Source organism: Chenopodium quinoa, unplaced genomic scaffold, assembly GCF_001683475.1.
Source record: "Chenopodium quinoa cultivar QQ74 unplaced genomic scaffold, ASM168347v1, whole genome shotgun sequence".
NCBI classification, from domain to species: Eukaryota; Viridiplantae; Streptophyta; class Magnoliopsida; order Caryophyllales; family Amaranthaceae; genus Chenopodium; species Chenopodium quinoa.
In genome coordinates, this window is record NW_018745540.1 from 964451 (window position 1) to 1036539 (window position 72089).

Below are 72089 nucleotides of genomic sequence, written 5' to 3' on the forward strand. Positions count from 1 at the left end.
GCAACCTTAAATAGGTGCACCATGCATCACGCACCACGCACTACAAACTACACTCTTAGGTGCAATGCATGACTTAAATAGTTAGAGTCTTCGTCATCATTTATGTCATGTCTAGCATTTAGCAATGCATTTTGTGCATCCAAGCCACAGTTAGTGTAATTGATCCCAATTGAATATAATTGTTTTTCTAATGAAAATTGAAGTCACTTTGCAGGACCATTGATTTTCAATACTTCAGCTTGCAATTGGCACTCGAAAGTACCAACATATCAGTTAAATCCGTTTTCTTGGACAAAGGTACAAGAATAATTTTCTATAGTTAATAATCTTTATATTTTTTCATGTCAAAATAGCTCATTTTTCTCAGAATAAGATCTAGTAGCTCTAATGAAGGCAATGGCAATGAAAGTTCATCTAGAATTGGCAGACAACATAATATTTGTGGATTCACCTGTTGGTGCGGGATTCTCTTATGCAACAAATCCAAAAGGTTACTACTCTGATGATTTTTTGTCATCAAGACATGTACATCAATTTTTGAGAAAGGTAAGGAAAAACTGAAAGTATCCACTTGTTTAACTGAAAGTTTGAATGACACAGACTCTCAATCGAAGAGCTATTGCCTGTTTGCCAAATGCATTTTCCTTGCCCTATAAAATACAAAGTAGAAAGTATTGTAGGCAGCCAGTTATGTTTAATACAGCATCACTAAGCTGGTGAATCTGGATTTATACAAGTACATGTGACAAAGTATTGTTGTGCGTCATTCACTCCAACAGTCTCATACTAAATGCTTACTTCAGGAATTTTCAAACTAATAATTCACTTACTAATTTTTCAAGATTAGATCTTTTTTAGATTTTTATCATTAGAGGCACTTAGGAAACTTTCTAGTGGGAAAAATTGGGAAATAATTGGTATAGGAAATAGTATCAAAAATAGCATAAATAGACAGAATGTGAATACAGAACGGCATAGAGCCATAGAGCTATCCTTAATTTCTTGTTATGATGCTCTTTCGCAAATCATAAAAAAAAAAAACATCAAAAGGCCAATTTGTAGTCTGCCAGTAAAAGGACAGAAGCATAAGAAAGGGCCAAGCTTTTGAGACTGCTCCATTCAGATAAACCGATGCACATAAGTGGTTTCCCTTGTTTTTTTCAATTACATGCTCACTGAACAGGTCAATAGTTGATTCCTTTTCACCAAAAATATTGATTGGAGCCTTTTATAGTTGCATGTCAGTTCTTATAAGAGAATCACACTTGGGAGTTGGGATAGCATTTCAGCTCGTTCAATATTCAGCTGTAATCAAATTTTCAGCTTGCAAAGTTGTTTGTTTTCTGTAGTTTTGGCAGACAAGAATTTCTCAACAAATATTCTCTCTTTCTATTCTTGTTTCTGCTTCACTCCTACAACACGGTTACCAAATTAGGTAAGATCCGATCAAAACTTTCTTTCCTTTTAAGTTTTGAATATAATATGGTCCATGCTAGAGCTATAGGTATGTTAAATAATATCAATCTCCTTAAGTTTATTTAGTATAACTTCAATATAGGGATAGGTATCCTTATTTGATTGGAGAGGAAGTCTTGTTTCTTTAGACAACTCTAAGGCATGCATTATATATATATATTGATTGTTTGATAAATAACTTTATGTTATTATTTTGCAAACTTGTCAGTTTTTTTAACTATTCGAAGACAGGAGTATTTGGCTACAAATACTGTTAAAATTAACCAGTATGTATTACTTGTTCTTGTTTAATCTCTTTTATTTGTCTTTTTTTGCATATAGTGGCTAGTGGATCATGATGGATTCATTAGTAATTCGCTTTATGTTTCCGGTGAATCCTATTGCGGCATGACTGTCCCAATTATTGTTCAAGAGATTTTAAATGGTAACTATCAAATTTGGTAAAGATTCTTTGTTTTTTTACCCTAATACTGTTATATTGTAGAGTAAAAAATTCCACTTTTATTTTAGGAACTCAAATACCCTAGCTAGTTTCTTCATATAGCCGAAATAAAATAATAGATAAAATTTGTCATTTAGTGCAGCCATTATTATGATAAGATTATGCCATCAAACATTAAGAGGAATTGGTGTAGCAGTAACTTTATGGAGCTAATGAAATCAGTCTAACAGTGGGGTTCAAGAACAAAAGCTGAAATAGCATAGAAAGACCAAAGAAGTGAATAAGAATATAAATTCTAGAGGGAAAGAGAGAAAGGTTGATGTTATATCATTTGATGATATGAAAAGGGCAGAATATAACTATTTATAAAACTTCCATTAGGAATCTCAGCATTTTGTGTTTTTGAGTTCATTTTTTGTACAGGAAGAAGAAATAGTTCTGAATTTTGAGTAAAGAGACGGATAGTTTTAGTTTCAGTGATGAACATTATATTGAAGGCTTGTTAACTTTGATATAAGACAAACTCTTTTCTACCAAAATAGGCCTGAATGTCCTCACAAAAACCTCACAAATTATTCTTGAAGACTTGACAAACTCATAATTTTGCACAAACTTTCACGAAGGTATGAATCTGGCAGACTAAGCTTTTGTTGCAGCATAAATGACTTCAAGTTGTTCATGAAACCAGCTGAATAAACCTTAATAATTTCAGATTTGTAAAATTTGTTAAGCTCATCAACAATATATGCAGAGTATTGCCCAGTGTCATCCTTAAATTTTGAATACAATTCAATCATTAAGTGAGCTTATCAACCCAACTTTTAGCCTTGTCAAACATGTGTTGTGAAGCTAATTCTAATCTTTCGTCTTCTGGAATGCCAGTAGGTGTATAGCAATTTCAAATTCTCCAAGAGTGTCACAAATTCCAATATACTTGCTTCGTACTTTATCCAGCTTGTAGAATTTGAACCAAATACCTTAAGAAATTCAGGCTTAGGTACATACCAAAAAGTCCGGTTGGATTGGTCTCTAAATCAGTGTAACTTATTTACTAGAATTCATCTTGAACCTTCTTTTTCCTTTATCCTTCCAAACATCTCCTCAATAAATGGTATATTTTGCAAGAAGAGTTCTTCTATTATGTCAACAACATTAGTTTCATGCTCAATAGTTGCTTTACAAGTTAAACCCAAATTAATGTATGAGATGAAGTTTAGGACCGACATTCTAGATGTTTCTTTATCATTTGATAATATGATAAATCTTCATTGGGTTAAATCAAGCCTTATGTCGAAATATAGTCTAACTACATATAGGCACTTGTAGGAATAAAACAAATTGGTTTTGGGATATAACTTCTTTGTGAGTGGATCTAAATATCTTAATTGAACACTTTTTCAGTGAATCTGTGTATGTTTTGACTTTCAAAAAAGTAGTAGAGCGTGTTATAAAAAGCCAACTTGGTGTGGTTGTGCTACATAACATCAAATTTAAACATTACACTCAACTTGAATTAAGAAATCTAACAACTTTCCTTGTCATCAGGATATTGTTTCTTTGAGGCCAAGGTATGATTAGAATTTAGTGCCTCTATTAAGAACAAGATTTGAATGTATTTTGATGATAGCTATAAGACAAGTCATTATCATCATGCCTTAAAAGTTTTATATTGTTTAGTTGTATTAATATGAGCTGGTTGTTTCTATGCAGAATCTTGATCCAGTGTATACTAACCATATCTTACAACCTCGTTGCATTTCCAATCAAACGTGTCAGGTATTTTCAAAGCATGACTGTTATATATATTTTCTTTTTCTTTAATAGTCTAAAATATTTCCCATCCAAAAATATTTTGGACCCCTAACATAATTAGGTGAAAATCATATGTAACGCTATAGCAATCAATCTTCTTATGTTGATATAGCCAAGGAAATATTATGCAACTTTCCTTTAGAATCAGATTAGTGGGATACTATTACAATGATCCTTAGCTTCTCTGTATAACTCTTTCCCCAATTTTTTCTCTATATAATTCTTTCAAAGCTTTTCTCTCTAAACTTTTACACTTTTTTGTGATTTTTTTGGATACTATTACAATGATCCATATCTTGTACATATATGCTTTTGTTTTTCCTAAATTAGTGGGTGAATTTAAGTAAATAACCGAGCACCCCATATTATTAGCTTTCCTCCAATTCATCGTAAATCTTACAAAGGATGATACTAATCATATAATTTTCTTTTACTAAAAATAAAGAATGGTCTTCATTCCTCCAACAATCTCCTAATTGAATATTGATTAATCTATCGTCACACCTTACTCCATGCAGCACAACTTTCTCGAAACTAAAGTTGCACGCACACAACTTCAGTTTGTCAATAGTCGCCGTCTTTGTTAACATATCCGCCGTATTTTTAGTTCCTCGAAATTTTCTCCACCTTTAATACTTCATCTTCTAATAGAGATCTTATGAAATGATATCGAAGTTCGATATGCTTTGGTTCTAGAATGAAATGTTGATTTCCTTGCCAAATGTATTGCGCTTTGACTATCACTGTATAAAACATTATTTTCGTGCCTGAATCCCAACTCTTTATTAGCTTCAGTTACCGCCACATAGTGGATAGAGCAACAATCTTCCATAATTGCGACATTTAATTGATTGTTGTATTTCCAACCATGAATATCCAACCATGAATATATGACACGTGGTGCTTTTATGCCGATTACAAGTCCAAAGTCACCTTTTTTTAAAATACAAACACATCTCTATCATAGATACCTCAAAATCAACTTCACTGCTTCAGGGAACTTTTCCTAAACTTGCGAACAACTCCCACTGCATGTTTAATATCTGGTCTTGTACACACCATTGCGTACATTAAACTTCCGATGCCCGAGGCATAATTTTAGCCATATAATCTTTGTCTTCCTCCTCCGAGGAGATTAACCCTTGGATAATTGAAGTGACTTGCGGCATCACTAATATTAAATCTCTGTCAAACACGTGTGATGTATTTGATTGAGATTATTTCGAAGTACTTTTATGTTTATCTCTTGTAATTTGCATTTCAAGAATCTTCTTTGTTGAACCCAAGTCCTTCATGTCAAACTCCTTTGACAATTGTTGCTTTAACCTTATGTCATCCATATTCGAATCTACTGCTAACATATGACCGACATAAAGTATTAAAGTGTCATCAAGAAATATACTCTTGATGTAGCCATTGCACTTTTGGAAATCTTCCTTGGTCATAGCTATCAAACTTTTTGTACCACTGTCTCGGGGCTTATTTTAGGCCATACAAAACACATCATATTTTCTTTCCCATTTTCTATGAAACCCTGTAGTTGATGCATGTATATCTCTTCATCCAAATCTCCATGAAGAAATGACATTTAATTGCTTAAGATGAAGATCTCATTGTAGTTAAGTCCTTTCTGTTGGAATCCTTTAACTACTAATTGAGCTTTTGTGATAAATTCATGCTTGTTGGACTATCACACACACCATTAACACAAAATACAGAGGCAAATCTTTGATTGAAAATATAAAAGTGCAGGGATGTGTACAAGCTAGAAACTTTAGGATGCTGATCTCTATTAGCGACTTCAGGTCACAACTCTCAAATAGTGACTTTGAGGTCACAACTCTTAAAAGGATTCATTCCAAACTTTTTCCTTCCCTTTTCTTTCCCCTCCCTCTCTATTTATACTAAGGACTTGTAGAGCATAGAAATACCTTCCTCGACCTAGTATAGTAATTACTAGAATACCCATACTACCCCTTCTTAGGTTAGTCTATTACAAGCTTGTCCTCAAGGTGGTTTAAAATCAGCACTTAGTATCTAGCCTCGACAAAGACAGTCACTCTCATCCTCGATGCCCGACTTCCACTACCTATCAAGCTTCTCAGTGGTGAGTTCTCTTAATGTCTCTTATGAAGAAACAAGTGTGAGATGATCTTGGGAGTTATTAGTTGACCCCGAGTGAGATTGCGTTGTGTTGTAGCCTTGTGAGTTACGTGTCGAATAGTAGTAAGTGGACTTTGGTTGCTGACAGTAACTAATGCTAAGTTCTCGGCCTTGGCATTGCAACAAATGCCTTTTCCGATGCCTCATTGGTAAGGCCTCTTGCTTCCCCTGCCGACAAGGCTATGATGAAGTGTTCTTGGAGGTTGCTGGGAACTATTAAGGAGTATAATTTCAGGTCGTGAGAGATGGAATTTTGTAAGTAAGTGTGAATTGGAGGGATTTGGTTTTGTGAATAAATGGCATGTTAGCTTATGAAAGTCAATGTGGTGAATTTTTTGAGTTGAATGCATGAATTTTGATAAGCTTTGTGTTGAATTTGTTGTTGTGAATTGAAGTAGTCAAGTCCACTTTAATAGTTGTTGTGGTTTGCGACTCTTGGGTCGTTTGTTGTGTAGGTGGTGGACTTAGAGCCCTTACGTGCTTTGTGTGGTGATCATTGTTGTTGTGGTGTTTTTGTATGGCTTGTGAACCTAAAGACCGACCATGTCTAGGAGAAACCGACTAAGAAACACATCATCCGTTAGGTTTAGAAACAAAACCACCACCCCCTGCCCTTGATCCACCATGGGAATTGTTTTCAATGATATAAATTTCTCAAACAATTTCCTTAGGAATAGTAGGAGAAGGATTAGGCCAACAAAATTCTATAACCATGAGGTTGCCGATTCTCTAGGGGTAGAGGAAGATGTAAGAATGCTATTTAACCTCATTAACCTAGGTTCATGGTTAGAATTGCATGCCCTAACGTACAAAAGGCTTACACTCGAGTTCCTCTCCACTCTCTTCGTACACCCACTAGAACCTCCCGTTACATTACCTTCTAACTCTTGAATGCCCACCATCAAATGAATATAAAAAGGTGAATGAGGCATTTGGGTGGCTAACGAATGGCATAATCAGACCTAAGAGTAGGCAGCCTGTAATTATAATGCGGGAAGTTTTTGGAGAAATTTTGGCTTTTTCAATACAATCCTAGGTCCGACAAGGCATTTCAACAACAATAACAGCAACAATTTCAACAACAACAATTCCTAACACAACATGAGTTCAACAAGGGTACCAAGAGGGGTACCAAGGCCAAGAAATGGGTGAAGACAACCCATACCTATCATTCGAGCGGCAAATCGCCAATTTAAATGCGGGTTTTAATCGACTCGGCACCGAAATCAAATGAAGAAATGAGGATCTCCTTCACACAAATGAGGTCAAGTTTCGAGAATATGAGAACAGAATTCGGCAATTTTTGGAATGTTTACACACATCTCCCGGGAGCTTAAGCTCCCAAGGTGGCCCGAACCAATGAGTTAGTTTCCTCCTCCCCATTCTCTTAGTGACTCTGTCATCACTCTTTTGTTTCTCTTTTTTTCTGAACTTCAACAACCTCATTCTCAAAATCATCCTCACTTCTCACCACAACTCCCTTATCTCTCTTTTGTGGCTCTTCTTCACTCATGACCGGACCCTCATACCCTCTTCCCGATCTCAAAGTAATAGCCTTAGCATGCTCCTTTGGGTTCACTATCGTTGAGCTTGAAAAGTGACCACTAGGATTGGAGGATGAACTTTCAACTTGTTCTGCAATTTGCTCTGAATTATCTTATTGTGCGGCTTGAAGTTGTTGGGTGTTTGCACTCATATCCGCATTGTTCCTCACTTGATGTGTCATGAAGGTCTCAAGAACGGATACAAAGCTAGTCTTTTGAGGAGGTGGAGGAGGAGGAGTCAGTTGCTTATATTGTGGTTTTTGTTGGTTTTGATCTCTTTGGTTAGGATGGCGATATGGAGCTCGTTGGTTTTGAGGAGGGGGTTAATTGTAGTGGTTTTGAGGTTTGTTTTGGTTTTGGTTGTAGTTATTTTGTGGGGGGCCTTGGTTGTATTGCTTCCATCCCATGTTTTGTTAAGGTTTCCGGTTTTAATTGTAGGGTTGGGAGTATTGCTCATTTCATTGTCCAAGTGTTGTTGCTTGCTCTCGGGTTGTTGAATTACAATAGAAGGACAAGTGATCGTTTCCTCCACAAGTCTCACAAGACATGACTTGTGAAGAGGAGCTTACAGTTGTGAGGGTTGCTTGGTTTAGCTTGTGAGCTAGCTTATCGAACTTTGATGCAATAAGATCTATTGCACTAAGATCATGAATACCACCCTTCTTTGCTTGAGGTTGCCTTCGATCACCTCCATATGCATAATGCTTGTCCACTTCTTCAATTATTTTATAAGCATCGTCCACTGATAGCTTTTTAAGGCTACCACCGGCCTCAGAACCAAGGTTAGCCCTTGAAATAGGAGTAAGACCGTCATAGAAGCTTTGTACAATGATCCATGATGTAAAACCGTGGTGGGGGCATTTCCTTGTGTAATCCTTGAAACGCTCCCAAGCTTATTAAAATTGGTGATTTTTCTTCTCAATTTGGCGGTCTTTTCCGGAGGACAATACTTTCCAAGGAAAGCTCTAGTCACTTCGTCCCAAGCTGCTTTATTACGGAGGGAGAATTGGAACATGTGCATCCGAATAAACTCTTCCAAATGTTGTTTTTCTTCGTAGTACACAACTCAAGAAAGTTGTCCAAATGAGCAAAAGGACACTCATGAGAACTACCCCCAAATTAATCGCTTTGAATCATACAGATTAGGCGAAAGCTCGAAGTTGTTTGCATTTGTGGTGGGGAGGAGTATGCCACTCCGAAGCTGGAAGGCGTTAGGGTGGTCATAGTCTCATAACAAAGGTGGGGAAGGATTCTCTCCCATGTTGTCTTCTTCGTTGGTTCCAAAAGCCTCTTCCGGATCGGAATCCGAATAAACAATGTTGAACTCCGGCATGTCTTCCAAAAGTCTCCTCACGTTTCTTAAAGTCCTGTTGGTCAACGTGAATAAGCAGTGATTGCTCACTCTTCCGCATCATGCATAGTCAAACAAAGCTAACAAAAACGTTAGCAATGACCATCACAAGTTAAACGCACATAAACAAAAATAAATAAGAAAACTATGATACATATAAACACATTTAGTCTCATTCAACGACGATACATTTAATGTGACTTTGCCTCCCCGGCAACGGCGCCAAAATTTGATAGGTCGTCGTCGAGCCTACCAAAGATAATCCTATCTTGGTCTCACTAACTAATAGCAAGGGTAAGAAAGGGTCAAACCCAAGAGAGACATTGAATCACCCACCGAAATACTACTGTTTAAATAAGCTAAATCAAGTTAAATTTGATTTGGTTTTAAGAAACTTCTACTAGTTCAATTCAATTAAAGGCTAAGAGGAGGTTAACAATATTAAGAGGAATGTAGGACTCGAGTTATACCATTCAACTTCATCACAAATCACAATTAGCATGCAACAATCAAGGTAAATTAGGGGATAAAATAGGGGAAGTCATCTACGATACCCAGTGAGGGATGAATACAACCTACTCTCGTGGTTACAAAGCATAAAACAAGTGTTAAAGTATAATCACGATGACATAAACATTCCTTGACGGGAAATTCCTATTCTCATGGCAATTCAAGTTAATTAAGCAAGAAGGAGTTAATTCAAGTTCATCTTTCGATCCTTCGTTGAGAAAGGTAGGATAAAAAATCCTAACATTGGCCAAATGTAAGAACTAACAAGGAAACCACTTAAGCTCAACTAATTAACACCCCTCAATTACCAAATTATCACATGCAACAAGTTATTACCCAAACCCTAAAAAATTAAACTACTCACTATCCATGGAAGAAAGTTCAATCAACAATTCTAAGCAATTCATGAACAAATTTGAGATTAATATTAAGCTCGTTAACAATCCAAGCATACAAGAATTTAACAAGTAATTAACAACTAAGTAGAGAGAAGATAGAAAAGTAAGGAAAGAAAATATTACTAGAAGCTTCAAACTTGAATAACAATGGTGGAGTTCCTCTTCTACAATGATTGATATTGTAATTTCCAAGCTAAAAACTAAATTCTAAGTGTGAATTTGAGAGTTTTTGAAGTACTAAGATTACAAACTAAGAAAAAAACTCTAAAAACTTGGATGTCGTACAATGGGAAGTAAAGGGGTATTTATATTACCACCAAACCGTGCACGGCTGTGCACGGACATGCAGAAATATGGCACGGATGTGCCAAGCATAGACGTGCCTAATTTTGCACGGACGTGCAGACCTTGGCAATGACTTCAGCTCCTTCAGACTTCCCCTACACGAACGTGCCAAGGTTTGCACAGCCGTGTAAGGTCTTCGAAGCCTCATTTTGCCTTCATTCTTCGTTCTTGTTTTCTCATAGACTACCAAAGCTTCATTTCTTTTTTTTCATTGCTGCTAAATTCCTTGCTCACTCGCTGAGGTGCTTCAAAGCTCCTTCTTTGGACCTAAAATATCATTAAAAATAATAACAACCCCGTGAAGCACATAATACACACAAATGCATAAAAATGGAGTGATTAGTGAACTAAGACATTGATTTCTCACAATTTCAAGGCTCAAAATCACTCTATAATCATACCAAAATACAAGCTATCAGCTACACAACCGAAAACCTTTAAGTGAGACAATTTTATCTCTTCTCCGCTCCAAACCTCTGGTATTTTGTGTTCTAATGGAGTTGATTGCCCTTGATTAATCGAGGGAGCTGCTATGTTGATTGCCCTTCAATAAACATGACTGCGTACGAATGCTTCTTGCTCTTTCTGTCAACGTTCCGTTCATATTTATACGCTCAGTTACACCATTATGTTTAGGAGTACGGAGTACCCGACACAGTTCTCTCCATCTTGATTCCATGCTTATAGCAAAACTTCTTAAATGTGGTGTCTTCTGGCAGTTTTGTACTTTTTAATTTTTAAACCTGTTTCATTTTCCACCATAGTTTTCCATCGCTTGAAAGCTTCAAACACTTCAGATTTTTGTTTTAAGAAGTAAACACATACCTCCTGTGAGTGATTATCAATATAAGTGAAAAAGTAGTGTTTTCCACTGATGGATGAAGTTGTTGTTGGTCCCCAAACATTAAGTGAAATACTGCAACTTTTATTTCTTTGGGGTTCCACCACTAATTTTGCTTTCTAAGTATGCATTCTTCACTCATGTCCATATCAACTAATTCTAAACCTAGGATTTCCCTTTAGAATGCATTAGTTTCATCCCTTTTTCACTCTTGTGGCCAAGTCTTTGGTGTCACAATTAGTTTCATCCCTTTTTCTTTTGATTGAATTTCTTCCTCTTGACTGTATATGTAAAACTGAAGAGGATGATTCACCCGACTCTCTTCACTAAGAACCAGATCATGAACGTCCTTAAATTTCAACTTATTCCTTCCTTACGAGCTACTCAAAGCTGTGACGGTTGCATTCGATAATGAAGCCCAAAAGTATCAGCTCTCGAACTTCATCTTCAAAATCAATTTCAAATGAACTCAGTTGGGTTGTGATATAATTGAGTTCATTAAGATGTATAAAGCAACATCTGCCTTCCGTCATCTGCAAATTGAATAACGGCCTCATACATACTAGAGAGTGCTTTCATCAGTGGTCTTTTCCTTTGCTATATTTAAAGCAACATTGCGTGATAATGTTAACCGAATAACTCTGACGACTTGTCTATCAAGAACATTCCAATCTTCATGTTTCATACTCCCTAGCTTTGTTTCTTAGAGAGGTTCATAAACTTTTCCTGGTATAAATAATCTTCGATTTGCATCTTCCAAAACCCGAAATCTACTCCGCTGAATTTCTCGTGTTTTAACTTTTCCTGTGTCTGCAGCCATTGCTCCCACTCAAATCTGATTTGTTTGGATCGTTTCAATGTTGACCAGAATACCAACTCGTTAGGAAATATTATGCAACTTTCCCTTAGAATCAGATTAGTGGGAATAAAAATAATAGTAGAAATAACACAAATAAATTAACAACTGTATATCTAACTATGCTGCCAAACTTTTACTAAAAATGATAAAAACAACAAGTGTTTACAACACTTATAAAATACACATTCCACACACCTCAATTACACCTAAGAATTTTTCTCTAAATAATTCTATCAAAGCTTCTCTCTTTAGGCTTTTACTCTTTTTTGTTTTTTTGGGATACCAATACAATGATTAATAGCATGTATATATATGCTATCCTTAAATTAGTGGGTGAATTAAAGTAAGTAAGCGAACACCTCAAATTATTAATTTCCTCCAATCTTGCGAAGGATGATGCTTATTATATTATTTCTTGAACTCAAATAAAGAATGGTTTCATTCCTTCGACAAATCCAACCATACGGTTGAGCTATTATTAACAAAATGACTACTATTTTTTATTAAATGAAGTCCTAAAGTACACTATTTTCATTAAATTCATACGACATCTACAATTGACAATTAACAACAAGGAAAATAAATTTCACACAATCAAACAAGAATTAACTATGAAAGGACTAAGAATCCAAATATATAGACATAACAATTCGACACATTTTTGATTCGTTGTCTCTTACCCCTCCGTGTTTAAATAAATGAAACGTTTTGACTTTCACGGAGTTTTAGGAAGGTAAGTTGAATTTATTAAAATAATAGATAGTGGGGTATAAGTTGAGGAGAGAAAAGAGGGTAACGGGTTTTATGGGGACCATTAGTTAGTAGAATGTTATTAAAAATGAAGAGAATATTATTAAAAAAGGGGGGGGGGGGGGGGAAGGAACTAAAAAAGGAAACATTTTATTTATTTAATCACAACCGGAAAAGAAAAACGTTTCATTTATTTAAACACGAAGGGAGTACAACTTTATGAGTGGATTCGTCGTCGCTTCGTAATTTTGGGAAGAAAATTATTGTAATAATTTTGTAACATCGCAATCAACATCAATCATACCCTCGTATAATTTGGGATTTTTTCAAGCGTAAAGAACACCTTGTCTTTCAAATAACGTTAACATTGTCTTTTAAAGGCAATTAAAAAAATCTTGTCTTTCGAAGGAGAAAAACCCTTTTTTTTTTTTTTAAGGAACCAAATTTTTCTCAATCAAAGAAACCATTATTATAAGGCAAAAAAAAAAAAAAAAAAAAAAAAACTAAGATTGGGATTTTCCACCACATCTTATAGAAGCCCCTTCAAAAATTGACAATGGAGGCTAGGGTTTATGAGTGAGGGGGGAGGTTAGGTTTTTTTTTGAAATTGTTAAAATATTGGTTTTATAGTGATGACAAATATTATTAAAAGGTAGAATTAATACAAACTTAAGAAATTTTCAAAATTCATTAATGCATGCCTAATAAATTCTAAAGGGGTTATGCATCAAATGAGAAGATCCTTGAAATGAGAATTAATATAAACTAAGATCAATGTATTTTCTCCTTCTTTCTCTTCTTTTTTTCCTCCTTCAAAACCCTAGAAAGATTTGTTGTGGCTACCATCAACCTAGAACCTATTTTTTTCTAGTTTTTATAAATCAGGCTCATAATAAACCTCCATCCTCTTCATTAAAAAGTTTTTCTACGAAATTTTTATGTTGAACCTATTCGTATATTAGGTTTTATTTCTCTCATTGTGAGATTTTGGGGCTATTTCTTTTGGTTCCATAAGAAAAATTTGTTTTTTCATGAGGATTTGTGCAATGATGCAATAGGTGTCAATTTTATATCTACGATCAATTGCATCAAATTTTGTTCGATTTTAAAAGTACAATAAATCAAAAGACCCCCCTCTTGGAAGACTATTAGAAAAGTGAAGTTAAAGAGGATATTCATCAATGCCGGGTCTTATCTATAACGATCGTAGTTTTTCCTAATTTAAATATTATTTTATTTAATTTGTTGTATTTGCTAGTTTTGAACTATATTGTAGATGATCTTTCTTTTCTCACTTTACTCATCTTTTTTCAAACTCTTTCAATTGATTATCTTGTTATGTCCCTTTCTTTATATCCTACGGCTCCTTATAAAGATATTGTTAACTGACCCCAAATCATATTGGGGCTGACCCTTATTATCTTTAAATACCAATAAGTATAATTACAAACAGTTGATATTCGAAAATTACATTGAGACAATTCTAACAAATACCACATGACTATTTGATATTTTGCATAATACTTAAATGGAGGTTAAAGTTGTGTATGTGAACGGCGTAAAAGTTAAAATGGGCATTTATTTTGAAACGGATGGAGTAAGGCTCAAGTCCTCACTGATCAAGCTCCAAATTCATACACAGTAAAGTTGACTTTTACTGGGGGTTATGACAATCTAAGATCGGATCATGGTTATGTAATTCGCATAACAAGTTTTCAATCAAAATCAAATAAAAAACCTTATCATTGTTCTTATTTTTTTCATTTTTCAAAGCAATAAAGACTTAAACTAACCACAAAGCAATGAAAAATAGTTGATATCTAAACAGCTCATTTGCCAATCGCCATTCATGAGTTTCTTGTATGAAACAAAGGAACTTTAATACTATTTCTTGCCTCGTTATTGTAGTCAAGCATGTACCAGCTCTTAAGCTATTGGGCTGATGACATACAAGTTCGAGCAGCGCTTCACATTCAAAAGGTATACAAAGTACAAGCTCAAATAGGTTGATTTCAAGTTATAGATAGTCTTAGTAGCCAATTTCTTCTGCTTTCTTGTAATCTGATTTAGCACCTTGTAAATTTTAGTATCTACATGTTTAGGGTACTAAAGGTCCCTGGGTCAGATGTAATTATACTACAGCATATACAAAAAATGTTGGCAGCACCGTTGATTACCATCAAAATTTTACTCATGAACACATTCGTGCCCTAATCTTCAGGTAATAAACTACTCTAATTCTTACACTTTTTTATTTACACAGGACTTTACAGCCTTTTGCTATATGCTAAGTGAGCTATTTTATGTCAAATTTATTTGGGATAATCTCCCCAAATCCCAATTTATCAAATATCATTATAAATAGTTATTATAGTTGTGATAATAAAAAAAAATAAAAATAAAAAATAAAATAAAATAAAAAGAACAAAAAGAATAAAAAAGCTGGCGAAGGGGTTTTTTTTGGGTTTAAGGTGGACTAGAAGTCCAACTTTGCCGAGGGTTGTAAATGAGAAGAACTAAGTTGTATTTTGTCTACGTGGGGAAAAATAAAACTATTGTTGAGGTTAATATGTGTTGTCTAATATTAAATTGTAGTGGTGGTCATTGTATTCCCAAAGATATTGATGATGAAGTTTTTTCGTCATAAGAGATAATTAAGGATCATGGATTTTCCCTTTATTATTAGGGGTTTAGAGGTGAGTTTTCCACGTAAAGTTCTTATAAGTCTCATGTTATTTGGACATTAATTTCTTCTTAATATTGTGTTTCTTTGTTGTTTCATTCCCAGCAATTATCAATTTATCGTGTAAAAAAAAAAAACCTATCAATTTGTTCGTTGGAATTGAGGGAAATATTTTAGTGCTTATGTGGAACGGATTCATAATTTCTTGCATATTATCTTAACCAAATTTGTGCCCCACATCTCTAATGACATATTTACCAAGGAAAATGGACTCCTCTTGTCTCACACTTTAAAAAGCAAAATCCTACTATATAGCTTAATAATTTGTTGGCAAACATGGATTTCTGTACTTTGGACAATATTAAAACCATCATTATCACCTTTTAAGACAACATTGGCTCAAAAGAATGAGACCAAAGTGAGATTGAGGGAATCAAAGTAACAAATTTTCACTATGAATTCTTACTAGATACATCCTCAGTTTTCTTTTTTAATTGCACCGTATTTCTTTTTTGGGAAGTCGTATATTAATTGCACCATTTTCTTACAAGGTAGGTTTATTTCACTTTTTGGTTGTGTTTACACAAAAATCCTACCTACCCTTGGTCACATATGATAACAACCATTATTACCCCACCTTTTCTATCTCTCATTTGTTTTTTTCACATGGGCAATTTCAATATACTCCATCTTTTACACTTTTTCTTAAATCCCGTGCCCAATTAAAAAAAACCGAGGAAATAAAGTCCTTATTCTAGCAAAGTCATAGTCCGAATTAACTAGGAAAACAATTACTCTCTCCATTTCAAAATAAATGCCCCAATTTGAATTTTTGCATTATTCATGTAATCTTTGACTAATCTTAGTGATTAATATAAGAAAAAAATACAGTAATGTGAGTACTTGTCATAATCATTTCAATGTATAGTTTCCAAATATCAACTTTTTATAATTTGTAATGAAAGATATTATTGGTCAAAGTTCATGTGCCCCGTCAAAATGGGGCATTTATTTTTAAACATGAGGAGTATTGTTTTGTGTGCTTGGGTGCACAATACTCACTATGTACCAGAAGAACATAAAAACGGGTATTCAATGACCGTATGGGCTTAAACAACAACAACAACAACAACAAAGCCTTAGTCCCAAAATGATTTTGGATCGGCTAACATGAATCGTCATAAGGAATCGAACGATATAAAGAAAAGGACATAACAAAATAATCATTTGAAAGAGGTGAGTAAAGTGGGCAAACAAAAGAGCATTCGAGAAACAATTGTGTCACCAATATCTTGAGTTCGATCTCCATAGAATAAATTATCAAATAAGACTTACATTTTTCCTTTATCTCCTTGTCTCCAACAAGAACTCTTTGGTCAATATCCCTCACACACTTGACCTTTTCAATATCCTGCGTCTTCCAATCTCTAATATGAGCAAGCCTATAGATGCTTTTTTCTTCTTCCTTCGTATCCAAGCTTGCATAAAGGTCTCGATTCACTTACGTTCTCGCATCCCTTACAGCTTTCTTCACTTCTTTTCTAGCTTCTTTATACTTCTCATAATTTTTGTCACTCCTGCATTTCCCCAACATCTTACTTATAGCATTCTCGCTTGTTCTTTATCACATGTCGCACTTCTTCATTCCACCAAGATGTGTCCTTTCTCGGTGGCATGCTTCTTTTGGATTCTCCTAGGATTTCTTTCGCCAATTCCTTAGTGATATGCTCTAATTTACTCCACATTGTATCTACATCCAAATCAATGCCACCGGACCGGACCAAATTCCTACATCTTTCATTTTTCTTACAAATCTTTGTTGGTTTTCCCCTTGAAGTTTCTACCACTTGATCTTAGGCTCCACTTGTGGTCTCCGCGTCCTTACATATTTGCAACCTCGAAAATCAAGCACCACAAGTCTATGTTGAGTTATTGTACTCTCGCTCGGGATCACCTTACAATCAACGTAACTCTTCCTCCAAGCATTCCTTACCAAAATGAAATTACTTTGACTGCATTGCCTTGCCCCCGTTCCTGTAAGTCACTAGGTGAGGGGTTCTTTTTTCAAACCAAGTGTTCATGATACTATAGTCATATGCCAATGCAAAATCCAAAATATCATTTCCCACTGCATTCCTATCTCCATACCCAAAACCTCCATGAATACTTTCAAAGTCATCCCTTCTTATATGTCCATTGAGATCGCCCCCAATGACCAGCTTTTCACCCTTGGGGACCTGTTGCACCACTTCTTTGAAGTCATTTCAAAATTCTTGTCTAATGGAGGCATTCAATCCTACTTGTAGGGTATAAGCACTTATAATAGTTACGACTTCTTCACCTATCACAAGCTTAACACTAATAAACCGATCACTCCTTCTAGACACCTCAACCACATCATCAACAAATTTTTGATCAATGAGGATACCTACTCCATTCCTACCCTTATCCTTACCCGAGTACCAAAGCTTATAACCCCATGGAGCTACTTCCTTTGCCTTGTGTCCAACCCACTTAGTTTCTTGTAGACACATTATGTCATTTCTCTTCTTCATAACCTCTACTAATTCATCTAACCTCCCAGTTAAAAAGCCAACATTCCAAGTCCCAAAATGCATCCTATTACCCTTACTATTTCCATAAACTAGCTTCTTTACCCTCATTCGTCCGTCATGCGGGAACCCTTGCATACTTGACACCACCCCTGGGCAGCGGGATGGCGCGTTGCTTCTGGGTGACGACCTAGCAACCCTTGCATATTTTTCACTACACCCGGGCCTATGATGTGCAGCGCATCGCTGAGTAGGGAACGCCCCCACGTTATCCAAATTTCGATTCATGTCCATAAGATGAGACTATGATTTACGCTGGCTGCCACATACCTACCGCAACTCTCCTCCTTTATCCGGGCTTGAGACCGGCAATGAATTATGGCAATCACAGGCAAAGTTACCGTATGGGCTTAAACAAATGAGCATAAATTTGTAAACCTTAAAAGAAAATAAAAGTTATAAACAAATGGACATGGACTCCAAAAATATAAAGGAGTAATTTAAATGCAAAGAAAATGTAGTTCAAACACAAAGCACATGTTCACTTTTAACTCATAAATTAAAAGAGCATATGTCGTATTGAAAAAATTAAAAATTAAAAGATATTACATAGTTCAAAACCATAGAATATATAGTTCAAAATTAAAGAACATATGCACCAGGTTGCACCATATAATTTGCTTGCAGGGGTTATTGCCTATATAGCTAATATAATTATGTTTTTTTTGAGTTTGCATAAGTAAACATCAATTTATGTATTTTTGGAGAGCTCATGTTTTCAGTCCTCTCCCCCTTGGAGGAAAAATCATGTATATAAATAAACACATCTAGGAGAAAACAAAAAATCGAAAGCTATCAATTAGCCTTATTTGGGGATAATAAAAATTGGTAAGGAGTCAATAGAGGGCAATTAAGGCGCAATGAACAAGGCTTAAATTGAGGAAGCAATTTTGGTAATAACAACTTATGGCATTGATTATGCCCCAAATTACGACATGGAGAATAAGAAATTGATCATTTTTTGAAGCATACGACTTGGAGTTAGAAGTCTTAGAATTAACCCCAACATAAGATTATCTGTATAATTATTTTGATCGTAGTAGTGACGTCTGATCTGCAGTTTCTTTTTAATGGAAGTGGTGACCAAGACATGATTGTACCATATGTGTCAACTTTGAAATGGATTGAGATGCTAAATGTCCCAATTACTGAAGCTTGGAGGCCATGGATTTTCAATGGTCAAGTTGCTGGGTGAGGAGCTAAATCCTTAAATGAAATCAACCGCATACTAAACTAGTTTTTAGTTGTCTAATGCTCAAATATATGTTAAATCCTTCCTATTCTCTCAAATTTTTAGTTGAATGTGCAGGTATACAACAAAGTATTCAAATGACAATTATAATTTAACATATGCTACTGTAAAGGTAAAACACTTATTTTCTAGCATGTATATTATTTGGTTTGAAAGAGTAACTGTTATAAACGGAACTGCGGGAACAAAAACAGTAAGAACAAAGTTACCGAAAATTAGACTGAGTCGCGGACTATGTCGCTTTCCTTAGAACATTCACGGCACTGCCCTGAAAATGTGCAAGCAGTTCGTACTAAACCGGATGTTCCCCAGGATAAAACAGCCTTTCTCTATTGTAATTATACCGGTGGAACTGCACAAAACCACCGGGCAACTAAACACCGAAAAGAAAAGAAACTGCTCGAGGGTTTTGTTTTTGTGAGGAAAAATAGAGAGGAGAAGAAGATTGCTTTCTGTATTTTTTTGTGTGTCAAAAACAGGAAATCAACACGCCTTTTATAGGCAAAATTGCAACGTAACTGCTGCTGTTTAATTAGGCACTAATCACGCAATTAAAACGGTCATAAGTTGAACGTTCAAAACGGTTACAGAAGATTAATGCGTGGCAAAACATTTAGCACAAAATCAGTGAAAACGTTTGCATGATTAACGCTCCATTAATCAGTTTTGAAAAAAACGGTCAAATGTAATCAGTCAAAAACGTTTAGCAAAAATCAAGGAACTAATCACGCAATTAGCCTTGTCCAAAAAATAAGTTTATTTAATAAACCCGACCCGACCCGACCCAACCCGGCCCGGTTCGGCGCGCGTGTGTGTGATAGATGGTTTACCATATAGGTCCTCCCTCTCCACAAAATGTGGGTAGCCCAAGGGCCACACCCCTTTAGCCCACTCTCTATATTATAAAGAGAGTAAAACTCTCATTTCCCACCAATGTGGGACTTTGAGTTTTTTCACAAAATTCACACACTACACACTTGTTGTTCCAACAATCCCCCACTTGAATTTTTTGAAAACATTTTCGAGCAGAATCCATACATATATAGGTTGCGCATAAACAGAAGTGTTTTTCAACTTGAACTTCGACGTAGTGAGTACGATTCAGATTCAACAAGGGTGACTCGAAGTTTTGAACCCTATCTCTGACAACGTACCACACACAACCTACTCTTGGTGTTGTTCTAGACCCGTGCTATTTCGGCCATGCACGTCTATCCCAGTGTAGTGAATGCTCTAGAAATGCTGCCACACATTTCATAGGAAGCGGCCTAACTTCCACATTCACATAGGTGAATCTATCAAGAGTACTCCTGTAGCTTGGTACTCCACTCCAAATTGGAGTATAGATTTCATTAAGAGTTCCTATTAACTCATCCTTGATCGCTTCAGGAAATTATGTCTTTTGAACATATTCAACTCATAACACACCATAACTTGTTATTACCCTTTGAACCTATTTCTTGGGATCTCCAGTTCATAGGTTGGGTTACCATTATGTGTGGTTCATTTCAATGGCAATAGTCCCATTTTCTTAGAGGAAAAATTGACTTTCTCCCTAGCTAATCCTTTCGTCAAAGGATCAGCCAAGTTATTCTCAGTGCGTACGTGATCCACTCTAACAGCTCCGATAGAGAGATATTCTCTCACAGTGCTGTGCTTACGACGTATTTGTCGTCTCTTACCGTTGTAATAACGGTTCTGAACTTTTGCAATAGCCGCGGTACTATCGCAATGGATCAAGACAGCCGGTAATGGCTTTTCCCATAGGGGAATTTCACCTAGCAGGCCTCTTAACCAACCTGCTTCTTCACTAGCCGTAGCTAGTGCTATCATTTCTGACTCCATGGTGGACTGAGCCAAAATAGTCTGTTTCTTAGACTTCCAAGATACAGCTCCACCGGCTATAGAAAAAATATATCCACTAGTAGCCTTAGAGTCATCTGATAAGGTGTTCCAGTCAGCATCACTATAGCCTTCTAGTACAGCTGGAAACCTTTCATAATGCAACCCTAGGTTCATGGTCCTCTTAAGGTATCTCATGACCCTTTCAATAGCATGCCAATGCTCATTACCAGGACAACTAGTAAACCTGCCTAACAATCCCACGACATAGGCAATGTCGGGTCTAGTACAATCAGTGGCATACCGAAGGCTGCCAATGATGCTCGCATAATCAGATTGCCTTACGGCATCACCAGTGTTCTTAAACAATTTAACACTGGGATCATAAGGTGTACTAACAGGTTTACAGTCAAAGTAACTATATTTCTTTAGGATCTTCTCAATGTAATGAGATTGATCCAAAGAAACTCCATTTTCTGTCCTAGTAATCTTAATTCCAAGGATTACATTAGCCTCTCCTAGGTCTTTCATATCAAACTCAGCATTCAACAATAGCTTTACATCATTCACAGCATGAATGTTCGAGCCAAAAATTAACAAGTCATCCACATATAGACAAATTATAGTGCATATGTCATTCTCAAATTTTACATATATGCATTTGTCACTACCATTTATCTTAAAACCATGTGAGATGACTAAGTTATCAAATTTTTCATGCCATTGTTTAGGTGCTTGTTTGAGACCATAAAGAGATTTATCTAGCTTACATACCAGATGCTCTTTTCCTTGAACAACGAATCCTTCCGGTTGATCCATGTAGATTTCTTCTTCCAGTTCACCGTTCAAGAATGCAGTCTTTACATCCATTTGATGTACTACAAGATTAAAAACAGAAGCAAGAGATATTAATACTCTAATAGATGTTACTCTAGTTACAGGTGAATAGGTATCAAAGAAATCAACATTCTCCCTTTGTCTGTAGCCTTTAGCTACCAAACGGGCTTTGAACTTATCAATGGTCCCATCAACTTTCAGCTTTCTTTTTAGGACCCATTTGCAACCAATTGACTTGCAGCCTGGTGGCAACTCAGTTAGATGCCAAGTTCGATTAGACTCAAGTGAGTCCATTTCGTCGTTCACGGCTTCTTGCCATAAATCTGCATCCACTGAGGTTAGAGCTTCTTGGAGGGTAGAAGGATCCTCCTCTACATTCAGAACTACAAAGTCTGGGCCGAAGTCTTTTGCTACTCTAGCCCGCTTGCTCTTTCTTAGTTCGGGTTCAGCATCCAAGTCTTGTGAGTTAGACCTGTCTTTAGGAATAATAGAGGAGGACGAGCCCCCACTATTTCTAGATTTAAAAGGAAACCTGTCCTCATAAAAATCAACATCATTAGATTCAATAATTACACGAGCATTTAAATCAAAGAATCTATATGCCTTACTGTTAATAGCATATCCAATGAATACGCATTCATAAGCTCTACTAGCTAATTTAACTCTTTTAGGATCAGGAATCCTAACATATGCTAGACAACCCCAAGTTCTGAAATAAGAAATGTTAGGTCGTTTATTACGAAGTATTTCATAGGGAGAAACCTTACTCTTAGTCTTTGGAATACGGTTTAAGACATAACAAACAGTTAGTAGAATTTCACCCCACCAATGATCAGCAGCACCAGAATATAAGGAAATAGCAACTACTAATTCTGTAAAGGTCCTATTTTTCCTTTCAGCCTTTCCATTCATTTCTGGGGAATAAGGAGCTGTCCTTTCATGTATGATACCATGTGAATTATAAAATTCTACAAAAGCATCAGTATCATACTCAGTTCCACGATCACTTCGTAATCTTTTTATTTTCTTGTTAAACTGATTCTCAAATTCTGTTATAAACAACTTAAACATTTCAAAATCATCACTCTTATTTTTCATCAAATAAATACAAGTATAATCAGAACAATCATCAATAAAGGTGATAAAGTATCGTTGTCCATTTCTGGTCAACGTTCCATTTAGTTCACAAATATCCGAATGAATTAAGTCTAATGGTTCTGAATTTCTAATCACTGATTTATGAGGTGTTTTTGTAATCTTAGCCTGACTACAAGAATCACATTTGTCAAAGTCATTGAGAGAGATATTTGGAATAAGGCCTAAATTGCTCATATTTTTTATGAGTCTTTTGTTCACATGACAAAGTCTAGTATGCCAAACATTAATAGTAGAACACAACATATAAGCAGAATTAGAAATTTTATTAACTTCAACATTCAGTTTAAACATGCCATCAGTAGCATATCCTTTTCCTACAAATATTCCATTCTTAGTTAAAGTAAACAAATCAGAACCTATGGTTTGTATAAAACCAGCCTTATTAAGCAAAAAACCAGAAACTAAATTCTTCCTCATTTCCGGAGTGTGTAACACATCTTTCAGAATGAGAGTCCTGCCAGAAGTAAACTTCAACTCAACATTTCCAACACCAGCAATGTTAGTGGAATGGGAATCACCCAACAGTACTTTCTTATCATCGGTCTTTTCAGTGTATGTTTTAAACATTCGACGATCATAACAGACATGGCGTGTGGCACCAGTGTCTATCCACCACCCATCTGATCCACCAGTAAGGTTGATCTCAGTAATCATAGCCACAAAAGGCTCTTCAATCATGCTAGCCTGCGCAGGCACAGGGTTAGGCATGTTCCTGCACTTTCGTGCCATATGGCCTGGTTTTCCACACCGATAGCACAGAAATTGACCAGTACCATTCTTAGGGGGTTGTGACTGTTGTCTTCCATTGTTCTTTTGAACATTCGGTTTATTGAAGTTATTCTTCCGGTTCTGAGGTTTGAAATTCTTACCAGCAGGTTTAAGTACTGCAGCAGATCGCCTAGGAGCATTATTAGCAGAGATTTGTAAAATCTCTTCCTTTAGATCCTGTTTTCTGGATTCTTCTTCTATACGTAGCCGAGTGATCAAACTCTCTAAGGAGAATTCCTTAGTCTTATGCCTGAGATTATTTTTGAAATCTTTCCAGGAAGGAGGCAACTTGTCAATAATAACAGCAATTTGAAATTGTTCATCAAGGGCCATACCTTCGGAAATTATCTCATGGGCAATTTTCTGAAGGTCGTGAGACTGCACTTCCACGGACTTATCATCAGTCATCTGGAATTTTAGGTACCTACTGACAGCATACTTTTTGGCACCTGCTTCTTCAGTATCATATTTTTTTTGTAGGGCATCCCACAAATCCTTAGCAGTATTTTCCATATTATAATAGTCATAGAGGTTATCAGACAGACCATTAAGTATATAGTTTTTGCACATGAAGTCAGTTTCATTCCAGGTTTCGATTTCACTATTCAAGTAAGCTAATTCATCTTCAGGAGCATTATCAGGAATAAATGGCCGAGGGGCTGTTAAGGCAGAATTAACTTTTTTGACAGTTAAGAAAAATTGCATTTTCTGTTTCCATCTTTTAAAGTGAGCTCCTTCAAAACGGAAGGGCTTGTTAAGGTCAGCAGACATAGTAATATCTTCGGTAGACATATAGTTCATACAGGCAGAAAGTAATGTTCTAAAACTGTTATAAACGGAACTGCGGGAACAAAAACAGTAAGAACAAAGTTACCGAAAATTAGACTGAGTCGCGGACTATGTCGCTTTCCTTAGAACATTCACGGCACTGCCCTGAAAATGTGCAAGCAGTTCGTACTAAACCGGATGTTCCCCAGGATAAAACAGCCTTTCTCTATTGTAATTATACCGGTGGAACTGCACAAAACCACCGGGCAACTAAACACCGAAAAGAAAAGAAACTGCTCGAGGGTTTTGTTTTTGTGAGGAAAAATAGAGAGGAGAAGAAGATTGCTTTCTGTATTTTTTTGTGTGTCAAAAACAGGAAATCAACACGCCTTTTATAGGCAAAATTGCAACGTAACTGCTGCTGTTTAATTAGGCACTAATCACGCAATTAAAACGGTCATAAGTTGAACGTTCAAAACGGTTACAAAAGATTAATGCGTGGCAAAACGTTTAGCACAAAATCAGTGAAAACGTTTGCATGATTAACGCTCCATTAATCAGTTTTGAAAAAAAACGGTCAAATGTAATCAGTCAAAAACGTTTAGCAAAAATCAAGGAACTAATCACGCAATTAGCCTTGTCCAAAAAATAAGTTTATTTAATAAACCCGACCCGACCCGACCCGGTTCGGCGCGCGTGTGTGTGATAGATGGTTTACCATATAGGTCCTCCCTCTCCACAAAATGTGGGTAGCCCAAGGGCCACACCCCTTTAGCCCACTCTCTATATTATAAAGAGAGTAAAACTCTCATTTCCCACCAATGTGGGACTTTGAGTTTTTTCACAAAATTCACACACTACACACTTGTTGTTCCAACAGTAACATGGCCAGGCATGTATTGTTAACTTGCAGGGAGCAGGGCATACTTCTCCTGAGTATAAGCGCCCAGAATGCTTGGCGATGGTCAAGAAATGGTTTGCAATGCATCCTCTTTAGTATGAAAGGGTACCCGGACAATCTTGAGGCTTGTGCTATATGTCAATTGTATAGGAGGGGCAAGTAGTTTTCTCCAACGTGTGAGGTTCACTTCTTAAAATAGTCTATTGTAAAACAAAGACTACTAGGACAGGATAATTGGTTACATTGTTGACCTTTTAGTTAACATTCTTCTATGTTCTATGTGTATGATGCATGAGATCTTGAACACCAGAGACAGTGCTAAATGTTAGACATAGGTTGTCATTCCTTGTATATGAGCATTTACGTGTAGAGAAGGAGGGTGAGGGATCCTTTTTTTTTTTTTTTTTGGCAATTTGGATGTGACTCACCGAGGCCTTAAGGGATGTGAAAAGAAGATAAAGTAGCATTGTCCTTTGAAAGTTTTCCAAACTTTGAAAAGATTATGGTTCTTTGAGGAAAGAAAATGGATCCCTCTAATCCTGATACCTTTCATTTGCTATTTTATATCCAAATAAGGCAAAATGGACCTTACCCTCCTCCATAGCTTCCTTTCTTATTTCTGTAATTCTTTCATCCAAACACACTTTAGTGCCTTAAAAAAACCTGTTGATACAAAGCACATTATTATGTAGAATTGTTGAGGTTTTCAAGTTAGTGTTTCTCTGAAATAACCTAGCAGGTGGATATCTTTCATATAGGCTGTGTAGATAATATCTGTTGCTCAAGAAAGGGTAAGAGACTGAGTAGCTTGAGATTAGCAGATGAGATGATTCGCTTTTGCTTCGTGTATGCCACAGTTTTGATTCTGTGATTGTATGCAGGAATAACAACTCGGTTTCACGTTTGTCTTTGTTTTGTCTGAGATTGCTAACAAGGACATGGGTCAGCCAAAAATGATAGAATTGCTCATTCCATATTCCAAATTTGCATTTCCTGAACCGCATATTATGTTTTATAACCCTCCCATGGATTCTGTAACTCAAATCTTAGTCAGCAAAATGTGCAAAGCAAAGGTGATAGGAGAAGAAACTTGCATAATGTATAGATTAAAAAATAAAGCCTAATTCAACTTCGAAGAGAAGCCATAGAAGGCCCCTTCCCAAAAGATAGAGCATATAGGAAGAAATAGAGGGATGACAGGAAAAGGGAGACCTAGAGAATATTTTATCAAGCAGAAGAACTCAAGAACAGAAAGGAGCGCGGTATAGTGAGCTGAAAAATATCTTACATGGTACGGTGTTGGACCTCACTCGACAATGCCTAGAGGAACAGAGCAATACATTCATACAGATAAAGGACTTAAATTGGTGAGTAATATCTGCCTAAGTAGAGGAGATGAGTCATGTTCACTGGGTTCAAAAAGCACCCTCCTAAACATACCTAATTTGGCAGCTCAGTAGTAATGTTTTAGTAAATACTATGAGATTCTTGCACAATTACAATATCATTCTCAACAACTTGTCACCTAAAAAATGAAATAGGTGTTGATGCATACGACAAGTGAAAACCATAACAGATAATGGAAAGATCGACTGAAGAGGGAATAAACTATACTAAAAAGGAATAAAAAAAAAAAGGAAACTTGGTTTATCAAACTATAAGAAAGATTGTTGTAGATCTAGACTTGTGTAGTGGCTCCATGCACTTTGGAATAATAAGTAATACATGCCATCTTTGCATTGCCGTTTGGGCAAACAACTTCTTCTGATATTTACACCATCATATTACCTAACAGAATTTCTGATAGTAGCATTCTTGGAGGACAGCAAAATATGTGTGACAAACTAACTATTCTTGTAGATATATTAGAATAAAATACTTAGTTTATTACCTGTATGTGTACTTCTATATAAGCTAACCACATATATTTCTGCAGAGCTTTGATGATGTTCCTTCAACCTTCTGTATACCTTATTAGGACCATTATAATACAGAGGTCCGACTAACCCGTTAACTAACATTCTTGTAGCTTTTGAACTCTTCTCGAACATCTAAAAGATAAGCAGATGTTCAGAGAAGATTCATCTTCATTTGATCATTCAAGAACAAGGGAATCGACGAGTGGGCAATTGCCGGATGATCAGCAGATGGGAGCTACTACTGAGTCAATGACTGGAACTGAGTATTGGAAGCTTACCAGCTTGTGCTTCTTACCTAGGGAATTAAACCTGAATCCGGCTCGCATTGTATGTCTACGTTATGTAGAGTCTAATGGTCTTATTTCATTCTACAATTTCAGACATAAAATGTGCCTCTTCTGTATGCATTGATACATTATCATTTCTTACATTTATGCTGCAGGCATTAGCAGAAGGTCTCGGAACGTTCATATTGATGTTCAGCATATGTGGGATAATGGGGAGTATGCAATTGTTAGGGAACCAAGTAGGTCTTTTGGAGTATGCAACTACAGCTGGTACAGCCATAGTTGTCATTATTTTCACTTTGGGGGAAACCTCAGGTGCTCATGTCAATCCTGCTGTCACAATTGCCTTTGCTGTTTTCGGTCATTTTCCATGGAAAAAGGTACGTGTGATTCGTGTTTTCATTTCCATTTCTTTGTTATTTAACAATGAAATCTGAAAGTATAACTTTTGGTTGGTCTAAGTCACCATCCAGGCATTCGAAATCTTAATATAATCTTGTGAGACAATGAATTTTACCATATATAAAAGCAAGAAATCATCCTGCTCCTACAGTTAAGACTGATAAACTTTTAAAATTTGGCCAGTTGCTTCACATTTAGCCTTGTTAAGATTTAAGCATAGTCCTATATATATCAGCTACATGATTTCTTAAATTAGTAGTGTACTTATGTAGTTGTATTATTTACATATATCGCCTTTCTCCAGTCTGGTATTTTTATATTAATTGAGCTTGTTGTAACCCTATGTAAATGATTTCAACAGAATGCTAATTAAAACATTACATGTAACAATCGAACAAACTGGTGCAAGGCAAAGTTTTCATCTCTCTTTAATCTGACTTCTACTGTCTGAAGCTAATTTCTGATTTTGTCTTGTACTTGGGCCTTAACCTATAATGATCTTATGGCATCTCAGCTGTCATTGTATGACAATTGATAACACGGAGTTTTTAATGCGTATAGGTACCTCTTTATGTGATTGCACAATTGTTGGGCTCCTTATTGGCAACGTATGTTGGGCAGCTTGTCTTCAGAGTTAATCCAGAAGTTATTATGACAGTACCTTTAAAAGATCATGCTTTTGCAGCCTTTGTAGCTGAATTCATTGCCACCTTTATCGTTACATTCCTTGCTGCATCACTAGCAAGAGATGCAAAATCTGTAAGTAAAGACCAGAGCTGCCATTTCTGTAACTTTTAAACACCGACTCGGACACACTATAATGAGCCAATGTGTCATTTCACAGGTTGGTCATCTAGCTGGTTTTGTGATGGGCATAGCCATTGCACTTGCAGTCTTAATTACTGGGTATGTGTCTCCTTGGTCTAACACAAATTAATTATTCGTCATCTCTATGTCCAAAATTTATTGTCACGTTGAAATTGTAATTTGAACTAGTTACGTGTTAACTCTCGATAAAGACAACATTTCATTTTTTACTGCAATTGTTAATAATCAAAGACAAATTTTTTTTTTTTAACCTTGAGCAGGCCACTTTCTGGGGGATCATTGAATCCAGCAAGATCAATAGGACCAGCAATTCTTGCTTGGAAACTTGATCAAATATGGATATATTTCATCGCCCCAGTTGCTGGTGCAATTCTTGGAGTTTTAATGGTTCATGCTTTGTGTCTTCATCATCAGCCTCCTCAAAGTCATAATTTATCTGCTGCAAGGAGTGTATTGCCATAGATTTTTAAGTTTACCTTTCATTTTAGAGGAAATTATTACTTCTTTTTATGTTCTTGATTAGTTGTGAGAGACAATGCTGGAAAAGTTGTTGGGTTAGTGAAATGTTAGGGTGTTGCTAGTGAAATCAGTGGCAGGAGAAGACTATGATTCACCTCCACAGCTGACTTATTGCAGCTCAGGTATTGTATTAACAATAGAGAAACATGAATGAGAAATTGAGAATGTAAGCGTTGTATTACAACCCACAACTAATGTACAATAAGCCTACTAGCACCCTCCTTCAAGATGGAGCATGAAAGTCACAAATTCGCAACTTGTTGAGTTTGTATAAAAACAATGTCATATGCCTAAAGGCTTAATAAAGACACTAGAAAGCTATTCTTTCATTGATGCATGTATCGTTCAAATGACACCTTCTTGGATCACATCTATTAGGACATAACTTAGGTCTTAAGCCCAATTATCGACACAGTGACAAATACCCTTCTTAAGGATCAAGTTTATTATAATCAAATCTATTATCTCTAAACCAGCTCGTAATTACACACACAATTACGGAATTATCCCTGATTTGTTCATGAAGTACAATTTAGTCACCTCTAAGTATGATTATAGATACTTGACCTGTGATTAGTATATGTAACTTTTTCTACTTCGTATTCTCTTTCTAGTCTCTGCCCTTTCTCACTCTAGTCTTGAGCATGGGAGGGGCAATCTTGGGATCAACCCCCTAGGGTAGCTTACTCTTTTCTTTTGCAGGCTTTCATACATCTTGGAGATAACACCCTTTATCTACTTTCGTCAAGTCACTAAGCTCGAATTTTCTCCAAAATACCCCTCGTATTACTTAGTGATTTTTTTTTTTCGAAAAACATCTCACACAATAATTGATATCGACCTCAATATGCATTGTGCGTGAAATACTAGATTAAATTTTGGGCAATGCACAACCCCGACTAATGGTCACAAAATGTGTTTGTTGCGCGAGGAATAACAACACCCACACTATCAAGTAAAGATTAGAGCCAATTTAACACCAAAACGATAGTGGCCATCGAATTATACAGGGCTTCCACCAACGAACACAAGATTGTATGTTTGTTTCTTAGTTTTTCAAGAAATCGAGGAAGAACCAATTAAGAAACATCAAACTTGTAATTGAACGTCTCGTTAGAGAACAACTTCAATCTGAGTCCATCACGTACACCATCTTTTAAGAATATTCTTTCATAGATTCACTAAGTTATGGCCAATAAAGTAACTTGGCCTCCAAGAGCGCATTCATTTGCAAAACATGTTGATATTTGTCACTATAACCTACATTTTATTTACAACATTTGATTTGCCTTGTGACCACATTCTTCTCAGGATAGGTAATAAGTTCTAATTAAATCTTGTAGATGAATTAAGGGAAGATGTTTGCAATCTTATTTATCATCTTAATTAGGGTTGTAAGTAGGTGCTTGAAATATATACATCATATATAGATATATATTGGTGCTTGAGATATATACATCATATAAGTAGGTGGTTGGTGGCGAGATGGTGGTGCTTCAATGGGAGAAAGCTCAAAATCTGCTTCAATGGAGTGGAGAAAAGAAGAAAAAAGAGACAAAATGATCCATCCACTTTAATATGCGGCGATGATGATAAAAATATGGGAAACGTCTAACACGTTTAGCGGTGACCCATAGGTTTACTATGAAATTACCAAGTGACAATGAGGAATAACTCAGGTGCTTAGAGTTACACTCCTGATTTCAAGATCTTATAATTGATTCTCATCACCACTTTTATGGCTTTCTAAACACTTAAAAAATAGTGGAAAGCTAAACGTCGCCCTTGAATCTCTACAAATAACCTAAAATGACGTACGTAGCTTTATTATTAAAATAATTATTTTTACCTAAACTTAACACTTTTACCCTACACAAACATTTTAACCGTTCTTTCTAGCGTTCACCGGCCACCAACGATCACGTTTAACCACCAACCACCATATATAATTTTCAAAATCAAACAAATAATTTAAATTTTGCAAAACCTGATTCGTTGGATTTCATGAAAGATGACGAAAGACCGAAAACACCACCTACGTTGCTCGCCAGAGGCTCATCAAAGAGTACGGAATCGATACGATTATTTAATTGTTTTGTTTTCGAAATACCCAGAAAACGCCTAGAAATTTCGAAAAACCTAGGTAGAAACGCCTAGTTTTTTCGAACACCCTAGGCAGTTTCGAAAAAAATAAGCTTTTCTGCCTAGGTTTTTCAAAATTTCTGGGCGTTTGCCTTGGAATTTCGAATTATTATTTTCTTTTTGCTTTTGAATTTCACGTATTTGTTATTATTATTATTTTGACTATATTAGTTGTGTTTGTTATTATAATTACTTGTGTTTGCTATTATAATTAGTTGTGTATTGTTAGAATTATTATTATTATCATTATTAGTTGTTATTATTATTAGTTGTGCGTTGCTAGAATTATTATTGCTATTAGTTATTATTATTAGTTGTCTCAGGTGACCGCCTTCCTCTTGTCCTTCCTCGTCATTTCTACGGCTAACTGTGTAAATCGAGAAACTGGAGGTAAAAAAAGGTGGTGGTGGGTGGTTAAAAGAGGAGGTGGTGGTGGTAGTGGTGGTGGTTTAGAGAGAGAATTGTTTTTAAGAGAGAGAAGAGGGAGTGACGGGTTGGGGGGTAAATTTTTTTTTTTTTGATATAAGGGTAAATTTGTAAAATAAATTTTATTTAACAACCCAACAAAATAACTTGTAAATTTGTAATATCTAAGTCTACAACCAATGAAAAAACAGGAAACACGTCACAAATAGTTACTTCTCCAGAGTTCGATTACGAATTATTACAAGTCCAAACTCCAATTTCTTTCTTAAGAGTAGTTAAGACCCAAAAATCCAGAATTCATCAATTTCCTTTCCTATATAAAACTTTCCCAGAAATCACAATTTCTTTGTCTGAAAAGTCAATTTTTTCAATTCGTTCTCTTAATTGGATCCCAACTTCACTTCAATTTAGGGATCCGAGAAAAAACTCAGAATCAAACATCAAAGATGCATTCTTTTGGGTACAGAGCTAATGCACTGCTAACTCTAGCAGTAACCATTCTTGCAATTATGTGCTGCGTCGCTTCTTTTTCTGACAATTTCAATTCCCCTTCTCCTACTGCCAACATAAAGGTCCAAATCTTCATTTTTATCTCTATGATTTTAATTTTTCTAAATTTTTTTTTTATTATTTTTATAATCTTCACTATTTGTTCTGATCTGGGTGTTTTTGGTTTTCAATTTAGGTGGTCAACATTCACAGATTTCAGAAACTCTCCAGTGGCAATGATGAGGTAATTTTTCAATTTATGGGTTTGTAATTTTTATGGAGTTTCTATATATTTTTGGTATCATCATTTTTTTTATTTTTTATTTTTAAATTAATGCATGCCCCTTTGAAAAATATGTATACACTAGCAATTGACTTGGAAAAATCAGGAAAGGATGGATTTAATTATCTTCTGTGTGATAATTTCCAGCTGAAGACGTATAATAATGTCTGAGAATGTGATGTATAAGAATTCACCATTTCATGGTTTTTTGCTTTATTAAATCCACTGTTATCTTTTATTTAAGTGCCATTTTAAGCTTTTGAATTTGAAGCTAGACAATTGAGACGCGCAAATTAGACATACACCCGGTTACATGTAGTTCTTCACGCAACCGAGTTAGTTTAATATTTTTCTTGTAAAAAAGGACAAACGTATTAAACAAAAGCACATAACATCAAAATGAAAGCACAAATATTATTATAGAAGCATTGAAGCACATTGATAATAAATAAAAGCACATAAACAACAATTGGTAATGAATGATAGCATAGAAGCATAATAATCATTATAAAAGCACATTACATTTTATAAAGAAGCACATTACATTTTACAAAGAAGCACATTATTACATAATAAAACCCCAATACATTGTTAATTCAACCGGGTGTAGCTTCTACCCATTGAGACATATCTTCTTAATCTTTTTTCTTTATTCTCCTTTCGAATTGGAATTGTTCTTAAAAGTTTTATTTTTCCAGGTTGCCATGGTGCTGAATATTTCAGCCGATCTCCAGTCATTGTTTACATGGAATACAAAGCAGGTTCATCATGATACTTTTATGCAATCCTAGTTTTAATGTTTCTCTTGTCATGCTTTTGTTGAATTTTTCCGTTGTTTATGTTCCTACCTGTCTCCTCCAATCTCGGTCATAAGAGATTATCTTCAAAAAACTGTGGCAGCTAGTTGTACGATTCACTGTTTTTATGTAATTCTTGCTTTTCTTTGGCATTAAGTCAATAAAGGTCAACTTGAACTAGGTGCTTGGTTCTCTATTATTGTGTTAGAACCTGCTTTTGATAGTTACTCTAGCATAACCTCTTTCTTAGGGCTGGGCAATTATAGTTATTGACTAAGCTCTTCTGTTATTTTTGTTGCAGGTGTTTGCATTTGTTGCTGCTGAGTATGAAACCAAAAAACATGTACTGAATCAGGTAATTGGGTGATTGGACACTATTATCTTGTGTGTATGTGTGTGTGTTTTATATCCTTTTTCTGGTGTTCATCAAATGCAAAACTACCAAACTGCTGCAGTCAAAAATATTTGTTGTTTAATTTGAAATCATCTACCTAACATTTTGTACCTGCTTACCTTACGATGGATACTATAGGAATATTGTTTTTACAACTGATGTGAGCTTCTTCAATGGGGGAGGGGGAGAGAGGCGGTATTAGGGTTTTCTTTTTTTTTTTTTTTTTTTTAACTTCTTTGTGGATTGGGACTTTAAAGTTTAAAACCAACTTTATTCCCTCCTAATGCCCAAAGAATAAGGAAAGGCTGAATGATGTTTAGTAATTCAGAACTCACCTGTGCAGTTGTGCTGTATAGAAGGAATATTGAAATGGGATCAATTGCAAAGAATGGGATCTTATTCCCCATAATAAGAATTCTTAATTAAGCCAAAGTACAAGATTCTGATAGAATAGATCTCATGTAAAAGATATTGGATGAAGATGTAACGATTTTTTGTGGTGAATACCTTACAAAATACTTCCTCTATTTTATTTTAAATGCAACACACCTTTTTAACACGTTTTTTTAGGAGATGATTAGATTAGGTAAATGAGCTACTGTATCAAAATAATTTCAACACCAAGATTATAAAAGGGTTAGGTATCACATGTATAAATTATTTTGATTAATTTGTCCGTTTATATTACTTAATCTCTTCATCAAAGTGTGTGCCAAGAAGGTGCATGTGTTGCATTTAAAAGAAAATAAAGGAAGTATATAGACTTCTTTTTTATCTACCACTACCTATAATCACCAAAGTTGCTCCCTGCGAATATGAGCTAAAAGGCATCTCCAATGGCAAGCTAATTGTCAAATTACCTTACTTTACATAGTAATATTTTAAGCTAATTTGTACCCCAATGGCTAGCTATTACCTTGCTACTTAATTGTGTTTCACATGTCAATAAATAGTTGGCTAGCATTCTTCATCCTTTTGTCAAGCAAATTAGCTTGCCCAAGCTAGTTATTTTAGCTAAGCTAATTTAATTTTTTAACTCCGATGGTTAAACTAGTAGATTGGGACTTTTTAAAATTGCAAGTAAGGCCCCTATTCTGGTATGGATGGAAGACAATCCTATATCTCGTGGGGTTTAATAAGCTTCCTTATGAGCCTTCGATGTTTAGAATTTGTGAAGGGTCAATTTTATCTATTCTGGTGTGGTGTGATCATTCTCCTAGAAATATATTCTCTATGAGGTTCTTTGTCTAGCTGTTTCCCATCAATATGGTTGGATGTAGATGGTCATTCTGTGATCATTCTCCTAGAAATATATTCTATATGAGGTTCTTTGTCTAGCTGTTTCCCATCAATATGGTTGGATGTAGATGGTCTCAAAGAGTTTACTATAAATTTTATGAGTTTGCAGATCAGTAGAAGCATAGCCAATAATCAGAAATTCAGAAGATAGGGTAACTGGGACTTTGTGTTCTCATCAGCTAAATGCTTCTAAAAATTTTTTTTTAACAGCTGACAGTATTAACTAGTGGGATACCTTACTTTGTACCATACAGGAATTGCTGCAACTGAATATGATGACCTAACCTAAGAAATCACATACCCTACCTGACACATGCTATTTTGTCAAATGTATTTCAAGGAGTCTTTGATGTCTTAACTTGATGTATAAAGTAAAATCTTTTGTGGAGATGAAAGAACTTGTCGGCAATATGCAGACCACAACATCTAAATAATGGTTGAGAATCTTTTTGTTCTAATCCGACAACTTTTGGCTATCTGCTATATGGCTTGCATATGGCTATTATGCTCTGCGATGCTTTATGTTAATTTTGTCAACAATTAAATCTAAAACAAAAATCAACAAGAAGGCTTACATAAGGTGGGGCTTTTGATGTGACATAGGCATCCCTAGCTCACTAGCTGGTTGTTATGGGATGAGCGTTGATCGACCATGCGGTGCATGAATCCCCGAGGCTCGATCCACGCCAACTTTCCCCTATATGCGCAACAAGCATTAATAACAGCTACAATAGAAGATAAAACTCACAGTGATGTGAACCTGCACCAAGACACATGCATCAGTATAGGCACATAGGCATAGGGAGGTTGCCTCATATAGGACTTGTTGTGCTGAGGCATCGCGGAAATTTTGAGCTCGTGACGTGGTGCTCCAAACCCTTACAACTACCTCTTTTATGCTAAGGCCTTGTTCACTTCACTTTTTAAAAAAAAAAATTCGGTAAAATTAATTCCAATTTAGTAAAAATAAGTTCATTTCAGTAAAAATAATTTCAGTTTAGTAAAAATAATTTTTGATCAGTAAAAATCAGTAGCTTTAAAGGAGAAATGTACAAGTAATAGAGAATCAGATATATATAATAGAGAATCAGTAAAAATAATTTCAGTTGAGTAAAAATAATTTCAATTCAGCAAAAATAATTTCAATTTAGTAAAAATAATTTCAGTTTAGTAAAAATAATTTTAGTTTTGCAAAAATAAGGTGAAGAGAACATGGCCTTAGTCAGATTTGATATAATGGTGGGTGGGAAACAATTCTGTAATAGTTTTGATTAGGGATGTTTATTATAACAGATTCAATGATCTTGGTAACCATATCAGTTGTTTGGGCAAGGTCAAGTTCTTTGTCAACCATATCACATTGATACTGTTACAGGTGCAGCTGAAAATGTTGTGTAGAATTTAAGGTTGACTGACATTGAACAGAAATTGTTTTCTCCTCTCAATTTGTTCCTTCTATGTTGATGATTCAACATACAGTCCATGTGATTTCATTTTTAAACCTGTTAAACTTTACTTCCTCTGTTCCATGCTATTTGCTACATGAGGTTGGGGTACACAAATTAAGGAGATCACGTGAATTGGAGAGGAATAGAGATATAAGAGGGACTATGTGATGAGTAGAGATAGTGAGAACGCAATATCAAAATTGGATATATAGCAATTGATATAAAACTTCCAATTAAAGGAAATGTAAGTATAGAACAGAGGAAATCAGTCAAAATTTTGATACACCAATGAAGTTTAATTAGGTGATACTTTTGGGCAGCTCTTTTGGTTGGTCTGCTATCTTGAAAAGGGTCTAATCTTGAAAGTCCTTTGTTCTTTTAAAAGGCACACTAAATATAAAAAATTCTTGGCCAGTACTGATGTTATTTTTGCTAGGTCATGCTCTCAGGTTTATACCTCTGGAAAACCCTTTGCAATAACTAATTTGTTCTATAACTATTTCACTAGACACTTTCCTCTGCAAACCTTCTTGTCATGCTCTCAGGTTTATACCTTTTGCGATAACTAATTTGTTTTACAATTTTCTTTTGAGCAGCTTTCACTCTGGGATACGATCATACAATCAAAAGAAAAGGCAAAGTTTTCAGTTAGTATCTCAAACAAGTACCGATTTACTGATCAGGTAGGAATTACCTGTCTGCTTTCGTCTGTTACCCTATTTTTGGCTCTGGCTTCCCTTAGCAGTAGGCTGTAACATCTTATTTGTCGTCTTTCCTTGCAATTTAATGCAGTGGCTGCCATTATACATAAAAGCATTATCGTAACTTTATGGCCACTGAGCTTAACTTGTAGCAACTAGTTTTTTGAAAGCTTTGTAATTATTACATGTTGATTCCAGGGAAGCAATTTGCGAGGCAAGGAGTTCAACTTGACATTGCACTGGCATGTAATGCCCAAGACTGGAAAGATGTTTGCTGACAAAATTGTGCTGTCAGGATACCACTTACCAGAGCAATACAGATGATCCACCTATTGAAAGTTAAGACTGAGGTTTAGAGTTTCTTATTTAAGGATTTTAACATCACATGTTTAGACAAAAGTTAAAGCAATGAAAAGATAAGCTTGTGGACTTTTCATTGTCAATTAAAGGTAAAAAAGAAAGCTTTGAATTTCATTCTAGTTAAATAGCAACAGAATTTTCACAATGCAAAGCTGATCTTCACTACTGTCACAATGATCAATGATATAATTTTGGGTATATGACCATAAAAAATGGTAGAAGCATGGCCACAAATTTTTCTTGGCACCGTGATCACGGCTAAGCTAAGCCTTTGGGCGCTTTTTGGTAACAAGCTAATTTGTGTTCCTGATAAAAACTTTAGGTTGTGGATGCTCTGCAGTCTGCTCTTATTTTTCAGTTGTGGTTGTCCTAAGGCAATCTTCTTTCTTCTAGGCAGTAGACAAGCATGAAAGGTTCGAGTATAAGTAGACAAATTACTTTTAAGATCATTTCTTAAAAAAGATATAATTAAAAATATGATTGTCAAAGGAATGGGTTAATAATTGGAAACTCAAAATGCTGCAATGAATTTTAAATCAATGAAGTATTAATTTATACTTGTATATATTTATATGATTCAACAACTTGATTGGTATATTTATGATATTGTAGCTTTGTTTATTTACAATAATTGTCATCAAAAGGAAACCATTTGATTAAAGAAATTAAAATACTGTAGCATAATTTTATGGACTTCTTGGCATCTTGCTCACAGAAAAAAATCTTAATGAATTAAAATAATCTAACAACTAGGAGTATGATTCAATCCACTTAAGAAAATTATAGTTTAAGTATGATGATTCTTAGTATATGATTCCAATCGAAAATTTGTTTCTTTGTTGGGGGTGTAAACATACATGATACATCCACAAGGAATCTGAAAGGAAGATTCATTTTAGTGTGCGCTGGATGTGACAGTGACTGGCACTAAAATAATAAATAAAGCTTAATGTAAATGCATAGGTCATTATTATTATTATTATTATTATTATTATTATTATTATTATTATTATTATTATTATTACTACTACTCCGTATTATTTTGGCTTTTTTTTAATTAACGTGTTTAGTACTACCTTTGTTTGCATTTACGATGTAGACACTTTGGTTGGATCTTTTAAAATGGATTTAGAATTCATTCCATCGATTTTATTGTTTGGTTGAGGTTTTTAACTATAAAGCCTAATACTCAAAGGATTCTAACTCTATGTCATCGCCCTAAAATTTCATACCCACCTCACCTCTTAAGATTCACAATTCATTTCATTAATGAAGTGTATAATCTATTCCAACAATATAAAACAAATAACTTTAGATTAGTATGGGATTTAGAATCCAGGTATCTCTCTAGTTTCCATACCAATCTATTCCACTTTAACGAACCAAACATCCTCTTAATCCTTTCCTTCGTTTTTGCTCTTCCCATTTATATATACAAAATATTTATACAGTCAAAGTGTTTATTAACAAACGAGCACAATCAAAATGGAAAGAATATTTAGGAATGGGGTGAGTACTATTTGACACAAACTAATAAAATGTGAGCTATGATTTGGTTGACTTGACAATTAATTTCCCATAAGCATTTATATTTCATTGGAACTAAAATCCCACATCATATTTTGTTTGGTTGTTATGAAGACATTTGCAAATCATTGAAAATTTGGGTTACCAAGGTAGGGTTTGGTAATCTAATTAATGTTTTGGATTATGAATTTGCACTCACTACATTTTCACTTTTTAGGGTCAAACACCCCTATTCCATATTCTCATGACAAAATAATTCATGAGTGAGTGTATGGACATTGTTATTGAAGTGAGAGAGTGAGAAAAGAAAAATGATTGGGGAGTAAAACAAAAAAAATAGGGAAAAAACATTAAATGGAAAAATATAATCAGTGTACGTGGGATAAAATGGTAAAATGAATTTGCCAAATATAGAGTTTAGTAATATGTTAAGAACTTTTAAATATAGACCAAACTAGAAAGTTTACTCCTGTAACATTTAGAAAGGTTACAGGTCTCATAATTTCAGACAAACAAAGCATTTGAAAAATATAGATTCTGATAAGGGTTGATAAATATTACCCGTTTAAATTACAATTATAATAAATTTTAATAAGATCTAATAAATTCAAGTAAGTTCATACTAGTATAAATTAAATTTAGGTGAAAAACAGGTAGATATAAGTCATAAAACACACCCTAAGTCAATATCATTATTCTTGTAACTCTCTAAATACCCAATTATTAATATTTCCTTTGGTTTTTTTTTCTTTTTCTTTTTTACAAGTAATACTTTTGATTTTGTTTTTGCAAGTACATACCCTATAAATTTCAATAATAATATTTTAATTACTAATAAGTAAAAATTATTAAAAAAATCTGATATTATTTATGAAAATATAAATCAAGTTGAATCTAACCAGATTTTCCATGACTATACTTCTTCTTAACTTTAAATCATTGGAGAGGTAAATCAAGGTCGTGTGAAAAAAAAAAAAAAAAAAAAGCATCATCGATCTACAGTTAACATAATAGACTTTTTATTAGATTTATTAAATTCGAGAGGGATCATATGCAATCAAAGCGAATAAAAAAAAACAAATTATCATATACGATTCCAAATTAGCCTACTAGCCATTAGCCAATAGCTAGTGACCTATGTCCAAACAAAGAAACATTGAATTTTAAAGTAAGAGATATGCATGGGAAAAATTAGGAATGTCTTTTCACAAGACCTGTGTTCAAACGAAGAAACTTACAATTGACAAACATTTTGAGAAGGAAAAAAAAAAAGAAGGCAATTAGGCATGCCACTACTCTTCACCTAAATTTCGTGATCGAATATTGTTGAGTAATAAGGTTTTAATGATTGTAAACTAATGATGATTATCTTTCTAACGTGTTTGTTAAGTTGTGCATAGAAAGAACCCAAGTTATGTTCGGAACAAGATACAAGGAACCCTAGTAATGACAAATATAAATATAAGGAACTTGAGCAATATATAATAAGCAATAGAAGGAACAAGAACAATGATGAGTTATATATGGCTGATAAGCATGAGATGGCGAAGGAACCATGAAGGTAACTATGTAAATAGGTGTTTGCATATGTTAGTTTCATGAGGTAAGTATCCTATGCATACATGAGTTGTATATGTGTAGGAGTATTTACATAGACTTTAAGTTTAATTAGTTCTCTCACTTGAAGTTTGTTTATGACAAACAATTTTCAATCTAATGTTCTCTTAAGTGTTTATGTGAAGACAGAAACTGACTTAGGTGAAGTCAATGGGTTGGAACATAGAAGACTTCAAGAGGAACAAGAGAGAATGAATGAAACTAAAGCAGGTTCTCCTACGAGAACCAAACCACGAAGGAACCTGAAGGTATTCTCCAACGAGATCCAGAAGGAACTTTCGGCAGGCTTTCCCACGAGAGCCGGAGCATGATCCCTAACAGGTACATGAGGTGTTCCGTAACAGGTACACATAAGGAGCTTCCTAACAAAAGCATGACATCAAGCTAAAGAGTGAAGCTTGGACTGCGAAGATGACAGCAAGTTCCAGATGAACTTGGTCTGCGAGTTCCAGCAAGGAATGAAGAAGAGTGACAGCAAGTTCTAGTTAGGAACTTGGCCTGCATTTTCAGAAGTCACTACTAGAAATAGGCCAATTTCCGATGGACACATATTTCCGTCGGAAAAATCAGAAATTCCGACGGATTTTTATTCCATCGGAAATTTCCGACGAATTATAACAATCCGTCGGAAAATTAAATTTCCGACGGAATTAAAATCCTTCGGAATTTAATTACATAAAAAAAAAAACCCAACCCTCCCCTTTAATCTCTGTTCTTTTCTCTCTCTCCTCTCCTCTTTCCTCTTCTCTTCCCCCTTCTCTCTCCGCCCTCCTTCTCTTCTCTCTCTTCTCCTTCTCCTTCCTTCATTTCTCTTCTCCTTCTCAGTTCTCCTCTCTCCTCCGCCCTCTCTTTCTCTCTCTTCTCCTTCTCCTTCCTTCATTTCTCCTCCTTCTCAGTTCTCCTCTCTCCTCTCTTCTCTGCCCTCTCTTTCTCTCTCTTCTCCTTCTCCTTCCTTCATTTCTCTTCTCCTTCTCAGTTCTCCTCTCTTTTTCTCAGTTCTTCTCTCTTCTCCTTCTCCTTCTCCTTCACACACCAACACCGCCGCTGCGCAACCAACACCACAACCACCGCTGATTATTTTGAAGGTTTTTTAGGCCAAATTCGACCATTAAAAGCCTAGATCTAGACAATTCATGGCCGAATTTAGCCTTGTTAAACCGTTTTCGTGGTGAAATCAGAAGCCCATTTCAATTCAAGGTATGTTTTATGTTTTAATTTTTCGCTTTTCTGAGTTTTTTTTCTTTGTTTTTTTAAAAAAATTTGGGCTTTGAGTTGTTGTGTATGCGTGTGTGATGTGTGGGCTGGTGGTGGGTGGTGATTTGTGAATTTTTGGGTAGTTTCGTGGGTTAGGGTTGGTTAGGGTTTTGGTGGTTTCGTGGGTTTTGGTTAGGGTTTTGGTGGTTTCGTGGGTTTGGTGGCGTGGGTCTGGGTGGTGGTTGTGGGTAGCTGTTTGTTCTAGATCTGGGTGGTTTTAGGTTTTTTTGGGTGGTTTCGGGTATTTTTGGGTGGTTTCGGGTTTCTGGGTGGTCTGGTTGGGTTTGGTGGCGTGGATTAGGGTTAGTTAGGGTTTTGGTGGCGTGGGTCTGGGTGGTGGTTGTGGGTGGCCGTTTGTTCTAGATTTGGGTGGTCTCGGGTGGTTTTTGGGTGGGTTAAGGTGGTGGGTTCAGATTAGGTGGGTCTGGTGGATGGGATCTGGTTAAGCTGGTGGTGGGGGGCATTTTTTTTTTGTTTTTTTTAAGCAGTTTCCGACAGAATTTCCGTCGGAAAGTTCCGGCGGATTTGTATTCTGTCGGAAATTTCCGACAGACTTTCCGGTGCCGGAATTCCTCTTCCACGAAAAAATTCCGTTGGAAAAAGTGTTCCGACGGAAATTCCGTCGAAAAGGTCGAATTTCCTACGAAGGGTTTTGCGATAGAACATTCCGACGGTATTCCGTCAGAAGACCAATTTCCAACGGAATTTCGACTGATTCCAACGGATTATTTCCGTCAAAATCAAGCTGTTTTCTAGTAGTGAGTGGAACATTGCCCCAAGATTCAGAATACATCAAACTACAGATTCCAGAACAAGAGTTTCAGAGAAGCAACATGAAGACGGAGAAACTGAAGTATATCGCTCTAGGATTCATGTAAGTATGTTGGACATAAAAGTCAGTCTTGAACAAGTCTAAAGAACCAAGGTGGAACTCCAGATAGTCAATGAAATTAAAGTTATTGACTCGTCAGGAACTCAAAGACTGTCAGAGTTCCCGAACCTAATAGGAATTTAAGTTCGCTCGTCTTTAAAAGTCGATTTTAATGATATATATATATTTACCTAATACATGCATATCTTTTAGGGATTTGGTTTTACTAAATAAAGATATTTATTTTATAATAAATCCATTTTGGAAAAAGATAAGTTTATTTGGAAAGTATTTTTACCAAAATATAAGTTTTAAATAAGATCTTATTTTATGGTAAGTATATCTTTTTATTATTGACATAATTTATTCTTTACAAAAAGATATATTTTTGGAAAACTTATTTTTGGAAATATCTTTTAAACATATCTTTTGATAAAATTTATCTTTTACAAAAAGAATGATTTGGGTGTACTATAAATATGCTCATATGTATTCATTCAAAGTTGAGGCTGACGAAGTGCAGTGGTCGTGCTTAATGGTTTCATCCTTCACCACGAAGCTGAGTTAGTCCTCCTGGTCAAAGTTCCGGTCAGGGTTTGGTTTCAGTTCGTTCAAGATCTCGAGTGTCCAGCATATTAGTTTTATCTCTTTATTCATATATATATGTATTTAGAGTTATTCTTTGAGATCTTGTAAAGGGAAAAAGGGTTTTGAGTGTTTTGTGTATTGGGGTGTGAGAGTTCGTGAGGATTCTCGTTATTATAATTGTAAGAGTGCAAAGTGTGAGCTTCTAGTGTGAAGCCGAGTGAGCTTATTGTGAGAGGCCGAGTGAATAGTACTCTAGGAGTGTTGTATGGAATCTAAGTCCAGGACTTAGGTTGGGTAGGATAGGGTCCTATCGAGTAGCAAGTTCAATTCAGTCAGGAACTTGTGAGAAAGGTCTTATTGTAATAGGTTGTAACTAGGAGTATTTGGCCTATTATAGTGGATTAGTTTGGTTTGAAATCCCTTGTAGTATACCATCCAAATAACAAATATTTCAATTTCCTAATTTGTATTGCCAAGCATGCCATGAATGTTGTATCCCCTATTCCCAGTCTAGGTCTTGTGTTAGTATAGCTAAGAGAGCTAATAAACCCTCTCCTTGTTTTACTTGTAATCTTGACTCCGTTGAAAACTAGCCTCTTTTTTGGACCGTTGTAAAAAAAAAATAAAAAAAAAATAAAAAAAATAAAAAAAAATTATCGTTTATATAATGAAAAATAATTTTGATTAATAGTTCAAATGAGAAGAAATGGAATTATAATTTTAATAAGGTATCTTCACCAAAAAAAAAAAATGCCCTACATAAGTTATGATACTACACAAGTTGATAAGAAAAAACATGTTTAGATAAGTCAAATTCAAATTAAATAAATTGTGTGAATAAAACATTACACTTGCTAAGATATATATCAGATTATGTGTGATCTTCTAATGTTATAAAGGCGCATTTATTTGAAATCTAAAAGTATATATAATGCTAGTGTTAAAGAACTTTGAATATCGTTTAGTAATGCTCAAGAAGGAAGAATAAAGCCATCGCCTACGTTTTAAATGAGCTTATTACCAAAATCAATTAGTGATGGAAACGATGATTTATGAAAGTTAGAAGGTGGTTAGTATCTCTCATATTCTTTAATTTATATATTTGGCACAACTCACATATGATAGCACACATCATGGACTTTTAACAAATTATTGTGATTAATATATCACCTTAAATTTTGTGCATTATATGTCATCACGGCCAATTATTGATTTTAAATTGGCGATAATTGTTGCATCAACAATACATGAACAACCCCCACCCTAACTATAGTAGATTAAAGGTGCTCAGATTAGAGCTGACGAAACAAATTTTTTAGCTGGGTACTTGGGTTTGTTTTTGGCGTTGTGTCGATTTTGGATAATTTATTAAATATATCCAAAAAAAAAAAAAAAAAAATTGCATTATATCACATACTCCTTAACTTTGGAGTATGTATAATCGCTAGATTAAGATTGATTCGTATATCGTGCTTATTCAGGGCATATACAAAGGACCCTTTTATTCCATAACTTTGGATCGGGTTTATATTAGATAAAGCATAAAGGTAAGGAATCCCAAACTTCCAAGCAAATATTATTGGTAGGCTCGGAATCGAGACCTTAAAGTTATAAGGTGAGTTCACCACTACCCATCAAAAATGAATTTAAAAAATTGATATTATGAAAATATATATACTTCGTATTGAATTGAAACGTTTATAACAAGATCCAACATGACTATGTTTGTTCAGCCCATTTTGTGTGCGGCTGGCTACACCATGTGGCCATTTGTAAAAGAACATAGTGACCTTATAACATTAACCGAGTAACCTCTATAACACTGATCAGGTAACCCCTATAATACTGACGAAGTAATCCATGTAACAATGATCGATTAACCCCTATTACATTAACGATGTAACTTGATGGTGGTTGGTCATGCAGTGTGGCCAGTAACCTATAAGAACTTGTAATGTTTGTGTTCACCAACAAATGTTGACTCAAGTGGTTAGCAACTTGATGCTTCTTAAGAGATGTCTCGGGTACGAGGTACACCGTATGCAAAAAGATCTTGTTGGGATACTCACCCACCATAAGTCAGGTACACGACACGGGTCGGATCTAGATATAGTCAGAGCTAAGCTTCAACGAAGCAATGAACTGGATGAGCTTCCTAAAAAAATATATTCCATACATAAATTTGAGAAAAATTTACATAAATATGTAAATCAAGTGGTATTATATCCATTGCATCAAATAAATTGAGTTGCTTTGTCATTTTATCTACTTTTATTATTGTATTAGTATTACTACCTTGGTCAAGGAAAAAATCTATGGCAAACCGTGGGCGTCATACCGTTGGGCGTTGGCTTAATCTGACATTATTCTTCTCCACCACACAACTATCAGACTACCTGGTTTGATGGCTAAAATACGCCACAATATAAATTAAGAAATCCCAATAAAAAATAAAATAAATAAATAAAATAAAAAACTAAAAAAGGCAACAAATTTGGCGTGAATATCTTAATTACTCATCATTGATATGACATGGACCAAAAAGACAAAATCAAAGTGGCCTGATAAATGGTGCCAGAATAGTACTCCTGATCCTTACCACACCAGATAAGAACTTAGATTCTCTTTGAAGCCATGTGTTTTAATCTTTACTCGTATTTATTTTTGGACTTTGATTCCAATTCCTTACTTTTGGAATTTTATTTTTCAGAATTTCTTATCCATGCAAAACAACCAAGGGGCCCACCTTAAACACTTGTGGACACATGATTTTCAACAACCTTATTCTGGGTCCCATTACACGTGAATTAGTCATCATTTAACTTTTCTTTTCTTTTTTTCTAAGGTTAACCACATATTTATTTAGCCTTTAAAAAGTTTTATGAAGTGAATCAAGTCTCGTGTTTCATAAAACAAAAAAATTGAATCAAGTTTTGATTAAAATGAATCAATTCTTGCTTGTTTGGAAAATCCAGGTCAGGTCACTTGGTTGGGGTCGGGTTAAGGTTGGTTGAGTCTACTTGGGTCAGATTTGGTTTGAATTTGACTGTTTGAGTTATGTTAAAACATTTTGCCTATACAAATTGAAATTTGAATCGTGTTACTTTCCGATTGTAAGGTCAATTTTTTTTTTTATTTTTTTATTTTTTTTTTTTTTTTTTTTATGGAGTACCTCTACTCGGAGCCATCTTTCATTAATTAGATATTAATTTTCTTAAACAATGATAGTTTGGCTATTGTGTAATTGCATTTATTAGAGCACAATTTAATTAAAATTTTGAAATGTTTAAATTGTAAAAAAAATTTAACAACATTCAAATTAGTTGACATATTAGATTGAGGGTAATTCAAGTGGTTAGAGCTTCCCACCCGATTTCAGGAGATCTTGAAATCGATTCTCAGCACCTGCCTTTGTGGCTCTGTAAAAAATTTGACCCATTTTGGGTTGAGGCTTCGAGACAGACCCAAGTTTGCGATAAGAAAGTTGTGCCCAACTCTACTATTTCGAGCCAAAATGGATGACTTTTCGGATCATTTTCAAGCTTTTAGCACGAGCTAAATTTTAGCTAAAAAAATTTATAGGTTTCCAAAATCTCAACAAAAAAAAAAAAAAAAAGTAATTAAAACTAGCTCGTGCTGGTCCTAGCCGAAATTCGGCCCAAAATTTAGGCCCAAACCCATCAAATTTTGATTTGGGTTGGGCTGGGCTAACTTTGATCAGCTATTAAAACATAGCCGCGTGATTTTGTTAGATTCTTCTCAACATATATTTTCAAAATATATCAAATGCCCTTTTCTTTATACTTATAACTATAGCTATATAAAGTTGAATTATACAATGACAAGGGTGAATACATTATAAAATAAACCAATCAACTAATTTGAAACGGAGAAAATACTTCTTTTAATTATTTGTTTCTTATTAGTAGATACATTTGTTAAGATACTTTATGTAAATGCGTATTTAGACAAATGCAACAATACCTCATATTATTACTATGTTTTTTTTTCTTTTCCTTCCTTGATTATAGTTAAAAAAAATTATTATCGAGTAATATAATTTAGGTGAATAGATTTTAAAGTTAAAACACGTTAACTAATATGAAATAAATGAGGTATGACTGTATGACAGTGTGAGAAGGCATTGTGGTTATCAAACTATTAATATTTCCACATCTTAACACAAAAGATAATTATAAATATTTTACTCGCGTAATAAAATTAGGAAATTTTATGTAAGACGCTTCCTATTAGTCTTGTTAAAGATAAGTGAACCTTCGTTCTTATTGGTCACGCACCCGGTAAAATGACAAAAATACCCTTATAGATTTCCTTTAAAAGGCAATGCTATGATCATTGCTAATTATATGTCCTGTCTCTGAACTTCCAAACTTACAGAAAAGTACAAAGTAAGAGATCAGAGAAGGAAAGAGAGCTAAATATGTTGGGAGTGTTCAGCAGCTCAGTAGTGTCACCCCCGGAGGAGCTCGTGGCTGCTGGAAGTCGGACGCCTTCGCCAAAGACGAAGGCGACCGAGCTCGTTAGCCGCTTCCTTGCCGGAAACACCGCCGCTATCTCAGCTCAGATTGGGGATTTTGCACACTTAGCCTTCTCTCATGAGAAAGAATCTCTTCTCCGGCCTAGGTATATATGTTTGCTTTAAAATTTTCATTTTTGGGTTCTTATTCAATATTCATAACTATATAATTAGTAATGAGTACTGACTCATGTCTCCAAGTATTGCCATAATACAATATAAAGTAGTACTTAACTTTATCTCCTTAAAAATAATAATAAAAAATAAATAAAAAACCTCAAATAATTATTCTACTCCGGATGTTTTTTTTTGCAATACTTTGATGACTTTAATGTTACTCGTATACTTCATTTTAACCAATTTGAATGATTCGTAATTAAAGCAAAATAATCATGTGAATATGAGATCGTGTTAGATATATTTGATTTATACTTTCTTAATATTAAATTTTTATAATCTACATATTGTGATAATTAAAGATACTGGTATTACGATTTTCAGGTTCATTACGGAGTATAATTTTTTTTTTAAAAAAAAAAAACACTTTGTATAAGAGTCATAATGACGTGTAACTCAAAAATGGGTTGATGGATTGATTTCATAAACATAAATATGAAGATTTTTGATAGAAAAAGTTGACGTGGTAATAACACCGTTACATCATCATATCATACTGCTCCGTATGTATCACTGACACTGAAGTGACTGCTGTCATACAGAGTATATTATTCTACGATTTGGCTGCAGACAATATTGTTGTTTGCGCAGTTATATTTTTTTTCCCCCTCTTTATCTAAATAAATAGACATTGAAATAAATCGAATTATATCTATATAATTATATATTTATTTTTTTATAAATTAGTTAATTCTTAAAATTCATAAACTTTTATATGCGACTATTCATACGGGTTATTTCATTAATATTATTGGAATTACTCGATCAGTATTATAGAGGTTACATTTATTTTTACAAGCAGTCACGTGGTGGGTCAATCGTACACAAAAATGCATTGTTAAAAATTTGACTTAGAAATTACAATAGAAAATAGTGATAGTGGATTGTGTTAGAAGTCAATAAATTACTTAAAACTAGGTGCCTCTAAATCTGTAACATATTGAAAAAATGAATGTAAAATTTTACTTCAATGGAGCGTAAACAAAGAGATGGAGGTATATATCATTGTTTAATTAATTGTTTTTTCAATGGATTAAATAATAATAATAATAATAATAATAATAATAATAATAATGGAAAATTAATGTAATTCTAAATTTGCTTCTTAATGTTTTTCCCATATTGATTATTGTGGATGATTACCTATGCGTTATTTCGATCTTGAATATATGTAGTTGCATATTAAAAAAAAAGTTAAAAATGTCAAAATTTTAATTATTTATATTGAGAGAGAGACACACCCAAAGAGACATTGCGGTGGGGCTCTAACTTTTGATATTGAATAATAACTTATTTAGATAACAATGGAGTATTTCTCGATTTATGTAGGACAAACATAGAAAGGAAAGTGTTAAAAGTTAATAAAAAATGGACAAATTATAAGTTTTTACATGTCTTAAAAATTCATGCAATAGTCATAGACGGAATAACATTATCTCTTAGATGATAATATGAGATGAAATCATGAAGATAAAGATAACTAACAAGTCACAACAAAATCTTGTTCTAATATAGCGATAATTACAACTCTAGGAGAATCAAACCTCTAATCTCATGGCTAAAAAGCAGAAGAGATATCATAAGAATTTACTTATCGAGACTTTATTAATATGACATACTACCAACTTTCTATTTAGATTTTAGGACTACGGAAGTTTGGAAACTTTAGCTATACATGGTAAGTTGTCTAGCAATTTTTTAGGACACAATCATATAATTCTATTTGGGCTAGAACAAAATAAAATAAAAATTGACGCAGATTGACCAAACTAGAAAACTTGTGTGACTTTAAATTCAATAATTAATTAATGATTGAGAGTGATGGATACTTCAAGTGGTTAGAGCTTCTCTCCCGATTCCAGGAGATCATGGTATCGATTCTTATCACTCGTTCTTGTGGCTCTCTAAACACCAAAAACATAATTAATGAATAATTTACATGACATATTAATTACTTGCCATAAACCCAAACAAGATTCAATTAGAATACACTTTTTTTAATACAAACTATGAAGCAAAAATTTAATAAGTTAAATATGAATCAAATTGATTGGATCGTACTAAATCAAGCCTTATTGGAGTAACCTGTTTTCTTTGAATTGCTTATCTAGCTTTGAAATGTAGATGAGATTTTAAACATCATTATTAAAATTGAGAGCACTTTTTTAAAGTTAGGTAAGATGTTGATACTTGATAGGATGCTTACCTCTACCACTTACCCATTTACGTATAGCCTTTCTTTGGCCCCTTAAATTCTTCTTGTCTCTCATTGTGTTGGATGAATTGAATGAAGAAGTTTAGTGAAATACTTAAATAGATTTTTTTTTTTTTTTGGATGAAGTCTACTAGAATTACTTTTTTAGATTTATACATTTCTAAAATTTAACCTTGTTCTTGCAAATCTGCTTCCTTTGTTTCCAAGCAATACGGATTTTACTGTATACTTTTACACAATTTTCAATTCTATATTTAAGAACAAAAAAAATTCAATATGTAGTATAAGAAGAAAACTGATACATACTATGTAAAATACTAAGAGATGAAAATAAGGAGCTAAAAGTCAAAAATTAATGGAATATATTATTCATTACATCTACATATTTGTGAGCTTGTCATGTATTTCTCAATTGATACCAAATTTGAAAGATTTTAAAAGAGTATAATATCGAATTCTTAAAATATTGAATGTATGGACCACAAAATTTCTATTTATTTATTATTATTACCAGACAAAAGAGTATATACTTTGATTCTTGGTTCCTTAATACTTGTATATGAACTCTAAATACACCCAACTGTCTCTACGTATAATCCTACTTTTACAGGATATTTTGCCCTTGTTTCATAAGTATCGTTACATTTTGAAATTTGACACTATTTAAGAACTCAATTTTGACTAATACTTATGATTCATGCTAGTGGAAAAATAGTCATGTGTAAAAATGTTAGATTTGTCTCTCTCTATATATAATTTTGAAACATCAGATATTTTCTTATAAAACTATTAATACATACTAAGAGATTTTACTGGCCATAGATTTACATTGTCAATTGTGAAAAGATTAAGTGTAACCAGGCCATTTAATGTAAAGGTTAAGTGTAACCATTTTAATGTAATGGAGGCAATAATAGATTAGAAGTTACGTTGTAACATATGTTCATGAACCTCATCAAATTTCAATGTTGCTAATTACTAAATCTTATATGCATAATATATATGTTTAGGTCATTTGCCGCGAAAGATGAGATATTCTGCTTATTTGAAGGAGCACTTCACAATCTAGGCAGTCTAAACCAACATTATGGATTATCAAAGACAGCCAATGAATCAGTTTTGATCATTGAAGCGTACAAGGCACTTCGTGATCGAGCTCCACACCCTACAAACCATGTTATCGGCCACCTCGATGGAGACTTCTCTTTCATTGTTTTCGACAAGTCTACCTCCACCTTGTTCGTGGCATCGGTGTGTATACTACGTACATCCAAATATATATACATATATATAGCAATCCGATTCTTAAGAATTGTACGTAATAGACTTGTGACATCGATCTTTTGTTGCAGGACCAATCCGGTAAAGTTCCTCTATACTGGGGAATCACTTGTGATGGGTACGTCGCCTTCGCTAATGATGCAGACTTGCTTAAAGGTTCTTGTGGCAAGTCACTTGCTTCTTTCCCTCAAGGTAGGTGCTTGAGTATGACTTGTTCAGATTGCGATTGATATCGAACCCAGTACCCTAACTATTAAATTACCTAGAGAACCCTGAGAACACTCTTCTGGTACAAAATATTGGATAATATAGGTTGAAAATGGACCAATAATATAATATGCTCATATAAACACAAATAAATTAAAGTATGATATTATATCGAGTGAAAATGAAGGAATCCACTCTCACAACTAACATCTATTGCAACCAATTTTACCAAACATGTCCTTATTGTAATATATATACGTGTACCTATTACTTTATATTATCTTGTCCGTTATGCTCATGATACGTTTCACGAGGGAGCCCCATTTCCTCATTATGAGAAACACTTTTGTTTCTCATAATGACATTTTGGAAAATAATGTGATGTTTTTCACTGGTGGGGACCGCGTATGTGTCATAAGTGGGAGCCCAGATCTTGACACATGCCCCATGAGAAACAAAACTTGTTTCTCACAATGAGAAACAAAACTTCCTTACGTTTTACCATGTAATCAGTAACAAATTTGATTGAAATTTGGCACGCTTGTTTTGCAGGGTGTTTCTTCTCCACTGCCATAGGAGAATTAAGAAGCTATGAGAATCCTAAGCACAAGGTTACTGCTGTTCCTGCTACTGATGAAGAGATGTGGGGTGCCACTTTCAAGGTATACGAATGATCAATAGACTTAATTTAAGCAAAATATATGTGAGTTCATAGTAGCGAGTTAGTGACAAGCATACTAATCAAAGTGTGTTAGGATCAAAGTCTCGTTGACTTACACAAAGCAAACATTCTAATTAATTAAAAGGTAATAAAAAAATATATGATTTGAGTTAATATTTAGTTTATCACAGAATTTGTGAATGCACCTAATCTGAAGTACTTTAATCACTAAATAACCTTAGTTTGAGCGTTAAAAAACTTAAAAAATTGACTTGTTAACATTATTCTTAACATAGAGACGGCATTGGAGAAAATGGCTTAGTTTTGTATATAGTACACAATATTGACCTATCTTGCCTAAAAATCTTACAAGATATACTACCAAAAATAACTATACAATAATATATTAACAACCAACCGACTTTCAAATCCAATTAGTACGTCGTAAAGAGAGATGAAGTAATTAAGTTTACAAGACTTAAATGATCCTAAATCTATAATAATACTAGGTTAGGTTTGTTCGAAACGAAACAATGTTAAGAAAATCACTGTTTTGTAGGGATGATCTTTCATTATTTATACATTGATAAACATTGGATCCCTTGATTTGCACTTAGGTTCCACAAATCACAATAATGTAAAGAATTGATTGTGTATGTCCAAAAGCCACATCTAAGTAGTTATAGCCACAAATTTAAGTTTCATACAATTGAGTTAATAAGACACATGATTGGATATATTTGGATGATGTTTTCAGGTTGAAGGGCCAGCAGTATTGGCAGCCACAAAATAGAATTGTCACTCCAAAGTCGGTGTCTTCACATTCAAATCAATCTATCATCATCCAACATTTAATTTGTAGTCACTAAATTTGTGGTATAGGGATGCCATGTACAGATAGATGTATGTCTAATAAGGGTGAGGGTTGGGTGGCCGAGTGGGCGGGCGGGCCATGTCGGGCGGGTTGAGATTTTGTGATAATCAAGTTTATCATATATTATTGTTTGTGATGTGTGGCTTTTTATGTTTATATCTTTGTAAGAATTTCTGTCTAGGGTAATATTATTTTTTTTTACTTTTCATTTTGTGGTAAGGTCTAGGGTAGTACTTGGTAAGGTAAGTTGTCAAAAAAAAACTTGGTAAGATAAACATATTGGTGTCCCATGTAATGAAGTACTCATAATTTATCACTATGCATAGCTACATTAGCTACTACATGTGATTTTAATAAATTTCGCCAAAGAAGTTGATGTTATTATTTTCTTTTGTTTCTTATCTATTGCATATTTGCATGGTCTTTAAATGACGATAATATTAATGAAGAACTTCGTACTGTCATGATATATGAATTCAAAGTGGGAGACTAGTAATTAAATGAACCATATAAGTTTGTGTTGTTTTGATGAAGACTATATCGCTCATTGTTTCTTCAACAACGATGGTGAACTGCAAAACTTTTTTACATCTAAGCGACAAAGTTGGCCAAGTATTCAAAGGAAAAAAAATTGATGAAAGGGTGAGTGATGATGGAGGGGTTAAAGATCCATTGAATGGGCATAATTTAGTTTTTGGTTATCTAGGTAATTAGAATTGCGAATTAAAGATTTTATAGTGAAAGAGGAGACTTGAGAAATTGCCGAAGGTGTAGGGAGAGAAAGGGATCCACTTTTACTAAATCAAGCGACTAATATGTTAACCATATTAAAGGACCGACTTTTAAAGAGGAACTAGTGTGTGGCTCGGGCAATGCCCCGGGTTACTAGTTTGTACTTCTTTAATTTAATAATATGTTCGACTGTTTGTATAGCTAGTGTATGGTCTGAGCGTTTGAGTGTATTTTCTTTTTTTTTAACCTCATACGAAGTATGTATTTATTTTCTAATCTTGTGAAAAATAAATAAATTATATAACCTCTAATTTACATAAAAAATGAAAGGAATATATATAATGTTAATTATGTAAAGTTTAAACATTAATAAAGTTGGTTAAAATGGTAAATGTATAATTTTTATGTGTTAGAGGTTATAGGTTCGAATCTAACTCAAAGCATAATATTTTTTTAAACGAAATGACAAGCTTCCGTGACGCTTTGGATAGTAAGTGACGTGGCAAAAAAACAAAAAAAACAAGTGTCCAAAAGGTGAAAAAACCTAAATTTTAGTCCTAATTCATTTAATGTTGATGATCATTCATTATCACTTTATAGTTAATATTAGTTGGTAATAATTATTGATAAGAAAAAGAAAATATTTTGATGAGGACAAAAATAATGATGAACGTTGTGATGAGGCAAATTGTATCAAACCCGTCTTTTGGGCGGTCCAAGAGGACATATACAACATAATCTCCCAAATAAATGTGGCCTCCAATTTTGTTACTCGTACATACGTATTTAAACTTTGGCATCAAAATACACAAGAAGATGTAAATTGTTGTTACGAGACTTACAACAACAACTAGACAACTGGATCGTGTTACTTCATTTTGGGCGGAAAGTCAAGATAACAATCCTGCAAGGCTATTTTTGATGGGCCTAATATTTGATCCAATTTTGATTGCTCGGCAATTTCAACTTTTCAACTTTTTAACTTTTTAAATAGAGGATATTCGGAGACCCTTCTCACAAGTGAAGCTCCTAATGCATTTGTGGAGAGAATGGTAGAGAGACGAGATATTCAAAAATAAACACTTTGCCTTTTAAATTTAGTTATTATGATATCATTCAACACTAATTAATAACATTATCACATGTTCCCGACTAAATTGTTAATTATATTGCTATTTATTCATAAAGCTAGTACGAAACAATATACAGTAGTAGTTTAAGTTTTATATTAAGTACAAGTATAAAAAATAAAAATATTTGATTAATGTTATTTATGAAACAAAGAGAGCAACCTACTAAGTTACTAGCATTCAAGCATAATAAATGGACACTTGTAAATGGGTGGGGAGGTCCCTTCCATTTATTGAGCATACTTATTAGGTCATTGGGGGGAGTTGTGGGCCTTTGCGTGGGTCTTCTTTGATATGTAACAATCCATTTTGCATTATAGGCCAGCTGCTATTCAAGTCAAGGCTAGCCTCTTTCATTGTCATAAGTTGCCCATGTTATACCATATAGGGGTGTTCAGTCTGGGTACCGAAGTTTTCAGGTATCTGGAAAAGCGGATACCCGCATCTTCGGGTAATTAGAAACTCGGCCTACGACCCGACCTAAGAAAATCGGGTACCCGGGTTTCGGGTACCCAGATTTGGATTGCCCGGATTTTTTTAATGATTATAATTAATTTGCTCCCAGTAAAGAAATGATTAACAATCTAGATCTACTACCCAAACTCCACACAATAGTACAATAGTAATATAGTATAATTATAGACTTATAGTACAACCAAGATACAAAATAACCAATTACACAGCTTTGTTTCAAAAATAATAAAAAAAATTGAAATATATAAAGAATTAGAAGAAATTAAAATATAATTAGATATTGCATTGGCATCAAGGAACTGGATCGTACATATGAGAATAAATAAATAAATATATAAACAAAATAAAAAAAGAACATTGGTATTTGGTACTGTTGCAAGTCTTGCAACATAGAAAAGGTTGATTAGAGGTGGAGTAGCGACCACCGCGACATTGTTGGGCGAAGTAGCAGCGGCCACCAGTGACGGAATTAGGCGAAGCAGCATCGAACCAGAGACGGAGGTGGACAAAGCAGCGGTAATGACGGAGGAATGGGCGATTGCAGAACGAGAGTGAGGGAATGAGAAATGCGGTTGAGAAGAGGCTTTGAGAGTTTGAGGAATAGAGAAGTAGGAAGAAGCGATGGAATTGAGGCGTGAGGAATTGAGGATGAATTGAGTGAAGAAGAGAGAGAGAGAAAAGAAGGTTGTGGCTGCATTTTTTCGAGGGAGTGAGAAAAATAAAACCCTAGGAGGGTGTTTGGTATTTGGGAATTGAGGGTGGGATTAGGAGTTTTAATTTCAACTCAAAAAAAAATGTTCTGTTTGTTTGAAGGGAATGGAAATGGGAATAAAAATAGGTTTGGGAATATGAATATTTAGGGGACAATTCCCACCATTTTATTACCTAGGGAGGGTAGGTAATAAATGGATGAGAATGCGAATAAGTTTAAAATGACATTTTTGCCATTAATGAAAACAATAAAAGGAAATATTAGTAACGGCAAATTTGCAAAATTGTTATTTATTCCCTATATATTCCAACTCAGTATCCAAATAAGGTATTAGAGCCCGTTTGGTGGGGGGTATTCAAGAAAGGGAAAGGTAATCAACTACCTTAAATCTCTTTGATGATGTTTGTTACACAAATTCAATCATTCCCTTTACCCCTTCTATTACCACATTTTCCTCTACTTTGAATCCCGCCCTCCCTCTAAGAAATCACTCTTATTCCCAAACTCCTCTTCATTCAACTACCTTGACCACCTTATAACTACCTTTGACCAACCTTGAAAACACCAACCAACCACCTAGAACTACTTTGATTAGTGCTATTTTGCAGAATACTCTTCCTAAGAAATTAGACGATCCAGGTAGCTATTCAATTCCAGTGAAGCTTGGAGATATTGAAATTAACAAAGCATTATGTGATCTTGGAGCAAGTGTGAGTCTTATGCCACTCTCTATCTGTAAGAAGCTGCAAATGGGTGAACTTAAACCCACACGCATATCTCTACAACTTGCAGACAAGTCAGTTAAATTTCCTTTGGGTGTACTTGAGGATGTACCTCTTCGCGTAACTAAATTCTTTATTCCCTGTGATTTTGTTGTGATGGAAATGGAGGAAGATGCACATGTTCCTATTATTCTTGGTAAGCCTTTCTTAGCTACTACAGGTGCAATTATTGATATGAAGAATGGTAAGATCACCTTTGAGGTTGGTGACGAGAAAATAGAATACTCACTCTTGAATGCTATGGGTACTCCCTCTATGGGAGAGACTGTTTGTCAGGTAGATGTGCTTGATGATTTGCAGAATGATCAACTTCCTTTGAGCAAAACAGATGATGCACTTGAAACAATGCTAGTAGGGTAGGATGATGATGGAGATTGGGAATCAAAGGAGTATATCAGGCTACTTGAAGAAGCAAAGGCCAACCCAGTCACTACTCCAATCAGGGAAGTACTTAGTGCAGTGAGTGTTGGGGAGAGTACTACGCCTCCCGAGGTAGAGTTGAAACCTCTCCCCTCTAATCTAAAATATGCATATCTTGGTCCTAATAATTCATACCCTGTTATTGTTAATGCTGAACTCAAGGACACAAAATTGGAGCAATTTCTCACTGTTTTAAGAAAGTATAAAAGTGTAATTGGGTACACCATTGATGATATTAAGGGTATTAATCCTTCTTTTTGTATGCATAAAATCATTCTTGAGAACGATCATGCTTCCTCTATATAAAACCTCAAAGAAGGCTTAATCCGAATATGATGGAGGTAGTGAAAAAAGAGGTTCTTAAATTGCTTGCTGCAGGAATAATCTACCATATCTCAGATAGTAAGTGGGTTAGCCCTGTACAAGTAGTACCAAAGAAAGGGGGCATGACCGTTGTCAAGAATGACAAAGGTGAGCCAGTCGCCACTAGGCCTGTTACAGGGTGGCGAATGTGTATTGACTATAGAAAATTGAATAAGGCCACTCGGAAGGATCATTTTCCCCTACCCTTTATTGATCAAATGCTTGAAAGGTTGGCTAAGCATTCCTTTTTCTGTTATTTGGATGGATATTCTGGTTTTTTTCAAATTCCTATTCGTCCTTGTGATTAGGAAAAGACTACATTCACATGTCCATATGACACCTTTGCATATCGCAGGATGCCATTTGGATTATGCAATGCTCCAGCCACTTTTCAACGTTGTATGATGGCAATTTTTTCTGGTCTTATAGAAAATTCTTTGGAAGTATATATGGACGATTTTTCTGTCTATGGAACATCTTTCGATGTATGTCTTGAAAATCTGAAAAAGGTGCTCCATAGATGTAAGGAAGTCAATCTAATTCTAAACTGGGAAAAATGCCATTTTATGGTACAGCAGGGAATTGTCTTAGGTCATGTGGTATCGAATAAGGGTATAGAGGTTGATAAGGCTAAAATAGAGGTCATAGAGCGTTTACCCCCTCCAAATTCTGTAAAAGGAGTTCGAAGTTTCCTTGGTCATGCAGGTTTTTACCGTCACTTTATTAAGGATTTTTCAAAAATAGCTCGACCTCTAACTGAGCTTTTAGCTAAGGATGTTCCTTTTGTCTTCATTGATGCTTGTCTTGAAGCTTTTAACAGGTTGAAGGAAGCTTTGATCTCTGCTCCTGTCACGTAACCCCCAGATTGGAGCTTACCGTTTGAACTCATGTGTGACGCTAGTGACTATGCGGTAGGAGCCGTTTTGGGGCAACGAAAGGATAAAAAGCTTTATGCTATTTATTATGCTAGCAAAACTCTTAGCTCTGCTCAAATGAATTATGCCACAACTGAAAAAGAGATGCTAGCTGTAATTTATGCAATTGACAAGTTTCATTCTTATTTGGTTGGTTCAAAAGTTATTATTCATACAGATCATGCAACACTAAGATATTTGATGAGCAAAACCCGTGCAAAACCTCGGTTGATTTGGTGGATCCTTCAATTGCAAGACTATGATATAGAGATTAAGGATACAAAAGGGACAAAGAATGTTGTCGCGGACCATCTCTCCCGCCTTCTCCTCGACCCTGAGGATGGGGACGATATCCCTTTTGATGATTCTTTCCCTGCCGAACATCTACTAGCTTTGTTGCAAACTGAATCACCTTGGTATGCTGACTTGGCTAATTTCCTTTCCACAGGTACAATGCCTCATGGCTACTCCTCTCAACAAAGGAAGAAATTCCTTTATGAGGCAAGGAGATATTTCTGGGATGATCCTTTCTTGTACAAGCAATGCGTAGATACTATGATTCGACGATGCATTCCAGAAACCGAGGTAAATAATATTATTTCTCATTTCCATGACTTACCATGTGGTGGACATACAGGCCCTTCGAAGACAACGGCAAAGATCTTGCAATGCGGATTCTATTGGCTAACTATGTTCAAGGATGCATATTCCTATGTCAAGGCATGTGATCGATGTCAACGGATGGGCAACATTTCAAAGAAGAATGAGATGCCACTCAACAACATACTCGAGGTCGAGTTGTTTGATGTGTGGGGGATAGACTTCATGGGTCCGTTTCCTTCTTCCTATGGTAACCATTACATCTTGGTAGCCGTTGACTACGTATCAAAGTGGGTGGAAGATATAGCTACTTCAACCAACGATGCTCGTGTGGTAAGTAAATTCTTCAAGAAAATTATTATTCCACGATTTGGTATCCCACGTGTGTTGATTAATGATAGGGGAACACATTTCTTGGAGCATCGGTTTGAAGCAATGCTAAAGAAGTATGGAGTACAACATCGGCTTGGAATTGGCTATCACCCTCAAACAAGTGGCCAAGTTGAAGTATCCAACCGAGAGATCAAGTCTATCATAGAGAAGACAGTTGCAAGGACAAGGAAAGATTGGTCCACAAAGATTGATGATGCATTATGGGCGTACCGAACAGCTTTCAAAATGCTAATTGGTACAACCCCATATAGACTTGTCTATGGGAAAGCATGCCACCTGCCCGTTGAGTTAGAACATTGAGCATTTTGGGCCATTAAAAGCTTGAATTTCGATGCTAAGGCAGCGGGAGAATACTCTTCCTCAGAATTCTCATCGTTGTCACCGGCGTCCCCGCCACCATGGCCACCGCATTCACCACCGTCACTGCCACCATAACCGTCGCCAAACTGAGGACAACCCCGCCATCAACTGACCCAACATCACCGCCCACCGGAAATCACCCTAAACCCACCCGAAGCAACATACCCTCCCTGAAAACCACCCTAAACCCACCCTCAGCGAAAACCACCCCACCGAAATCACTCTGAATCCACCATTTGCGAAAAACACCGCACCCAAATCACCCTAAATCCACCCGAAAAAACCCCACCATCCTCGAAAATCACCCCACCCAACTTGAAAATAGCCCCAGATCCACCATAAAAACCACTAATTATCCCCCCAAACATCTAAAAATACAACCCTTAACACCTTATAAACAACCAATAAACTAGATCTAAAAAAAAAAAATAAGAGAGAGAAGAGAGCAGCAGCGGCGGCAGAGGGGAGGGCAACAACGGCGGTAGGAGCGGAGGACATCGGAGACGGTGGCAGATCGTGAGGAGGGTGGTGGATAAAGTGGTGGTGGTGATGTGGTGGTAAATGAATGGTAAGATTGAAGGGGTAGTGCTAGTTGTAGATGTGATTCTCTTTCTTTATGTAAAACAAACAGCTATACGAACGTAAGGGATTAGCTTTCCTTTCTCCTCCTTTCCTTTTGTTTTTTCCATTCCGTTTACCTCATGCAAACCAAACAACCCCTTAGTATATTTTCATGAATTCCCAACAATTATTTCTCAATCCCATTCCCATCTTTTAATCCCCAACTCCCATTCCCACATTCCAAACGCCCCGTAGGTGAGTTACTAGGCAGAGTTGGATTGAGGGAGTGAGGATTTTTTTTTCTATCATTAATTTATTAACGGGTACTTGGTTACCCGTGATAACCAAATCGCGGCCCATGAAATGGCTATTTTGGCGGGTTGGGTACCCGACCAGAAAAAAACAGGATATTTAGCCAATTAACCATCAGGTTTTTTGCTGGTCATCGGGTAGTTAGGTCAGGTCAATTGGGTTGGGTTTTTTTTTAAACACCCTAATACCATATGTATAAAACACAATACATACATTATCTAAATCAGGGGAGAAGCCAAAAAATTCGAAGTAGGGGCTGACTCTTATATATATACATGTTAGAAATTTGAGGGTAAAATCATAATTATCGGAATGTATAAGTAAGTTATTGTACAATCTTAAATCACCTTAACATCATAACATGTTATAAAACTTATCAATAGTCTTTAACTCATCCTTACGCACTTTGATGGTAAACAACATACTACGATGTACATCACTTTTTATCAATAAGATATGTAGTACGTAATAGAAAATTAGAGTTCATTTAATTTGTGATTTTTTTTTTTACCCTGCATTGAAGTTAGACTATATTAAGTTCAACTTATTTAACTAATCAAATTGGAATTATGAATTAGTGCACAATAAAGATCAAAATTTATAATATTAGTCAAATGGAAAATTGAAATCTGACCAAATTAGGTGAATAGAACATAGACTTAGACATTATTCCTAAGTTGGATATATATGTCAATCACAATTCACTTCACAATAAGTTTTAATCTCATTACTTGTGCTGACTCTATAACCATTTTTCTACATAGGCCTTTTGGATGCTTTTCTAAGCTTTTGTTCTAGTTTCCTAGGCTTTAGAGTTTATATGCAACTACTATATATGTTTTATATCAACCCAAAGTTCACTAGGAAAATATTGTAATTCCAAAAAGAAACTTTTTAGGAAGTGAGTGATTAATAACATCCAAATGCTTCCTACCTAATGTTGCCTTACTCTTATGTATGTGTATGTGTTGTTAGACCTTTATAGATATTATATTGTCATTTTAACACCCCTAAAATCACTAGACATTAAAAGAAAGTTGTAATTCAGTCCCACTTGTGCCTCCCTCGACGACAACCTTGAGATCCAAACGAGAAGCTTGTGTTGATTTGTGCTCACAAGCCCCCTTTTCCGCATAGCGCTTGCATTCGTCCCGTGAAAAGAAAGAGCGTGCTGCATGACTGGTGTCAAAACTTAAAACACTTGAGCCGTGACACCTTTGATGAGAGGATATCCAATAATATTCTTCTTCGACTTTATATAAATGAGTGATATTATTATTTTTTTATTTCAAATAAAGTTATAACTGCTATAACAAGCCTTAAACAAATATTTGTCTGTTTTCCATTAAAATCTTGATTATTCTCTATCCCAATTGTAGTTGGGGGGTCACAATCCCACCTTACACTCTCATATTGTCATATTCTCAAAACGAGCCTCTTACCGGATATCAAGTTGTTAACAAGTTGATGAAGGTTAAATGCCATGTGTCTCCTCAATTTTTTTTAATAATTATAAAAAAATATAAATCAATAATAATTAAAAAAAAAAAATTCAGCCCCTCTTCCTGATCCATCAAAACCAGCACCCCCACCCCCTGCCGGAGCACTCCCTTTCCCCGCCGAAAACACCCCCACCCTATTCCCACCTTGCCTCTTCCCCGATTCCCCCCTTCCCCTTTCCCCCTTCCTCTTCCTCTATCCCCTATTCAATTCGTTAGCTTTTGATTAAAATTAACGTAATTTGAACTTGGTTTTTAGATGAAGATGTGAGTGAAAATTGAAACCTGAGCAAGAACGCTGATCATTGCGTCGCGGATTTCATAAATTGGGTTGGGTGGGGCTGTCAGACCACGTGGGTTGGGATTTGGGAAGGGGGAATGGCGTTTCGAGTTAGGGGTTAGCTGGGTTTCGTAAATTGGGTTGGGTGGGGCTGCCAAACCGTGGGGGGTTTCGGGGTTCGGTGGGTGGAGGGCTGTTGGACTGGGTGGAGTGGGTAGGGGGTCTGATTAAGGTTCTGGGTTGGGTCAGGTGGTAGTGTCATGGTAAGGTGGGGTTGGTGAGATGGTGGTTACGGAGAAGGTGGTGGTTATGGAGTTTTTCAGCGGTCATGGTAGGAGATGAAAGAGGAGAGAGATTGAAGAAAAAGAAAAAAAATTATCCGTAAAACAAGTTAAAGGTAAAAAAGATCATTTTGAGCAAATAGGGCTCAATGAGCAAATAGGGGTCAAAGATGAGATTGTTTTCGAATTTCAAAAAGGTAGGATTTTTTTAAGTAGAAATGACAAAGATGGGATTATTAAATTTCATTTTTCCAAATTAATAATTAAAAAAATTCCATCTAAAAATTTATGGACCAATCATACTCTTTTTAAAAGTCGATGGAGCTTTATTTATTTTAATCACCCCCAAATTTTGAGGCAACCTAAGTTAGGCTTGTAGCCTTTCCCATCTTCATACGAGGGTTTGTCTAATTTTGTCTTTTCATTAAATGTCCTACTAATCCACTCAGCTGTCTATTTTGCTTAAAGGGTATACAACATGAGTATTGAACGAGCCAAAAAAATAGTTAGAGGTGATCAACATCGGCTCGGCCTGATCCGGCTCGAAAATAGGGTGGGTTTGGGTAAGCCTAAAAACGCATTTTTAGTTAAAAGCCTGAATCCGACCCGAAAAAGCCCGAGAACCCGCTTTGGCTCGACAAGCCCGCTACCTTTTTGCGAGTATGGGCACTACTTATCATGTTAAGGCCCGACTTAGCCCGATTTTTCATCACCTCTAAAACTAGTGTATTTCATAATAAATAATTAAACAATGTCACTTGAAAAACATAAATTGGTACATAAGTTGTGCATGAATGCACAATAATTCTATAATGGACCTAATTCTCCCTAGACAAATAGTCCTAAGACTTGTATTAAAAAAAATAAAAAACAAAGGGGTTGTTAAACAGCGCCCTCAATTCTCCATTAAATGCTCGCAAAAAAATAAGTTATTTTACAAACATACCCTTATTTTACTACCCTAGCTCTCTCTCTAAACCACTATCACCACCACCACCACCACCACCACCACCACCTGCTCCTCCCTTTTACATACAAACCACCACCATCCACACTACACAAACCACCACAATAATTTTTTTTCTGGAAAGGCAAAAGTGCCTACTTTTATTTTGAAAATCATGGGTGAATGCCGAAAAATATCATAAACCCGCGCGGTTATACGTGAAAACGCCCTGAAATTTCGTATAACCGTGTGGGTTAACAAAAATTTTGGGTGTTTCTGCCCTGGTAGTTCTAAATGTTTAGGCGTTTGGGTTTGTGGATTGCTAAACATCGCCTACTAATTACCAACTAAAGCCCACAAATTTCCATTGAATTGACAATATTGCCCTTGACCAAAAAAAAAAGAAACACTCTCTCATCACCCAAAAAAAAATCTCACCCACTTTCATTTTACGTTTTTTTTAAAAAAAAAATTCAATGTCCGACAATGTTGAGGCGGCAAGGTAAGGAATTAGCGGCGGCGGAGGGAAGGAGGTCTCACGGTGAAAAGGTAGGTTTTTTTTCCATAAAAAAAATAAAAATAAAAAACCGTCGTGGCAAGGCGGGGCGCATGGGGAGGACGCCGCGGCGGTGGTGGTGGCGCCAGAATTAGACGCCGGAACCACGGCCATGGCGTCTGGGTTGGACGCCGCCGCCACGGAAATGGCGTCTGGATCTGGCGCCGCCACCACTGGTGTGGCGTCCTAGCCAAGCACCACCACCACCGGTCTGGCGTCCCAGCCATGCGCCCTTGTTTTTTTTGTTTTTTATTTTTGTTTTTTTTGTTTTTTTTTTTGAAAATCAGAATTTTTTTTTTGAAAATCGGAATTTTATTTTTTTTTTGTTTTTAAGTAACTTTTTTTGGAAATTAGAATTTTTTTTTTGGTTTTTTGTATTTTTATGGTTTTTTTTTAAAATCAGTTTTTTTTTTATTTTTTTTTATTTTTTTTTTGTTTATTTTTTTGAAAATCATTAATATTTTTTTTTGCTTTTTTTTCAGTAATTTTTTTTTGAAATTAAAATTTTGTTTGTGTTTTATGTTTTTTTTAAGTTTTTTCCAACGTTGTTGTATTGTTTTTTACGTTTATACTTCCTTTACATTTCTTTGTATGTTTGTTTTGTACAATTTTTTTTTATATTTGTTATTGCAATTTGTTTGTATGTTTTTCTGTTTAGTTGATATATTTCGTTTAGGTTATTTTTTTTAATTTTTCTTTTATGTTTATATAAATTTTGTATGTGTTGGTTTTTTTTTTCTTTGTTTGTGTATATTTTATTCTGTAATTTATTTTAAGTGTTCTGTTAATTTCTTTTTTAGGTTAGTTTGCTAGTATTTTTTTAGTTCATTTGATTTGGTTTTTGGTAATTATTTTTCTTATAATTTTTTTTAATTTGTATACAATTTTTAATTTTTTTGAAGGTGTCGCATTTTTTTGTCATGGTGCAGGGAAGAATCTAGACCTTATTAGAAGTGGAAACTACTTGATGGAGAGCTCGGGGCCCAGACATCTTAGATCCCGTGGTATTTGGCCTCAACTCGTAGAGAACGGGTTCACCATCGGGATGAGGATGAAGATGATGATGATGATGATGATGATGATGAGGAGGAGGAGGAGGAGAAGGGCACATATGAGGATGTGGACGATGGGAGTGGACTATATGATGATTACGGTCCATTTAGTCAGAGGCTAGATGACATGTACGAGACGCATAGGGTAGATGTGCGTAAGGGTAGGGATGGTAGGTTTGTGAGTAGATCTGGGACATCATCTGCGTCCACCGTGTCTGGGCAAGCAGAAAACGGTCGAGCGCCGTTAATGATTCTTGGGTGGTTAAGGATGCGGTGCCTGGGGGGCCTGTAGACAAGAGTGTGATTCCTAGCTTTCTAGGACACATAGCTACCCGTATCTGGGAGGACCAGGAGAGGGGTTTGGTGACGAGCATTTTGAAATGCCAAACCCGGGAAAAGACTTGTAGCGTTTTGAGCAAATGGGCTGAGGCTTGGCCGGTGGAGAGCGAGATGTTCGATCGACTGCAGGGCACTGGGGTGAATCACCTTCCTGCCACCATGCACGATAAGATTGATTGGACGCTGATCACGGCTTTCGTTGAGCGATGGCAACCGGATACGAACTCTTTCCACCTTCCATTCGGTGAGATGACGATCATGTTGCATGACGTCGAGGCCATTCTTGGGATTCGCGCAGAGGGTAAACGCTTTTCTGCTGTGACTGATGCGGATCAAGCAGATTTGCTGGCGGAGCAGTTGGCGGTGGACAGGGCTGCGCTATACACCGGGGCGCTTGGTGTTTGGGACCACGGCGGTGTGAAGATCGCATCCGTCTTGCAGCGTTGTTTGCACCCCGGTGCTCGTTGGACGCACGATGCACAGCTGGCTACTTATGTTTTTCTTCTCCTCGGGTGTACCTTGTTTTTGGATAAGAGCGGAAACAAGCTCAGGCCACGCGACATAGTTGATGCGTCTGAGCTCGACAGTGTTGGTCAGTTTTCTTGGGGGTCGGCTACGTTGGCGTATCTGTATTGCCAACTAGGATTTTCGAGTCGGGCTGACGCGACAGGTATCACTGGATGTCTGACTTTATTGCAGACCTGGATATACGAGTATTTTCCTGCATTTGGACCACACCGTGACCCGGTTCCTATTGGTGATGGGATGCCCCTTGCCTGTGCGTGGAGTCCGTGGTTGGAGAAGAAGTCCGTTGACCGCCTCCGATCGATACGGTTATCGCTTGACAGGATGTCCCCCTTAGAGGTAAAGTGTATAAATTATTTCTAAATTTGTACTGTAATGCATTTATTATATGAATCTTACTAATTTGAAAATTTTTGTGTAGGTGAACTGGATGCCTTTCGGCCAGAACCCTAGTAATTGGGTACCCAGGACCCTCTACACGGGACTCATACAGTATCGTGAGATCGTGGAGTCGTACATGCCCCAGCGCTGTGTTCGCCAGCTTGGATTCTTCCAAGTTGTCCCTCCTCCACCGGCATGGCCGAGTAAGTCGGTCCGATCTGCATCGTCGAAGGAGTACGTCGTCCAATGGCTGGATAGCATGATTGCCACGTGGAAGCAGTTCCCGATGGTTGCCCGCTTATGGACTGCGGAGCTGCAGAGGCCGCCTACTGGGGTGCCTCCCATGTGTGACCAGCACTACATGGAATGGTACAACCGGTATTCGTACCCGAGGTTGATTAGAGACCTCGATCATGGCGACGACGCCGATGATCATGATATGCTACCGCCAACTGCCATTGATGCGGTATGTCTGAACAAAAATTTATTGTTGCGTTTTTTTAAAGTTTTATATTTCGTTATTCAATTTCATGTTATAATTTTTTTTTGTGTAGTGGATGGGAAAGATAATGCAAGGCGTACAAAAACTCTCCCTGGAGAAGGACATCATGAGTGCAGCAGGGAGAGCTGCTGTTGATGAGTTGGAACAGACCCTTGCGCATTGGGAGTCGGCGGCAAAGAGGGATTACTGATGTTTTTGGCATTTTGTTTGTTGAACATTTTTTACATTATCATATTAGTTTGTGAAATAGGACATTATCTTTGTAGTTTGCAGAATTTAAAACAATCGTTTTAGTTTTTAACATTTAAAATTATCGTTTTAGTTTTTAACATTTGAAATTATCGTTTTATTGTATAACATTTGACATTATCTTTTTACTATGGAACGCGCAAAGTATGCATATAACATATAAATGTAGTCAACAGTACAGTACGAGGATATAAGGTTACATAGATATAGTGTACCAATGAAAAACTAAAAAGCTGCCAGGGTGTTCCATTGATGGATCTGGTCATGATACAGCGCATCCCAACCCTCTACGCTTGTTGTGCAAATGTCGTACCACCGAGGTATGATCGGTGGGACAGGAAAATCGGTTGACAGGTCCAGTCGGATTAAATGTTTGTCTGACGACCCAAGAAATGCAATAGCTAACTCTCTGACCGGTGTAGTGACAGTCTCACGCGAAGACCAAGGGAGAACCGTTGTACAAGGATAATAAGCTCGACTATGCAATCCCAGCCCGAAATGCATTACTGCGCACTTGTAAATGTTTGCAACGGCAAAGAGATCTAGTGGCGCGTCGAAATAGTGATTTAGACCGCAAGGTCCTCCTCCCCACCGGATACGCCGCAGAGCACTATCCAAGCCGTCCTAGTACACATGACGATAAACATCTCGGTTAGAGGTAATTTCACTGTACATCAACTGACACACTAAACGTAGTTGTCTTCGCCCATCTCAAACACATCATCCACGACCCGGAATCCGCAGTTACCATCTCCAACTACATCATTCTAGCCGTCCAAGTATGACATGATGATGTTAGGTATCCTATCCTTGTATGGAACTGGTCAATATCAAATCTTCCTGTTGAACATATCATTAAACACAGTGAACAAGCCAGCAGTAAACTCAAAACCATTATAAAACGTAAATTAAAGTAAGCTATTGTACCTGTGCCGGGCATATTCATAGACAAAGAAGACTGGCTACGACTGGATGACGATGTACGACCACGACCACGACCACGAATGTACTCAAATACACTCCTGTTCCGCCGTTGGCGACCTCTAGGTCGCTCGACCCCTTCAGGTTCCTCGTGATCTAAGCAAGACGTGTTGAACATGTCATGCAGTACGTGAGTAGCATCACGAATAATGGAAGGATGACTGGAGGATACTCGGTCATACATCGAATGAAACTGCTCCAACTCCTCCTGTTCGCGGTCGATCGTCTGCGTATCTGCATGCTCACCAATAACGAGCGTCCGCCAGAATGGATGAACCTGATCAACATGTAACGACGTCCTATCTTGGGTAATTACGCGGTGAATGGTGCATGCGCAAGGTAATCCATGAGTTACTGATATAGCACATTGACACCGAACATCAACTTCATCCGCCAACTCCCTCATCCTGTTGTGCTCGGTCAGAATCAACCCCAAGCAGTAGTGTGACACACGCCCATGTAGAATCTTAAATATGAAATGGCTATACATCGTACCATGTCGCCGCCTAGAGTCCTCCAGAGAGTTCCTGATGCCGTTCTTCTGAGTTTCAATTGCCTTGTTTATTCTCTCGATCAGTGTATCCAAAGCAGCGGTGGAAGAATCAGTCTAGTCCTTAGTAGCTCTATGAGCACTCTCAACTCTGCATGTTGTGGTGTTTCCAAAATGAAGGACTTGGTTTGTCCAATATTTGACAAACTTTTCCCTGTGAGGTACCTACTGCTGCATCACATAGTTCACCACAATTACTGACAGTGACAATGGCTGATGGCTGAACATTAGGGCCGATGTAGTTTCTCAGCTTCTTCAAGATCCAATAATAACTCGCAGCCGTCTCATCCTTGATGACTGCATGACCAATCAGAAAGTTCAAGTTCGTTGGAGTCATCCCAATCATCTCAACCAGTGGGAACCTGTACTTGTTTGTCTTGTACGTTGGATCGATCAAAATCACAGATGGCCAAGACTTGATCATATCAGCACAATCAGGATGCACAAGGAATAGATGAGTCACCTCCACTGTATCTTCATCAGAATCATACCAGAACAAGTAACCACGTGCTTGTGCCTGGTGTAGAAGTTGTTGTATAGGGTTCCTTCCCTCTGACCGTTCAAACCTCAGTTGCTGTCTGACGTTGTAGATGTGTCTTCTGTTTGGCTAGTCTTCAGGAAATTTCTCTAGCACAGATGCTAATATTTTAGCAGGCTTCACTTGAGCATCACTCATTTCTTTGACAACCAGTTTTGCAGCAGGACTTAAGTCACTCAACTGTCGATGACCCACTTCATATACTATCATCTCATGGTTGTGATACCCCCATTTGGAGTAACCCTTCACTTCCCAACCTTCACGACTCTCTAGTTACCGAACTTTACTCTGAACTCACACCCACACCCTTTCCGCTTTGTATCAAACCGAGTGGCTGTACTGAAATCTCGTTCTTCTCTTTTGCGATAACGGTCGCATCTCAAAATGCGATCCATTCTACCATCCCGTTGAGATTTATGACTTGTTACTACCAAGAAAAAACCAGAAGTAATTGCAACCTGTTTAGCCCAATCAATCGCTTATTGAGCATCTTCGAAGGGACCATCATGTACAAATATCCCACTGTAATCATTTCCGTGTCCACCATAATCCTACATCAATTAGATATTATATTTAAATACATATAATTATGTTAAGCGTAAATTAACACAAAATTCAAAACATAATTATGTATAACAGTATTCATACACATACAAAATTAAAACATAATCATTTATAAAAGTATTCATACACATACAAAATTAAAACATTATTATGTGTAAAAGTATTCATACACAAACAAAATAAAAACATAATTAACTTTTTTGTAAATTATTAACACAAATCTAATTTCCACATACAAAATTATAAAATAAATTTATTAGCAAATATGTAAAACATAATTTCAAGTTACACATTTTTTTTTTACAATTTAAATTTAGGGATATCAAATTTATTAAATAAAAAAAAACAAACAAATTAAAAATCTAATTTCCACATACAAAATTATAAAATAAATTTATTAACAAATATTTAAAACATAATTTCAAATAAAACATTTTTTTTTTTTAAAAAAAAAATTTCAATTTATCAAATTTATAAACAAAAAAAAATAAAACAAAAAAATTAAAAAAAAAAATAAGGCACTGACGCTTAGCTGGACCACCACCACCATGGTAGTGGCGCCTGGCCAAGACGCCGGCACGGTGGGAGTGGCGCCTGGACAGGACGCCAGGACCGTGGGAGTGGCGCCTAGCCTGGAAGCCACCACCACGGTTCCGGCGTCCTGACCAGGCGCCACCCCCACGGTGCCGGCGTCCTAGCTAGGCGCCACCGCCATGGCACTGGCGTCCAGGCCAGGCGCCCCAACCATGACGGTGGTGGTCCATGTCAATGCCGCCGACTATGATTTACCTCGTTTTGCTGCGACGACGACGGCTCTTCGGCGTCCTTCGGCTCTCCGGTCTCCCGCGGGGACCCACTACGGCTCCACATTTTTCGATGTCAGAATTTTTCGTTTTTGGTAAGATTTCACAAATGGCCAAAAGTGTCAAACCAAGTGTCTTTTTCAATTCGATTTTTCGATGTTAGAATTTTCCGTTTTTGGTAAGATTTCACAAATGGCCAAAAGTGTCAAACCAAGTGTTTTTTTTTAATTTGATTTTTCGATGTCATAATTTTCCGTCTTTGGTAACATTTCACAAATGGGCAAAATTGTCAAACCAAGTATATTTTGTGGGCTTTATGTAGTAATTTGTGAGCGATGTTTAACAAATCCTTGTTTTTTGGACTATCATGACAGAAACGCCCAATCTTTTCATAACACCGCATGACTATATGAAATTTCTAGGCGTTTTTAAAGAATATCATGGTAGAACAGCCCAAAAATTTTGTATAACCATGCGGGTTTACGAATTTTTATGTTTTCAACCTTAGTTTTAAAATAAAATGTTTACAGCTTTGTCAGAACATACCAAAAAAAAATCACCACATTTTCTCCGGAGAATGTCCCTTAATTGGTGGTGGTCAATGGTGGTTTGATTTGTTAGGAGGAGAGCGAATGTTCTCGAGTTAGAGGGGGTGAAAACCATAGAGTATATGAAAAGGGTAAATTCGTCCATTCATTTTAAAATGTGGGCGTATAAGGGAGTTGTTTAGCGTTTCACAAAATAAAAGATACTTTTATATATAATATACTTCTTTTAATTTTTTTTTCTTAAGACCATCACTTTGTTTTTTTTTTCTTCATATTTTCCTTACATTTCTCCTCACATGGTCGGATGGTCCCTATCCCCCCCCCTTT

The 72089-nt window shown here is 35.8% G+C and overlaps 5 protein-coding genes across 5 annotated transcripts; all 5 read left to right on the plus strand.

The window, feature by feature from the left end:
* The first annotated feature begins 396 nt into the window (after window positions 1-396).
* On the plus strand, window positions 397-26948 carry LOC110716077 (serine carboxypeptidase-like 17). The gene is made up of 9 exons (XM_021894711.1): window positions 397-546; window positions 1798-1900; window positions 3464-3486; window positions 3629-3694; window positions 14400-14471; window positions 14594-14712; window positions 18864-18977; window positions 19096-19150; window positions 25325-26948. Exons 1-9 carry the CDS (start codon window positions 397-399, stop codon window positions 25406-25408), a joined length of 786 nt encoding a protein of 261 aa, XP_021750403.1. The 3' UTR covers window positions 25409-26948.
* A 211-nt stretch (window positions 26949-27159) lies between these two features.
* LOC110716102 (probable aquaporin NIP7-1) lies at window positions 27160-29508 on the plus strand. The gene is made up of 5 exons (XM_021894738.1): window positions 27160-27558; window positions 27674-27898; window positions 28482-28679; window positions 28765-28826; window positions 29009-29508. The coding sequence occupies exons 1-5, from the start codon at window positions 27379-27381 to the stop codon at window positions 29208-29210; spliced, it is 867 nt and encodes a 288-aa protein (XP_021750430.1). The 5' UTR covers window positions 27160-27378; the 3' UTR covers window positions 29211-29508.
* Window positions 29509-32040: 2532 nt separating this feature from the next.
* Window positions 32041-37922, plus strand: LOC110716032 (signal peptidase complex subunit 3B-like). Its single transcript, XM_021894667.1, has 6 exons — window positions 32041-32407; window positions 32521-32568; window positions 33306-33368; window positions 33706-33759; window positions 37142-37228; window positions 37445-37922. The coding sequence occupies exons 1-6, from the start codon at window positions 32282-32284 to the stop codon at window positions 37568-37570; spliced, it is 504 nt and encodes a 167-aa protein (XP_021750359.1). The 5' UTR covers window positions 32041-32281; the 3' UTR covers window positions 37571-37922.
* A 9896-nt stretch (window positions 37923-47818) lies between these two features.
* On the plus strand, window positions 47819-53799 carry LOC110716103 (stem-specific protein TSJT1-like). The gene is made up of 5 exons (XM_021894739.1): window positions 47819-48107; window positions 51403-51643; window positions 51745-51865; window positions 52433-52542; window positions 53299-53799. Exons 1-5 carry the CDS (start codon window positions 47905-47907, stop codon window positions 53332-53334), a joined length of 711 nt encoding a protein of 236 aa, XP_021750431.1. The 5' UTR covers window positions 47819-47904; the 3' UTR covers window positions 53335-53799.
* Window positions 53800-53979: 180 nt separating this feature from the next.
* On the plus strand, window positions 53980-57605 carry LOC110716078. The gene is made up of 2 exons (XM_021894712.1): window positions 53980-54057; window positions 57072-57605. Exons 1-2 carry the CDS (start codon window positions 53980-53982, stop codon window positions 57603-57605), a joined length of 612 nt encoding a protein of 203 aa, XP_021750404.1.
* The last annotated feature ends 14484 nt before the right edge of the window (window positions 57606-72089 follow it).

Excerpts from the sequence above, each read along its gene's own strand:
- LOC110716032 (XM_021894667.1), top strand. The coding sequence starts at position 32,282 with ATGCATTCTTTTGGGTACAGAGCTAATGCACTGCTAACTCTAGCAGTA. Across the intron at positions 32,408-32,520 it reads CTCCTACTGCCAACATAAAG|GTGGTCAACATTCACAGATT; the intron begins GTCCAAATCTTC and ends TTTTCAATTTAG. Across the intron at positions 37,229-37,444 it reads AGTACCGATTTACTGATCAG|GGAAGCAATTTGCGAGGCAA; the intron begins GTAGGAATTACC and ends TGTTGATTCCAG.
- LOC110716077 (XM_021894711.1), top strand. The coding sequence starts at position 397 with ATGGCAATGAAAGTTCATCTAGAATTGGCAGACAACATAATATTTGTG. Across the intron at positions 14,713-18,863 it reads ATTCGTGCCCTAATCTTCAG|TGGTGACCAAGACATGATTG; the intron begins GTAATAAACTAC and ends TTTTAATGGAAG. Across the intron at positions 18,978-19,095 it reads TTCAATGGTCAAGTTGCTGG|GTATACAACAAAGTATTCAA; the intron begins GTGAGGAGCTAA and ends TTGAATGTGCAG.
- LOC110716078 (XM_021894712.1), top strand. The coding sequence starts at position 53,980 with ATGGTGAACTGCAAAACTTTTTTACATCTAAGCGACAAAGTTGGCCAA. Across the intron at positions 54,058-57,071 it reads GAAAAAAAATTGATGAAAGG|AATACTCTTCCTAAGAAATT; the intron begins GTGAGTGATGAT and ends GCTATTTTGCAG.
- LOC110716102 (XM_021894738.1), top strand. The coding sequence starts at position 27,379 with ATGTTCAGAGAAGATTCATCTTCATTTGATCATTCAAGAACAAGGGAA. Across the intron at positions 27,899-28,481 it reads GTCATTTTCCATGGAAAAAG|GTACCTCTTTATGTGATTGC; the intron begins GTACGTGTGATT and ends TAATGCGTATAG. Across the intron at positions 28,827-29,008 it reads CTTGCAGTCTTAATTACTGG|GCCACTTTCTGGGGGATCAT; the intron begins GTATGTGTCTCC and ends AACCTTGAGCAG.
- LOC110716103 (XM_021894739.1), top strand. The coding sequence starts at position 47,905 with ATGTTGGGAGTGTTCAGCAGCTCAGTAGTGTCACCCCCGGAGGAGCTC. Across the intron at positions 48,108-51,402 it reads GAATCTCTTCTCCGGCCTAG|GTCATTTGCCGCGAAAGATG; the intron begins GTATATATGTTT and ends ATATATGTTTAG. Across the intron at positions 52,543-53,298 it reads TGTGGGGTGCCACTTTCAAG|GTTGAAGGGCCAGCAGTATT; the intron begins GTATACGAATGA and ends TGATGTTTTCAG.